Below are 72,089 nucleotides of genomic sequence, written 5' to 3' on the forward strand. Positions count from 1 at the left end.
TAAAGGCAGGACAGTTCACATACCATGTTATTGAAAGCAGCATTCCAAGTAAACGTGTTCTCTTGGCAGAGTGGAACCCAATCCAGCCTTGAAGAAAACGTATTTTTAATAACAGTATCCATTTCCCGAAGTGGAGTTTCGTTTCAGCCCAATGATGCATCAAATGTTGGTTTTTGGCTCAACACATTTATCCCACCTTCCTACTCTATCCTGAAATGTGTTCCTTTGCATGAGTTTCTTAGCTTTAATTACATATTTCGATTACAATCCTCAAGTCCTTAACACCTTCACTTAGTGAAAACCAAGAAGCAAGCAACTGTCAGCTGGATGTCATACCAGCATTTCTGATTGCAAACGGATGCTTTGGAGACCTTCTGCTAAGTAGGCAAAGGTAGGGAGTCTTGCATGTGCCCAGCATCCAATGTTCCAATCCTCTATCCTCTTTGAAATGACCCGGAGAGTCAAGGAATGCTTGCCACTTAACTTGGTGAAGTTTCAAGCTACCCAAATCTAGAGAGGCCATTTAGAAAGACTTCAAGTGTCATCATTTCAACTTATGGTCCTTGCTGTCAAATTTGCAACAGATATGAGGTCTTTTTGGATCTCTAAGAAACCTAGGGACCGCAGAAGGTTTATACTTCAGAATCCAAGAAGCTTAAGGCAGCTTCCATACCAGATATCAGTTCAGTACTAGCTATTTGCCAGATCATCAGGACCTGAAATCCATGGAGGCCAATTTTCTCAAGAGGAGGAAGTATTGAATTGGTAAGTGCTTCCCTTTCAGTGAAATAGAGCTCATTTACACATCAACTCGGCAGTTGATGTCAATTGCCTTCTCCCTAAAAATGGCCCAAATCTGGAGAATGCACCTGAAAGGGGTGCGCTGGGGAAACACATTTGAGTTTCCCATAACCACAACACTTTCACACAAAACAAATGCAAAAGTACATGCAAAGAAGAAACTCTCAGTCCTGAGGACCAAAGCAAAGGGTGAGGATGAACAACATCCTCAGTGTTTCCGAACTACGTTCCCTCATTTTAAAAACAAAACGACAAACAACATGCAAATTGAAAGATAGGGAATCACGACCACAGTTGTCATGCCTACTGACCTGGGAAGCTGAAAGAGCCAAAAAGGAAAAAGCAAAGAAATTAGGAAAAGTTCAATTTGCTTCATTAACTTCAACATGTCTCCTGGAAATATGTTCGTTTTCTCAGGGTCAGAATTATGAAAACCAAAAGTATCTCACTGAGCAAACTTTCTCTAACTGAATATTTTACATAGACTGGTTTTGGAGATATGAAAATGATTCATTTGATGCCATGTTTCACCAGAATCTGTAGAATATGCTGGCCATGCAATGTAAAAAAAAAAAACAAAAAAAAAAACAAAAAAAAACAAAAACAAAAACTTGCTTGCACCTTAGCGGACTGCAAGATGGACTAGAGCTCTGCGGATCACAGCAGGTGTTATCCAATAGCAGAGAGACAAATGCAATGCCAAAAGGTCTCTCAGGATCGCAGTTCCCAGGCACCAAAGGGGAGATTCCTACCCACTGAAAAGGGAATATGTCAACCAATGTTCCACCACAGCTGAAACACAATGCAGGAGGGAACGATACCTAGTGTGGTCATATGCAAGCTCCGTTACTGACCAAAGACGTCTCAAGTACTCAATGCAAGTGCTGTTTCACACACATACAATGTACGAATCACAAACAGGATCCCACAAACCAAAGCACAAACTGCAGTGATTAACACCACATTGACGCACACAAACACATGAAGAACAAATAAACACTACAATCACAGAGACAGAAAGCCAGAGAAGGCATTTTGTCAACTTCCACTTCCACTCCCAGTCCCAGATGGAGGCCCCCACGCAGAGTGGCCCAGTTCTCAAGAGGGAATGGACCCAGAGGGGCTCACATCCGCTAAGGGGAGCAGCCCAGTTGGAGTGGACCTATTTCCCAGCCTGTGCAAGCTAGAACGACTTACCCCCAAATGACATGAACTGTATACCGTTGCTCTGGACATGTCTCCAAGACAAGCAGCCTCGTGCTGTAGGGCAGCAAGTGCATATCAGGGAGAATCCCTGCCAGTATCCTGGAGCCAAATGTCCTCTAGCATGTGCTGGGAACTTTAAATGGGGATGCCCCTGATCGAGATCAACACACCATGGGCACAGACCTCCTGGCTGGCTCGCTATAATTGGTAACCAAAGGCCAGGATGTGTGCCCGACGCACAGTGAGGCCAAGCAACAGCAAAACATTGGACTTTGGAGCCGAGAAATATTTGCTGTTGAGACATTCAAGGAAATGGGTGGCTTATGCCGGGTAATCCCCAACCTTGAAAGCTTTTAGCAAAGCCCTCTTAGAGGTAAAGTGATGGAGGGGTGTGGCTGTTTGTTGAAAATGTCTCCCTGTCCGATCCTTTGTTGTTGAGGACAGGTCATAGTCAGGTCTCAATGTTCCTATCAATCTCCAGCCAACAAATGTCACTCTCTGGGTGACAAGAAAGGGCAAGGTCCCAAGGCACAAGGCTCACCCTCTGAGGTCCAGACCCACCTAAGAGAAAGGGGTCCCTGGGAGGGGTGGTGGTTCTCCTGCCATGGAGGGTTTGTCCAGGAGCTGGTCTGGGTCCTCCCGCCAGTGCCCAGGCCTCACAGAGGAGGCAGCTCTGCCTTGGTGGCTCCCTCAGGGCCTGGTCCCAGACCCTTGCTAGCTGTCATCCCTGAGGGAGCCGGGTGCACATGACCCAACAGGTCTTAATGCTCCTCAGGCCACCCAAACAGTGGCGGTCAGGTACCCCAGACTGTGAGCCATACCCTTAGGGTCACAGGGGCGGTGTGTGGTAGAGGTTCAACACTGCCTCAAGGCCTGGTCTGGGCCAGTGGGCATTCATGGCCTTGGCTCTGGAGCCCTGCAGGACACACCCTCAGCCTGTTCTCTTGGCCCCCCATCACACCAGCTGGCCCAAGGCCATGCGAGCAGAAGAATGCTGGGGAGAAGGCTGGCACTTGCCTCTTACCTCATGCTCCAGGTCTGAAGGGGCAGCACTCCACTGACTGCTGCCTAGAAAAAGGGCCCCCACTAAAGATGGCTGACAGACAGTGGCTTGCTTGGGGCAGGGGCCCACTACAATGCCCACCAATGGCTGAGCAGGGTGGTCACACTGGCATTAGTGGTCTCCCGGTAACCATTGCCTGGTAACGGGGCAGTGGGTCACAGTGCACAGCAAGGGCTGCCTGGGAAGGGCTGCATTCAGCTGGCTATGGTACAATTCCCCCTTTTCTTTGGTCCTCTTCAACGCTGAGGAGAATATGTGGGTATGATTTGGCTAGAGTGGTTAATCATAAACTCAGCAGTGGATCTCTGTTTTAGGGGACTTGCTTTCGACCTCCATTCCTGGTTCATCTTCTCCCAAGTCTTTCAGGGAACGGGGTGACGACCACTCTAGCTACGTCCTGCTGGAGGAAAGCATAGCCCTACAGTGCATTCTGAGTTGGAAGCAATGCTGCGTTCCAAGTCTTGATCCAAGTCTTATATAAACTTGTATAAGGAATCCAGGAGAATAAGCCTGAAAAGCAGCGTGAGGGTGGCACTCTGGGGGAGACGTTCTGGCAGGTAATCCAGACACGCAGAAGCAGAAGGGAAGAAATTGTTGTAAGTTGTTAGGAAGCTGAGGGGAAGAGCTTCCCTTAACGGGAGAACACAGATCAAAATCAGCATTACTCCAAAGCCAATCCATAAACGTTAGTAGCATATGCATCTGTTTACTCAGTTTGTCAAAAATGCATTGGTATGAGTCTTCTTGAAGTTGAAGCACTTTTGGAAAGCCTCAGCCTAACTATCTGTTAGACACTTAAAGAGGCAAGGTTAAAGATCGGATGACAAGGTGTTGAGAAGGAAGCTTAATCAAGTGGCTCTCATGTAACCGTCAGCATGGCTGACCGATTATCCCAAGGCATACCTGCATTTCAGAAACTTTGTACCCTTTCTAGAATATCGACAGGTGTGACATGTATCCATCCTGTGCAATTGGAGAAGCTTCTCCCCCATTTCACAATGTTTTCTCTGTAATTTCCATACCAGATATACGACTGAAATAGTCCTCCTTGAGTTGCCTTAAGGGCCCCGCAACTAATCCAAAGTTAACAAAATATTTCAAAACACCTGGTCCAATAAGCTCATCAGTCCTTTGAAGAGAATTCTTCTTTCTTCTCCAAAGTGAGAAGAGATCTTAAAAGCAAACAGAGATCCCTTAAAGGCAGGACAGTTCACATACCATGTTATTGAAAGCAGCATTCCAAGTAAACGTGTTCTCTTGGCAGAGTGGAACCCAATCCAGCCTTGAAGAAAACGTATTTTTAATAACAGTATCCATTTCCCGAAGTGGAGTTTCGTTTCAGCCCAATGATGCATCAAATGTTGGTTTTTGGCTCAACACATTTATCCCACCTTCCTACTCTATCCTGAAATGTGTTCCTTTGCATGAGTTTCTTAGCTTTAATTACATATTTCGATTACAATCCTCAAGTCCTTAACACCTTCACTTAGTGAAAACCAAGAAGCAAGCAACTGTCAGCTGGATGTCATACCAGCATTTCTGATTGCAAACGGATGCTTTGGAGACCTTCTGCTAAGTAGGCAAAGGTAGGGAGTCTTGCATGTGCCCAGCATCCAATGTTCCAATCCTCTATCCTCTTTGAAATGACCCGGAGAGTCAAGGAATGCTTGCCACTTAACTTGGTGAAGTTTCAAGCTACCCAAATCTAGAGAGGCCATTTAGAAAGACTTCAAGTGTCATCATTTCAACTTATGGTCCTTGCTGTCAAATTTGCAACAGATATGAGGTCTTTTTGGATCTCTAAGAAACCTAGGGACCGCAGAAGGTTTATACTTCAGAATCCAAGAAGCTTAAGGCAGCTTCCATACCAGATATCAGTTCAGTACTAGCTATTTGCCAGATCATCAGGACCTGAAATCCATGGAGGCCAATTTTCTCAAGAGGAGGAAGTATTGAATTGGTAAGTGCTTCCCTTTCAGTGAAATAGAGCTCATTTACACATCAACTCGGCAGTTGATGTCAATTGCCTTCTCCCTAAAAATGGCCCAAATCTGGAGAATGCACCTGAAAGGGGTGCGCTGGGGAAACACATTTGAGTTTCCCATAACCACAACACTTTCACACAAAACAAATGCAAAAGTACATGCAAAGAAGAAACTCTCAGTCCTGAGGACCAAAGCAAAGGGTGAGGATGAACAACATCCTCAGTGTTTCCGAACTACGTTCCCTCATTTTAAAAACAAAACGACAAACAACATGCAAATTGAAAGATAGGGAATCACGACCACAGTTGTCATGCCTACTGACCTGGGAAGCAGAAAGAGCCAAAAAGGAAAAAGCAAAGAAATTAGGAAAAGTTCAATTTGCTTCATTAACTTCAACATGTCTCCTGGAAATATGTTCGTTTTCTCAGGGTCAGAATTATGAAAACCAAAAGTATCTCACTGAGCAAACTTTCTCTAACTGAATATTTTACATAGACTGGTTTTGGAGATATGAAAATGATTCATTTGATGCCATGTTTCACCAGAATCTGTAGAATATGCTGGCCATGCAATGTAAAAAAAAAAAACAAAAAAAAAAACAAAAAAAAACAAAAACAAAAACTTGCTTGCACCTTAGCGGACTGCAAGATGGACTAGAGCTCTGCGGATCACAGCAGGTGTTATCCAATAGCAGAGAGACAAATGCAATGCCAAAAGGTCTCTCAGGATCGCAGTTCCCAGGCACCAAAGGGGAGATTCCTACCCACTGAAAAGGGAATATGTCAACCAATGTTCCACCACAGCTGAAACACAATGCAGGAGGGAACGATACCTAGTGTGGTCATATGCAAGCTCCGTTACTGACCAAAGACGTCTCAAGTACTCAATGCAAGTGCTGTTTCACACACATACAATGTACGAATCACAAACAGGATCCCACAAACCAAAGCACAAACTGCAGTGATTAACACCACATTGACGCACACAAACACATGAAGAACAAATAAACACTACAATCACAGAGACAGAAAGCCAGAGAAGGCATTTTGTCAACTTCCACTTCCACTCCCAGTCCCAGATGGAGGCCCCCACGCAGAGTGGCCCAGTTCTCAAGAGGGAATGGACCCAGAGGGGCTCACATCCGCTAAGGGGAGCAGCCCAGTTGGAGTGGACCTATTTCCCAGCCTGTGCAAGCTAGAACGACTTACCCCCAAATGACATGAACTGTATACCGTTGCTCTGGACATGTCTCCAAGACAAGCAGCCTCGTGCTGTAGGGCAGCAAGTGCATATCAGGGAGAATCCCTGCCAGTATCCTGGAGCCAAATGTCCTCTAGCATGTGCTGGGAACTTTAAATGGGGATGCCCCTGATCGAGATCAACACACCATGGGCACAGACCTCCTGGCTGGCTCGCTATAATTGGTAACCAAAGGCCAGGATGTGTGCCCGACGCACAGTGAGGCCAAGCAACAGCAAAACATTGGACTTTGGAGCCGAGAAATATTTGCTGTTGAGACATTCAAGGAAATGGGTGGCTTATGCCGGGTAATCCCCAACCTTGAAAGCTTTTAGCAAAGCCCTCTTAGAGGTAAAGTGATGGAGGGGTGTGGCTGTTTGTTGAAAATGTCTCCCTGTCCGATCCTTTGTTGTTGAGGACAGGTCATAGTCAGGTCTCAATGTTCCTATCAATCTCCAGCCAACAAATGTCACTCTCTGGGTGACAAGAAAGGGCAAGGTCCCAAGGCACAAGGCTCACCCTCTGAGGTCCAGACCCACCTAAGAGAAAGGGGTCCCTGGGAGGGGTGGTGGTTCTCCTGCCATGGAGGGTTTGTCCAGGAGCTGGTCTGGGTCCTCCCGCCAGTGCCCAGGCCTCACAGAGGAGGCAGCTCTGCCTTGGTGGCTCCCTCAGGGCCTGGTCCCAGACCCTTGCTAGCTGTCATCCCTGAGGGAGCCGGGTGCACATGACCCAACAGGTCTTAATGCTCCTCAGGCCACCCAAACAGTGGCGGTCAGGTACCCCAGACTGTGAGCCATACCCTTAGGGTCACAGGGGCGGTGTGTGGTAGAGGTTCAACACTGCCTCAAGGCCTGGTCTGGGCCAGTGGGCATTCATGGCCTTGGCTCTGGAGCCCTGCAGGACACACCCTCAGCCTGTTCTCTTGGCCCCCCATCACACCAGCTGGCCCAAGGCCATGCGAGCAGAAGAATGCTGGGGAGAAGGCTGGCACTTGCCTCTTACCTCATGCTCCAGGTCTGAAGGGGCAGCACTCCACTGACTGCTGCCTAGAAAAAGGGCCCCCACTAAAGATGGCTGACAGACAGTGGCTTGCTTGGGGCAGGGGCCCACTACAATGCCCACCAATGGCTGAGCAGGGTGGTCACACTGGCATTAGTGGTCTCCCGGTAACCATTGCCTGGTAACGGGGCAGTGGGTCACAGTGCACAGCAAGGGCTGCCTGGGAAGGGCTGCATTCAGCTGGCTATGGTACAATTCCCCCTTTTCTTTGGTCCTCTTCAACGCTGAGGAGAATATGTGGGTATGATTTGGCTAGAGTGGTTAATCATAAACTCAGCAGTGGATCTCTGTTTTAGGGGACTTGCTTTCGACCTCCATTCCTGGTTCATCTTCTCCCAAGTCTTTCAGGGAACGGGGTGACGACCACTCTAGCTACGTCCTGCTGGAGGAAAGCATAGCCCTACAGTGCATTCTGAGTTGGAAGCAATGCTGCGTTCCAAGTCTTGATCCAAGTCTTATATAAACTTGTATAAGGAATCCAGGAGAATAAGCCTGAAAAGCAGCGTGAGGGTGGCACTCTGGGGGAGACGTTCTGGCAGGTAATCCAGACACGCAGAAGCAGAAGGGAAGAAATTGTTGTAAGTTGTTAGGAAGCTGAGGGGAAGAGCTTCCCTTAACGGGAGAACACAGATCAAAATCAGCATTACTCCAAAGCCAATCCATAAACGTTAGTAGCATATGCATCTGTTTACTCAGTTTGTCAAAAATGCATTGGTATGAGTCTTCTTGAAGTTGAAGCACTTTTGGAAAGCCTCAGCCTAACTATCTGTTAGACACTTAAAGAGGCAAGGTTAAAGATCGGATGACAAGGTGTTGAGAAGGAAGCTTAATCAAGTGGCTCTCATGTAACCGTCAGCATGGCTGACCGATTATCCCAAGGCATACCTGCATTTCAGAAACTTTGTACCCTTTCTAGAATATCGACAGGTGTGACATGTATCCATCCTGTGCAATTGGAGAAGCTTCTCCCCCATTTCACAATGTTTTCTCTGTAATTTCCATACCAGATATACGACTGAAATAGTCCTCCTTGAGTTGCCTTAAGGGCCCCGCAACTAATCCAAAGTTAACAAAATATTTCAAAACACCTGGTCCAATAAGCTCATCAGTCCTTTGAAGAGAATTCTTCTTTCTTCTCCAAAGTGAGAAGAGATCTTAAAAGCAAACAGAGATCCCTTAAAGGCAGGACAGTTCACATACCATGTTATTGAAAGCAGCATTCCAAGTAAACGTGTTCTCTTGGCAGAGTGGAACCCAATCCAGCCTTGAAGAAAACGTATTTTTAATAACAGTATCCATTTCCCGAAGTGGAGTTTCGTTTCAGCCCAATGATGCATCAAATGTTGGTTTTTGGCTCAACACATTTATCCCACCTTCCTACTCTATCCTGAAATGTGTTCCTTTGCATGAGTTTCTTAGCTTTAATTACATATTTCGATTACAATCCTCAAGTCCTTAACACCTTCACTTAGTGAAAACCAAGAAGCAAGCAACTGTCAGCTGGATGTCATACCAGCATTTCTGATTGCAAACGGATGCTTTGGAGACCTTCTGCTAAGTAGGCAAAGGTAGGGAGTCTTGCATGTGCCCAGCATCCAATGTTCCAATCCTCTATCCTCTTTGAAATGACCCGGAGAGTCAAGGAATGCTTGCCACTTAACTTGGTGAAGTTTCAAGCTACCCAAATCTAGAGAGGCCATTTAGAAAGACTTCAAGTGTCATCATTTCAACTTATGGTCCTTGCTGTCAAATTTGCAACAGATATGAGGTCTTTTTGGATCTCTAAGAAACCTAGGGACCGCAGAAGGTTTATACTTCAGAATCCAAGAAGCTTAAGGCAGCTTCCATACCAGATATCAGTTCAGTACTAGCTATTTGCCAGATCATCAGGACCTGAAATCCATGGAGGCCAATTTTCTCAAGAGGAGGAAGTATTGAATTGGTAAGTGCTTCCCTTTCAGTGAAATAGAGCTCATTTACACATCAACTCGGCAGTTGATGTCAATTGCCTTCTCCCTAAAAATGGCCCAAATCTGGAGAATGCACCTGAAAGGGGTGCGCTGGGGAAACACATTTGAGTTTCCCATAACCACAACACTTTCACACAAAACAAATGCAAAAGTACATGCAAAGAAGAAACTCTCAGTCCTGAGGACCAAAGCAAAGGGTGAGGATGAACAACATCCTCAGTGTTTCCGAACTACGTTCCCTCATTTTAAAAACAAAACGACAAACAACATGCAAATTGAAAGATAGGGAATCACGACCACAGTTGTCATGCCTACTGACCTGGGAAGCAGAAAGAGCCAAAAAGGAAAAAGCAAAGAAATTAGGAAAAGTTCAATTTGCTTCATTAACTTCAACATGTCTCCTGGAAATATGTTCGTTTTCTCAGGGTCAGAATTATGAAAACCAAAAGTATCTCACTGAGCAAACTTTCTCTAACTGAATATTTTACATAGACTGGTTTTGGAGATATGAAAATGATTCATTTGATGCCATGTTTCACCAGAATCTGTAGAATATGCTGGCCATGCAATGTAAAAAAAAAAAACAAAAAAAAACAAAAAAAAACAAAAACAAAAACTTGCTTGCACCTTAGCGGACTGCAAGATGGACTAGAGCTCTGCGGATCACAGCAGGTGTTATCCAATAGCAGAGAGACAAATGCAATGCCAAAAGGTCTCTCAGGATCGCAGTTCCCAGGCACCAAAGGGGAGATTCCTACCCACTGAAAAGGGAATATGTCAACCAATGTTCCACCACAGCTGAAACACAATGCAGGAGGGAACGATACCTAGTGTGGTCATATGCAAGCTCCGTTACTGACCAAAGACGTCTCAAGTACTCAATGCAAGTGCTGTTTCACACACATACAATGTACGAATCACAAACAGGATCCCACAAACCAAAGCACAAACTGCAGTGATTAACACCACATTGACGCACACAAACACATGAAGAACAAATAAACACTGCAATCACAGAGACAGAAAGCCAGAGAAGGCATTTTGTCAACTTCCACTTCCACTCCCAGTCCTAGATGGAGGCCCCCACGCAGAGTGGCCCAGTTCTCAAGAGGGAATGGACCCAGAGGGGCTCACATCCGCTAAGGGGAGCAGCCCAGTTGGAGTGGACCTATTTCCCAGCCTGTGCAAGCTAGAACGACTTACCCCCAAATGACATGAACTGTATACCGTTGCTCTGGACATGTCTCCAAGACAAGCAGCCTCGTGCTGTAGGGCAGCAAGTGCATATCAGGGAGAATCCCTGCCAGCATCCTGGAGCCAAATGTCCTCTAGCATGTGCTGGGAACTTTAAATGGGGATGCCCCTGATCGAGATCAACACACCATGGGCACAGACCTCCTGGCTGGCTCGCTATAATTGGTAACCAAAGGCCAGGATGTGTGCCCGACGCACAGTGAGGCCAAGCAACAGCAAAACATTGGACTTTGGAGCCGAGAAATATTTGCTGTTGAGACATTCAAGGAAATGGGTGGCTTATGCCGGGTAATCCCCAACCTTGAAAGCTTTTAGCAAAGCCCTCTTAGAGGTAAAGTGATGGAGGGGTGTGGCTGTTTGTTGAAAATGTCTCCCTGTCCGATCCTTTGTTGTTGAGGACAGGTCATAGTCAGGTCTCAATGTTCCTATCAATCTCCAGCCAACAAATGTCACTCTCTGGGTGACAAGAAAGGGCAAGGTCCCAAGGCACAAGGCTCACCCTCTGAGGTCCAGACCCACCTAAGAGAAAGGGGTCCCTGGGAGGGGTGGTGGTTCTCCTGCCATGGAGGGTTTGTCCAGGAGCTGGTCTGGGTCCTCCCGCCAGTGCCCAGGCCTCACAGAGGAGGCAGCTCTGCCTTGGTGGCTCCCTCAGGGCCTGGTCCCAGACCCTTGCTAGCTGTCATCCCTGAGGGAGCCGGGTGCACATGACCCAACAGGTCTTAATGCTCCTCAGGCCACCCAAACAGTGGCGGTCAGGTACCCCAGACTGTGAGCCATACCCTTAGGGTCACAGGGGCGGTGTGTGGTAGAGGTTCAACACTGCCTCAAGGCCTGGTCTGGGCCAGTGGGCATTCATGGCCTTGGCTCTGGAGCCCTGCAGGACACACCCTCAGCCTGTTCTCTTGGCCCCCCATCACACCAGCTGGCCCAAGGCCATGCGAGCAGAAGAATGCTGGGGAGAAGGCTGGCACTTGCCTCTTACCTCATGCTCCAGGTCTGAAGGGGCAGCACTCCACTGACTGCTGCCTAGAAAAAGGGCCCCCACTAAAGATGGCTGACAGACAGTGGCTTGCTTGGGGCAGGGGCCCACTACAATGCCCACCAATGGCTGAGCAGGGTGGTCACACTGGCATTAGTGGTCTCCCGGTAACCATTGCCTGGTAACGGGGCAGTGGGTCACAGTGCACAGCAAGGGCTGCCTGGGAAGGGCTGCATTCAGCTGGCTATGGTACAATTCCCCCTTTTCTTTGGTCCTCTTCAACGCTGAGGAGAATATGTGGGTATGATTTGGCTAGAGTGGTTAATCATAAACTCAGCAGTGGATCTCTGTTTTAGGGGACTTGCTTTCGACCTCCATTCCTGGTTCATCTTCTCCCAAGTCTTTCAGGGAACGGGGTGACGACCACTCTAGCTACGTCCTGCTGGAGGAAAGCATAGCCCTACAGTGCATTCTGAGTTGGAAGCAATGCTGCGTTCCAAGTCTTGATCCAAGTCTTATATAAACTTGTATAAGGAATCCAGGAGAATAAGCCTGAAAAGCAGCGTGAGGGTGGCACTCTGGGGGAGACGTTCTGGCAGGTAATCCAGACACGCAGAAGCAGAAGGGAAGAAATTGTTGTAAGTTGTTAGGAAGCTGAGGGGAAGAGCTTCCCTTAACGGGAGAACACAGATCAAAATCAGCATTACTCCAAAGCCAATCCATAAACGTTAGTAGCATATGCATCTGTTTACTCAGTTTGTCAAAAATGCATTGGTATGAGTCTTCTTGAAGTTGAAGCACTTTTGGAAAGCCTCAGCCTAACTATCTGTTAGACACTTAAAGAGGCAAGGTTAAAGATCGGATGACAAGGTGTTGAGAAGGAAGCTTAATCAAGTGGCTCTCATGTAACCCAAGCATGGCTGACCGATTATCCCAAGGCATACCTGCATTTCAGAAACTTTGTACCCTTTCTAGAATATCGACAGGTGTGACATGTATCCATCCTGTGCAATTGGAGAAGCTTCTCCCCCATTTCACAATGTTTTCTCTGTAATTTCCATACCAGATATACGACTGAAATAGTCCTCCTTGAGTTGCCTTAAGGGCCCCGCAACTAATCCAAAGTTAACAAAATATTTCAAAACACCTGGTCCAATAAGCTCATCAGTCCTTTGAAGAGAATTCTTCTTTCTTCTCCAAAGTGAGAAGAGATCTTAAAAGCAAACAGAGATCCCTTAAAGGCAGGACAGTTCACATACCATGTTATTGAAAGCAGCATTCCAAGTAAACGTGTTCTCTTGGCAGAGTGGAACCCAATCCAGCCTTGAAGAAAACGTATTTTTAATAACAGTATCCATTTCCCGAAGTGGAGTTTCGTTTCAGCCCAATGATGCATCAAATGTTGGTTTTTGGCTCAACACATTTATCCCACCTTCCTACTCTATCCTGAAATGTGTTCCTTTGCATGAGTTTCTTAGCTTTAATTACATATTTCGATTACAATCCTCAAGTCCTTAACACCTTCACTTAGTGAAAACCAAGAAGCAAGCAACTGTCAGCTGGATGTCATACCAGCATTTCTGATTGCAAACGGATGCTTTGGAGACCTTCTGCTAAGTAGGCAAAGGTAGGGAGTCTTGCATGTGCCCAGCATCCAATGTTCCAATCCTCTATCCTCTTTGAAATGACCCGGAGAGTCAAGGAATGCTTGCCACTTAACTTGGTGAAGTTTCAAGCTACCCAAATCTAGAGAGGCCATTTAGAAAGACTTCAAGTGTCATCATTTCAACTTATGGTCCTTGCTGTCAAATTTGCAACAGATATGAGGTCTTTTTGGATCTCTAAGAAACCTAGGGACCGCAGAAGGTTTATACTTCAGAATCCAAGAAGCTTAAGGCAGCTTCCATACCAGATATCAGTTCAGTACTAGCTATTTGCCAGATCATCAGGACCTGAAATCCATGGAGGCCAATTTTCTCAAGAGGAGGAAGTATTGAATTGGTAAGTGCTTCCCTTTCAGTGAAATAGAGCTCATTTACACATCAACTCGGCAGTTGATGTCAATTGCCTTCTCCCTAAAAATGGCCCAAATCTGGAGAATGCACCTGAAAGGGGTGCGCTGGGGAAACACATTTGAGTTTCCCATAACCACAACACTTTCACACAAAACAAATGCAAAAGTACATGCAAAGAAGAAACTCTCAGTCCTGAGGACCAAAGCAAAGGGTGAGGATGAACAACATCCTCAGTGTTTCCGAACTACGTTCCCTCATTTTAAAAACAAAACGACAAACAACATGCAAATTGAAAGATAGGGAATCACGACCACAGTTGTCATGCCTACTGACCTGGGAAGCAGAAAGAGCCAAAAAGGAAAAAGCAAAGAAATTAGGAAAAGTTCAATTTGCTTCATTAACTTCAACATGTCTCCTGGAAATATGTTCGTTTTCTCAGGGTCAGAATTATGAAAACCAAAAGTATCTCACTGAGCAAACTTTCTCTAACTGAATATTTTACATAGACTGGTTTTGGAGATATGAAAATGATTCATTTGATGCCATGTTTCACCAGAATCTGTAGAATATGCTGGCCATGCAATGTAAAAAAAAAAAACAAAAAAAAAAACAAAAAAAAACAAAAACAAAAACTTGCTTGCACCTTAGCGGACTGCAAGATGGACTAGAGCTCTGCGGATCACAGCAGGTGTTATCCAATAGCAGAGAGACAAATGCAATGCCAAAAGGTCTCTCAGGATCGCAGTTCCCAGGCACCAAAGGGGAGATTCCTACCCACTGAAAAGGGAATATGTCAACCAATGTTCCACCACAGCTGAAACACAATGCAGGAGGGAACGATACCTAGTGTGGTCATATGCAAGCTCCGTTACTGACCAAAGACGTCTCAAGTACTCAATGCAAGTGCTGTTTCACACACATACAATGTACGAATCACAAACAGGATCCCACAAACCAAAGCACAAACTGCAGTGATTAACACCACATTGACGCACACAAACACATGAAGAACAAATAAACACTACAATCACAGAGACAGAAAGCCAGAGAAGGCATTTTGTCAACTTCCACTTCCACTCCCAGTCCCAGATGGAGGCCCCCACGCAGAGTGGCCCAGTTCTCAAGAGGGAATGGACCCAGAGGGGCTCACATCCGCTAAGGGGAGCAGCCCAGTTGGAGTGGACCTATTTCCCAGCCTGTGCAAGCTAGAACGACTTACCCCCAAATGACATGAACTGTATACCGTTGCTCTGGACATGTCTCCAAGACAAGCAGCCTCGTGCTGTAGGGCAGCAAGTGCATATCAGGGAGAATCCCTGCCAGTATCCTGGAGCCAAATGTCCTCTAGCATGTGCTGGGAACTTTAAATGGGGATGCCCCTGATCGAGATCAACACACCATGGGCACAGACCTCCTGGCTGGCTCGCTATAATTGGTAACCAAAGGCCAGGATGTGTGCCCGACGCACAGTGAGGCCAAGCAACAGCAAAACATTGGACTTTGGAGCCGAGAAATATTTGCTGTTGAGACATTCAAGGAAATGGGTGGCTTATGCCGGGTAATCCCCAACCTTGAAAGCTTTTAGCAAAGCCCTCTTAGAGGTAAAGTGATGGAGGGGTGTGGCTGTTTGTTGAAAATGTCTCCCTGTCCGATCCTTTGTTGTTGAGGACAGGTCATAGTCAGGTCTCAATGTTCCTATCAATCTCCAGCCAACAAATGTCACTCTCTGGGTGACAAGAAAGGGCAAGGTCCCAAGGCACAAGGCTCACCCTCTGAGGTCCAGACCCACCTAAGAGAAAGGGGTCCCTGGGAGGGGTGGTGGTTCTCCTGCCATGGAGGGTTTGTCCAGGAGCTGGTCTGGGTCCTCCCGCCAGTGCCCAGGCCTCACAGAGGAGGCAGCTCTGCCTTGGTGGCTCCCTCAGGGCCTGGTCCCAGACCCTTGCTAGCTGTCATCCCTGAGGGAGCCGGGTGCACATGACCCAACAGGTCTTAATGCTCCTCAGGCCACCCAAACAGTGGCGGTCAGGTACCCCAGACTGTGAGCCATACCCTTAGGGTCACAGGGGCGGTGTGTGGTAGAGGTTCAACACTGCCTCAAGGCCTGGTCTGGGCCAGTGGGCATTCATGGCCTTGGCTCTGGAGCCCTGCAGGACACACCCTCAGCCTGTTCTCTTGGCCCCCCATCACACCAGCTGGCCCAAGGCCATGCGAGCAGAAGAATGCTGGGGAGAAGGCTGGCACTTGCCTCTTACCTCATGCTCCAGGTCTGAAGGGGCAGCACTCCACTGACTGCTGCCTAGAAAAAGGGCCCCCACTAAAGATGGCTGACAGACAGTGGCTTGCTTGGGGCAGGGGCCCACTACAATGCCCACCAATGGCTGAGCAGGGTGGTCACACTGGCATTAGTGGTCTCCCGGTAACCATTGCCTGGTAACGGGGCAGTGGGTCACAGTGCACAGCAAGGGCTGCCTGGGAAGGGCTGCATTCAGCTGGCTATGGTACAATTCCCCCTTTTCTTTGGTCCTCTTCAACGCTGAGGAGAATATGTGGGTATGATTTGGCTAGAGTGGTTAATCATAAACTCAGCAGTGGATCTCTGTTTTAGGGGACTTGCTTTCGACCTCCATTCCTGGTTCATCTTCTCCCAAGTCTTTCAGGGAACGGGGTGACGACCACTCTAGCTACGTCCTGCTGGAGGAAAGCATAGCCCTACAGTGCATTCTGAGTTGGAAGCAATGCTGCGTTCCAAGTCTTGATCCAAGTCTTATATAAACTTGTATAAGGAATCCAGGAGAATAAGCCTGAAAAGCAGCGTGAGGGTGGCACTCTGGGGGAGACGTTCTGGCAGGTAATCCAGACACGCAGAAGCAGAAGGGAAGAAATTGTTGTAAGTTGTTAGGAAGCTGAGGGGAAGAGCTTCCCTTAACGGGAGAACACAGATCAAAATCAGCATTACTCCAAAGCCAATCCATAAACGTTAGTAGCATATGCATCTGTTTACTCAGTTTGTCAAAAATGCATTGGTATGAGTCTTCTTGAAGTTGAAGCACTTTTGGAAAGCCTCAGCCTAACTATCTGTTAGACACTTAAAGAGGCAAGGTTAAAGATCGGATGACAAGGTGTTGAGAAGGAAGCTTAATCAAGTGGCTCTCATGTAACCGTCAGCATGGCTGACCGATTATCCCAAGGCATACCTGCATTTCAGAAACTTTGTACCCTTTCTAGAATATCGACAGGTGTGACATGTATCCATCCTGTGCAATTGGAGAAGCTTCTCCCCCATTTCACAATGTTTTCTCTGTAATTTCCATACCAGATATACGACTGAAATAGTCCTCCTTGAGTTGCCTTAAGGGCCCCGCAACTAATCCAAAGTTAACAAAATATTTCAAAACACCTGGTCCAATAAGCTCATCAGTCCTTTGAAGAGAATTCTTCTTTCTTCTCCAAAGTGAGAAGAGATCTTAAAAGCAAACAGAGATCCCTTAAAGGCAGGACAGTTCACATACCATGTTATTGAAAGCAGCATTCCAAGTAAACGTGTTCTCTTGGCAGAGTGGAACCCAATCCAGCCTTGAAGAAAACGTATTTTTAATAACAGTATCCATTTCCCGAAGTGGAGTTTCGTTTCAGCCCAATGATGCATCAAATGTTGGTTTTTGGCTCAACACATTTATCCCACCTTCCTACTCTATCCTGAAATGTGTTCCTTTGCATGAGTTTCTTAGCTTTAATTACATATTTCGATTACAATCCTCAAGTCCTTAACACCTTCACTTAGTGAAAACCAAGAAGCAAGCAACTGTCAGCTGGATGTCATACCAGCATTTCTGATTGCAAACGGATGCTTTGGAGACCTTCTGCTAAGTAGGCAAAGGTAGGGAGTCTTGCATGTGCCCAGCATCCAATGTTCCAATCCTCTATCCTCTTTGAAATGACCCGGAGAGTCAAGGAATGCTTGCCACTTAACTTGGTGAAGTTTCAAGCTACCCAAATCTAGAGAGGCCATTTAGAAAGACTTCAAGTGTCATCATTTCAACTTATGGTCCTTGCTGTCAAATTTGCAACAGATATGAGGTCTTTTTGGATCTCTAAGAAACCTAGGGACCGCAGAAGGTTTATACTTCAGAATCCAAGAAGCTTAAGGCAGCTTCCATACCAGATATCAGTTCAGTACTAGCTATTTGCCAGATCATCAGGACCTGAAATCCATGGAGGCCAATTTTCTCAAGAGGAGGAAGTATTGAATTGGTAAGTGCTTCCCTTTCAGTGAAATAGAGCTCATTTACACATCAACTCGGCAGTTGATGTCAATTGCCTTCTCCCTAAAAATGGCCCAAATCTGGAGAATGCACCTGAAAGGGGTGCGCTGGGGAAACACATTTGAGTTTCCCATAACCACAACACTTTCACACAAAACAAATGCAAAAGTACATGCAAAGAAGAAACTCTCAGTCCTGAGGACCAAAGCAAAGGGTGAGGATGAACAACATCCTCAGTGTTTCCGAACTACGTTCCCTCATTTTAAAAACAAAACGACAAACAACATGCAAATTGAAAGATAGGGAATCACGACCACAGTTGTCATGCCTACTGACCTGGGAAGCAGAAAGAGCCAAAAAGGAAAAAGCAAAGAAATTAGGAAAAGTTCAATTTGCTTCATTAACTTCAACATGTCTCCTGGAAATATGTTCGTTTTCTCAGGGTCAGAATTATGAAAACCAAAAGTATCTCACTGAGCAAACTTTCTCTAACTGAATATTTTACATAGACTGGTTTTGGAGATATGAAAATGATTCATTTGATGCCATGTTTCACCAGAATCTGTAGAATATGCTGGCCATGCAATGTAAAAAAAAAAAACAAAAAAAAAAACAAAAAAAAACAAAAACAAAAACTTGCTTGCACCTTAGCGGACTGCAAGATGGACTAGAGCTCTGCGGATCACAGCAGGTGTTATCCAATAGCAGAGAGACAAATGCAATGCCAAAAGGTCTCTCAGGATCGCAGTTCCCAGGCACCAAAGGGGAGATTCCTACCCACTGAAAAGGGAATATGTCAACCAATGTTCCACCACAGCTGAAACACAATGCAGGAGGGAACGATACCTAGTGTGGTCATATGCAAGCTCCGTTACTGACCAAAGACGTCTCAAGTACTCAATGCAAGTGCTGTTTCACACACATACAATGTACGAATCACAAACAGGATCCCACAAACCAAAGCACAAACTGCAGTGATTAACACCACATTGACGCACACAAACACATGAAGAACAAATAAACACTACAATCACAGAGACAGAAAGCCAGAGAAGGCATTTTGTCAACTTCCACTTCCACTCCCAGTCCCAGATGGAGGCCCCCACGCAGAGTGGCCCAGTTCTCAAGAGGGAATGGACCCAGAGGGGCTCACATCCGCTAAGGGGAGCAGCCCAGTTGGAGTGGACCTATTTCCCAGCCTGTGCAAGCTAGAACGACTTACCCCCAAATGACATGAACTGTATACCGTTGCTCTGGACATGTCTCCAAGACAAGCAGCCTCGTGCTGTAGGGCAGCAAGTGCATATCAGGGAGAATCCCTGCCAGTATCCTGGAGCCAAATGTCCTCTAGCATGTGCTGGGAACTTTAAATGGGGATGCCCCTGATCGAGATCAACACACCATGGGCACAGACCTCCTGGCTGGCTCGCTATAATTGGTAACCAAAGGCCAGGATGTGTGCCCGACGCACAGTGAGGCCAAGCAACAGCAAAACATTGGACTTTGGAGCCGAGAAATATTTGCTGTTGAGACATTCAAGGAAATGGGTGGCTTATGCCGGGTAATCCCCAACCTTGAAAGCTTTTAGCAAAGCCCTCTTAGAGGTAAAGTGATGGAGGGGTGTGGCTGTTTGTTGAAAATGTCTCCCTGTCCGATCCTTTGTTGTTGAGGACAGGTCATAGTCAGGTCTCAATGTTCCTATCAATCTCCAGCCAACAAATGTCACTCTCTGGGTGACAAGAAAGGGCAAGGTCCCAAGGCACAAGGCTCACCCTCTGAGGTCCAGACCCACCTAAGAGAAAGGGGTCCCTGGGAGGGGTGGTGGTTCTCCTGCCATGGAGGGTTTGTCCAGGAGCTGGTCTGGGTCCTCCCGCCAGTGCCCAGGCCTCACAGAGGAGGCAGCTCTGCCTTGGTGGCTCCCTCAGGGCCTGGTCCCAGACCCTTGCTAGCTGTCATCCCTGAGGGAGCCGGGTGCACATGACCCAACAGGTCTTAATGCTCCTCAGGCCACCCAAACAGTGGCGGTCAGGTACCCCAGACTGTGAGCCATACCCTTAGGGTCACAGGGGCGGTGTGTGGTAGAGGTTCAACACTGCCTCAAGGCCTGGTCTGGGCCAGTGGGCATTCATGGCCTTGGCTCTGGAGCCCTGCAGGACACACCCTCAGCCTGTTCTCTTGGCCCCCCATCACACCAGCTGGCCCAAGGCCATGCGAGCAGAAGAATGCTGGGGAGAAGGCTGGCACTTGCCTCTTACCTCATGCTCCAGGTCTGAAGGGGCAGCACTCCACTGACTGCTGCCTAGAAAAAGGGCCCCCACTAAAGATGGCTGACAGACAGTGGCTTGCTTGGGGCAGGGGCCCACTACAATGCCCACCAATGGCTGAGCAGGGTGGTCACACTGGCATTAGTGGTCTCCCGGTAACCATTGCCTGGTAACGGGGCAGTGGGTCACAGTGCACAGCAAGGGCTGCCTGGGAAGGGCTGCATTCAGCTGGCTATGGTACAATTCCCCCTTTTCTTTGGTCCTCTTCAACGCTGAGGAGAATATGTGGGTATGATTTGGCTAGAGTGGTTAATCATAAACTCAGCAGTGGATCTCTGTTTTAGGGGACTTGCTTTCGACCTCCATTCCTGGTTCATCTTCTCCCAAGTCTTTCAGGGAACGGGGTGACGACCACTCTAGCTACGTCCTGCTGGAGGAAAGCATAGCCCTACAGTGCATTCTGAGTTGGAAGCAATGCTGCGTTCCAAGTCTTGATCCAAGTCTTATATAAACTTGTATAAGGAATCCAGGAGAATAAGCCTGAAAAGCAGCGTGAGGGTGGCACTCTGGGGGAGACGTTCTGGCAGGTAATCCAGACACGCAGAAGCAGAAGGGAAGAAATTGTTGTAAGTTGTTAGGAAGCTGAGGGGAAGAGCTTCCCTTAACGGGAGAACACAGATCAAAATCAGCATTACTCCAAAGCCAATCCATAAACGTTAGTAGCATATGCATCTGTTTACTCAGTTTGTCAAAAATGCATTGGTATGAGTCTTCTTGAAGTTGAAGCACTTTTGGAAAGCCTCAGCCTAACTATCTGTTAGACACTTAAAGAGGCAAGGTTAAAGATCGGATGACAAGGTGTTGAGAAGGAAGCTTAATCAAGTGGCTCTCATGTAACCGTCAGCATGGCTGACCGATTATCCCAAGGCATACCTGCATTTCAGAAACTTTGTACCCTTTCTAGAATATCGACAGGTGTGACATGTATCCATCCTGTGCAATTGGAGAAGCTTCTCCCCCATTTCACAATGTTTTCTCTGTAATTTCCATACCAGATATACGACTGAAATAGTCCTCCTTGAGTTGCCTTAAGGGCCCCGCAACTAATCCAAAGTTAACAAAATATTTCAAAACACCTGGTCCAATAAGCTCATCAGTCCTTTGAAGAGAATTCTTCTTTCTTCTCCAAAGTGAGAAGAGATCTTAAAAGCAAACAGAGATCCCTTAAAGGCAGGACAGTTCACATACCATGTTATTGAAAGCAGCATTCCAAGTAAACGTGTTCTCTTGGCAGAGTGGAACCCAATCCAGCCTTGAAGAAAACGTATTTTTAATAACAGTATCCATTTCCCGAAGTGGAGTTTCGTTTCAGCCCAATGATGCATCAAATGTTGGTTTTTGGCTCAACACATTTATCCCACCTTCCTACTCTATCCTGAAATGTGTTCCTTTGCATGAGTTTCTTAGCTTTAATTACATATTTCGATTACAATCCTCAAGTCCTTAACACCTTCACTTAGTGAAAACCAAGAAGCAAGCAACTGTCAGCTGGATGTCATACCAGCATTTCTGATTGCAAACGGATGCTTTGGAGACCTTCTGCTAAGTAGGCAAAGGTAGGGAGTCTTGCATGTGCCCAGCATCCAATGTTCCAATCCTCTATCCTCTTTGAAATGACCCGGAGAGTCAAGGAATGCTTGCCACTTAACTTGGTGAAGTTTCAAGCTACCCAAATCTAGAGAGGCCATTTAGAAAGACTTCAAGTGTCATCATTTCAACTTATGGTCCTTGCTGTCAAATTTGCAACAGATATGAGGTCTTTTTGGATCTCTAAGAAACCTAGGGACCGCAGAAGGTTTATACTTCAGAATCCAAGAAGCTTAAGGCAGCTTCCATACCAGATATCAGTTCAGTACTAGCTATTTGCCAGATCATCAGGACCTGAAATCCATGGAGGCCAATTTTCTCAAGAGGAGGAAGTATTGAATTGGTAAGTGCTTCCCTTTCAGTGAAATAGAGCTCATTTACACATCAACTCGGCAGTTGATGTCAATTGCCTTCTCCCTAAAAATGGCCCAAATCTGGAGAATGCACCTGAAAGGGGTGCGCTGGGGAAACACATTTGAGTTTCCCATAACCACAACACTTTCACACAAAACAAATGCAAAAGTACATGCAAAGAAGAAACTCTCAGTCCTGAGGACCAAAGCAAAGGGTGAGGATGAACAACATCCTCAGTGTTTCCGAACTACGTTCCCTCATTTTAAAAACAAAACGACAAACAACATGCAAATTGAAAGATAGGGAATCACGACCACAGTTGTCATGCCTACTGACCTGGGAAGCAGAAAGAGCCAAAAAGGAAAAAGCAAAGAAATTAGGAAAAGTTCAATTTGCTTCATTAACTTCAACATGTCTCCTGGAAATATGTTCGTTTTCTCAGGGTCAGAATTATGAAAACCAAAAGTATCTCACTGAGCAAACTTTCTCTAACTGAATATTTTACATAGACTGGTTTTGGAGATATGAAAATGATTCATTTGATGCCATGTTTCACCAGAATCTGTAGAATATGCTGGCCATGCAATGTAAAAAAAAAAAACAAAAAAAAAAACAAAAAAAAACAAAAACAAAAACTTGCTTGCACCTTAGCGGACTGCAAGATGGACTAGAGCTCTGCGGATCACAGCAGGTGTTATCCAATAGCAGAGAGACAAATGCAATGCCAAAAGGTCTCTCAGGATCGCAGTTCCCAGGCACCAAAGGGGAGATTCCTACCCACTGAAAAGGGAATATGTCAACCAATGTTCCACCACAGCTGAAACACAATGCAGGAGGGAACGATACCTAGTGTGGTCATATGCAAGCTCCGTTACTGACCAAAGACGTCTCAAGTACTCAATGCAAGTGCTGTTTCACACACATACAATGTACGAATCACAAACAGGATCCCACAAACCAAAGCACAAACTGCAGTGATTAACACCACATTGACGCACACAAACACATGAAGAACAAATAAACACTACAATCACAGAGACAGAAAGCCAGAGAAGGCATTTTGTCAACTTCCACTTCCACTCCCAGTCCCAGATGGAGGCCCCCACGCAGAGTGGCCCAGTTCTCAAGAGGGAATGGACCCAGAGGGGCTCACATCCGCTAAGGGGAGCAGCCCAGTTGGAGTGGACCTATTTCCCAGCCTGTGCAAGCTAGAACGACTTACCCCCAAATGACATGAACTGTATACCGTTGCTCTGGACATGTCTCCAAGACAAGCAGCCTCGTGCTGTAGGGCAGCAAGTGCATATCAGGGAGAATCCCTGCCAGTATCCTGGAGCCAAATGTCCTCTAGCATGTGCTGGGAACTTTAAATGGGGATGCCCCTGATCGAGATCAACACACCATGGGCACAGACCTCCTGGCTGGCTCGCTATAATTGGTAACCAAAGGCCAGGATGTGTGCCCGACGCACAGTGAGGCCAAGCAACAGCAAAACATTGGACTTTGGAGCCGAGAAATATTTGCTGTTGAGACATTCAAGGAAATGGGTGGCTTATGCCGGGTAATCCCCAACCTTGAAAGCTTTTAGCAAAGCCCTCTTAGAGGTAAAGTGATGGAGGGGTGTGGCTGTTTGTTGAAAATGTCTCCCTGTCCGATCCTTTGTTGTTGAGGACAGGTCATAGTCAGGTCTCAATGTTCCTATCAATCTCCAGCCAACAAATGTCACTCTCTGGGTGACAAGAAAGGGCAAGGTCCCAAGGCACAAGGCTCACCCTCTGAGGTCCAGACCCACCTAAGAGAAAGGGGTCCCTGGGAGGGGTGGTGGTTCTCCTGCCATGGAGGGTTTGTCCAGGAGCTGGTCTGGGTCCTCCCGCCAGTGCCCAGGCCTCACAGAGGAGGCAGCTCTGCCTTGGTGGCTCCCTCAGGGCCTGGTCCCAGACCCTTGCTAGCTGTCATCCCTGAGGGAGCCGGGTGCACATGACCCAACAGGTCTTAATGCTCCTCAGGCCACCCAAACAGTGGCGGTCAGGTACCCCAGACTGTGAGCCATACCCTTAGGGTCACAGGGGCGGTGTGTGGTAGAGGTTCAACACTGCCTCAAGGCCTGGTCTGGGCCAGTGGGCATTCATGGCCTTGGCTCTGGAGCCCTGCAGGACACACCCTCAGCCTGTTCTCTTGGCCCCCCATCACACCAGCTGGCCCAAGGCCATGCGAGCAGAAGAATGCTGGGGAGAAGGCTGGCACTTGCCTCTTACCTCATGCTCCAGGTCTGAAGGGGCAGCACTCCACTGACTGCTGCCTAGAAAAAGGGCCCCCACTAAAGATGGCTGACAGACAGTGGCTTGCTTGGGGCAGGGGCCCACTACAATGCCCACCAATGGCTGAGCAGGGTGGTCACACTGGCATTAGTGGTCTCCCGGTAACCATTGCCTGGTAACGGGGCAGTGGGTCACAGTGCACAGCAAGGGCTGCCTGGGAAGGGCTGCATTCAGCTGGCTATGGTACAATTCCCCCTTTTCTTTGGTCCTCTTCAACGCTGAGGAGAATATGTGGGTATGATTTGGCTAGAGTGGTTAATCATAAACTCAGCAGTGGATCTCTGTTTTAGGGGACTTGCTTTCGACCTCCATTCCTGGTTCATCTTCTCCCAAGTCTTTCAGGGAACGGGGTGACGACCACTCTAGCTACGTCCTGCTGGAGGAAAGCATAGCCCTACAGTGCATTCTGAGTTGGAAGCAATGCTGCGTTCCAAGTCTTGATCCAAGTCTTATATAAACTTGTATAAGGAATCCAGGAGAATAAGCCTGAAAAGCAGCGTGAGGGTGGCACTCTGGGGGAGACGTTCTGGCAGGTAATCCAGACACGCAGAAGCAGAAGGGAAGAAATTGTTGTAAGTTGTTAGGAAGCTGAGGGGAAGAGCTTCCCTTAACGGGAGAACACAGATCAAAATCAGCATTACTCCAAAGCCAATCCATAAACGTTAGTAGCATATGCATCTGTTTACTCAGTTTGTCAAAAATGCATTGGTATGAGTCTTCTTGAAGTTGAAGCACTTTTGGAAAGCCTCAGCCTAACTATCTGTTAGACACTTAAAGAGGCAAGGTTAAAGATCGGATGACAAGGTGTTGAGAAGGAAGCTTAATCAAGTGGCTCTCATGTAACCGTCAGCATGGCTGACCGATTATCCCAAGGCATACCTGCATTTCAGAAACTTTGTACCCTTTCTAGAATATCGACAGGTGTGACATGTATCCATCCTGTGCAATTGGAGAAGCTTCTCCCCCATTTCACAATGTTTTCTCTGTAATTTCCATACCAGATATACGACTGAAATAGTCCTCCTTGAGTTGCCTTAAGGGCCCCGCAACTAATCCAAAGTTAACAAAATATTTCAAAACACCTGGTCCAATAAGCTCATCAGTCCTTTGAAGAGAATTCTTCTTTCTTCTCCAAAGTGAGAAGAGATCTTAAAAGCAAACAGAGATCCCTTAAAGGCAGGACAGTTCACATACCATGTTATTGAAAGCAGCATTCCAAGTAAACGTGTTCTCTTGGCAGAGTGGAACCCAATCCAGCCTTGAAGAAAACGTATTTTTAATAACAGTATCCATTTCCCGAAGTGGAGTTTCGTTTCAGCCCAATGATGCATCAAATGTTGGTTTTTGGCTCAACACATTTATCCCACCTTCCTACTCTATCCTGAAATGTGTTCCTTTGCATGAGTTTCTTAGCTTTAATTACATATTTCGATTACAATCCTCAAGTCCTTAACACCTTCACTTAGTGAAAACCAAGAAGCAAGCAACTGTCAGCTGGATGTCATACCAGCATTTCTGATTGCAAACGGATGCTTTGGAGACCTTCTGCTAAGTAGGCAAAGGTAGGGAGTCTTGCATGTGCCCAGCATCCAATGTTCCAATCCTCTATCCTCTTTGAAATGACCCGGAGAGTCAAGGAATGCTTGCCACTTAACTTGGTGAAGTTTCAAGCTACCCAAATCTAGAGAGGCCATTTAGAAAGACTTCAAGTGTCATCATTTCAACTTATGGTCCTTGCTGTCAAATTTGCAACAGATATGAGGTCTTTTTGGATCTCTAAGAAACCTAGGGACCGCAGAAGGTTTATACTTCAGAATCCAAGAAGCTTAAGGCAGCTTCCATACCAGATATCAGTTCAGTACTAGCTATTTGCCAGATCATCAGGACCTGAAATCCATGGAGGCCAATTTTCTCAAGAGGAGGAAGTATTGAATTGGTAAGTGCTTCCCTTTCAGTGAAATAGAGCTCATTTACACATCAACTCGGCAGTTGATGTCAATTGCCTTCTCCCTAAAAATGGCCCAAATCTGGAGAATGCACCTGAAAGGGGTGCGCTGGGGAAACACATTTGAGTTTCCCATAACCACAACACTTTCACACAAAACAAATGCAAAAGTACATGCAAAGAAGAAACTCTCAGTCCTGAGGACCAAAGCAAAGGGTGAGGATGAACAACATCCTCAGTGTTTCCGAACTACGTTCCCTCATTTTAAAAACAAAACGACAAACAACATGCAAATTGAAAGATAGGGAATCACGACCACAGTTGTCATGCCTACTGACCTGGGAAGCAGAAAGAGCCAAAAAGGAAAAAGCAAAGAAATTAGGAAAAGTTCAATTTGCTTCATTAACTTCAACATGTCTCCTGGAAATATGTTCGTTTTCTCAGGGTCAGAATTATGAAAACCAAAAGTATCTCACTGAGCAAACTTTCTCTAACTGAATATTTTACATAGACTGGTTTTGGAGATATGAAAATGATTCATTTGATGCCATGTTTCACCAGAATCTGTAGAATATGCTGGCCATGCAATGTAAAAAAAAAAAACAAAAAAAAAACAAAAAAAAACAAAAACAAAAACTTGCTTGCACCTTAGCGGACTGCAAGATGGACTAGAGCTCTGCGGATCACAGCAGGTGTTATCCAATAGCAGAGAGACAAATGCAATGCCAAAAGGTCTCTCAGGATCGCAGTTCCCAGGCACCAAAGGGGAGATTCCTACCCACTGAAAAGGGAATATGTCAACCAATGTTCCACCACAGCTGAAACACAATGCAGGAGGGAACGATACCTAGTGTGGTCATATGCAAGCTCCGTTACTGACCAAAGACGTCTCAAGTACTCAATGCAAGTGCTGTTTCACACACATACAATGTACGAATCACAAACAGGATCCCACAAACCAAAGCACAAACTGCAGTGATTAACACCACATTGACGCACACAAACACATGAAGAACAAATAAACACTACAATCACAGAGACAGAAAGCCAGAGAAGGCATTTTGTCAACTTCCACTTCCACTCCCAGTCCCAGATGGAGGCCCCCACGCAGAGTGGCCCAGTTCTCAAGAGGGAATGGACCCAGAGGGGCTCACATCCGCTAAGGGGAGCAGCCCAGTTGGAGTGGACCTATTTCCCAGCCTGTGCAAGCTAGAACGACTTACCCCCAAATGACATGAACTGTATACCGTTGCTCTGGACATGTCTCCAAGACAAGCAGCCTCGTGCTGTAGGGCAGCAAGTGCATATCAGGGAGAATCCCTGCCAGTATCCTGGAGCCAAATGTCCTCTAGCATGTGCTGGGAACTTTAAATGGGGATGCCCCTGATCGAGATCAACACACCATGGGCACAGACCTCCTGGCTGGCTCGCTATAATTGGTAACCAAAGGCCAGGATGTGTGCCCGACGCACAGTGAGGCCAAGCAACAGCAAAACATTGGACTTTGGAGCCGAGAAATATTTGCTGTTGAGACATTCAAGGAAATGGGTGGCTTATGCCGGGTAATCCCCAACCTTGAAAGCTTTTAGCAAAGCCCTCTTAGAGGTAAAGTGATGGAGGGGTGTGGCTGTTTGTTGAAAATGTCTCCCTGTCCGATCCTTTGTTGTTGAGGACAGGTCATAGTCAGGTCTCAATGTTCCTATCAATCTCCAGCCAACAAATGTCACTCTCTGGGTGACAAGAAAGGGCAAGGTCCCAAGGCACAAGGCTCACCCTCTGAGGTCCAGACCCACCTAAGAGAAAGGGGTCCCTGGGAGGGGTGGTGGTTCTCCTGCCATGGAGGGTTTGTCCAGGAGCTGGTCTGGGTCCTCCCGCCAGTGCCCAGGCCTCACAGAGGAGGCAGCTCTGCCTTGGTGGCTCCCTCAGGGCCTGGTCCCAGACCCTTGCTAGCTGTCATCCCTGAGGGAGCCGGGTGCACATGACCCAACAGGTCTTAATGCTCCTCAGGCCACCCAAACAGTGGCGGTCAGGTACCCCAGACTGTGAGCCATACCCTTAGGGTCACAGGGGCGGTGTGTGGTAGAGGTTCAACACTGCCTCAAGGCCTGGTCTGGGCCAGTGGGCATTCATGGCCTTGGCTCTGGAGCCCTGCAGGACACACCCTCAGCCTGTTCTCTTGGCCCCCCATCACACCAGCTGGCCCAAGGCCATGCGAGCAGAAGAATGCTGGGGAGAAGGCTGGCACTTGCCTCTTACCTCATGCTCCAGGTCTGAAGGGGCAGCACTCCACTGACTGCTGCCTAGAAAAAGGGCCCCCACTAAAGATGGCTGACAGACAGTGGCTTGCTTGGGGCAGGGGCCCACTACAATGCCCACCAATGGCTGAGCAGGGTGGTCACACTGGCATTAGTGGTCTCCCGGTAACCATTGCCTGGTAACGGGGCAGTGGGTCACAGTGCACAGCAAGGGCTGCCTGGGAAGGGCTGCATTCAGCTGGCTATGGTACAATTCCCCCTTTTCTTTGGTCCTCTTCAACGCTGAGGAGAATATGTGGGTATGATTTGGCTAGAGTGGTTAATCATAAACTCAGCAGTGGATCTCTGTTTTAGGGGACTTGCTTTCGACCTCCATTCCTGGTTCATCTTCTCCCAAGTCTTTCAGGGAACGGGGTGACGACCACTCTAGCTACGTCCTGCTGGAGGAAAGCATAGCCCTACAGTGCATTCTGAGTTGGAAGCAATGCTGCGTTCCAAGTCTTGATCCAAGTCTTATATAAACTTGTATAAGGAATCCAGGAGAATAAGCCTGAAAAGCAGCGTGAGGGTGGCACTCTGGGGGAGACGTTCTGGCAGGTAATCCAGACACGCAGAAGCAGAAGGGAAGAAATTGTTGTAAGTTGTTAGGAAGCTGAGGGGAAGAGCTTCCCTTAACGGGAGAACACAGATCAAAATCAGCATTACTCCAAAGCCAATCCATAAACGTTAGTAGCATATGCATCTGTTTACTCAGTTTGTCAAAAATGCATTGGTATGAGTCTTCTTGAAGTTGAAGCACTTTTGGAAAGCCTCAGCCTAACTATCTGTTAGACACTTAAAGAGGCAAGGTTAAAGATCGGATGACAAGGTGTTGAGAAGGAAGCTTAATCAAGTGGCTCTCATGTAACCGTCAGCATGGCTGACCGATTATCCCAAGGCATACCTGCATTTCAGAAACTTTGTACCCTTTCTAGAATATCGACAGGTGTGACATGTATCCATCCTGTGCAATTGGAGAAGCTTCTCCCCCATTTCACAATGTTTTCTCTGTAATTTCCATACCAGATATACGACTGAAATAGTCCTCCTTGAGTTGCCTTAAGGGCCCCGCAACTAATCCAAAGTTAACAAAATATTTCAAAACACCTGGTCCAATAAGCTCATCAGTCCTTTGAAGAGAATTCTTCTTTCTTCTCCAAAGTGAGAAGAGATCTTAAAAGCAAACAGAGATCCCTTAAAGGCAGGACAGTTCACATACCATGTTATTGAAAGCAGCATTCCAAGTAAACGTGTTCTCTTGGCAGAGTGGAACCCAATCCAGCCTTGAAGAAAACGTATTTTTAATAACAGTATCCATTTCCCGAAGTGGAGTTTCGTTTCAGCCCAATGATGCATCAAATGTTGGTTTTTGGCTCAACACATTTATCCCACCTTCCTACTCTATCCTGAAATGTGTTCCTTTGCATGAGTTTCTTAGCTTTAATTACATATTTCGATTACAATCCTCAAGTCCTTAACACCTTCACTTAGTGAAAACCAAGAAGCAAGCAATTGTCAGCTGGATGTCATACCAGCATTTCTGATTGCAAACGGATGCTTTGGAGACCTTCTGCTAAGTAGGCAAAGGTAGGGAGTCTTGCATGTGCCCAGCATCCAATGTTCCAATCCTCTATCCTCTTTGAAATGACCCGGAGAGTCAAGGAATGCTTGCCACTTAACTTGGTGAAGTTTCAAGCTACCCAAATCTAGAGAGGCCATTTAGAAAGACTTCAAGTGTCACCATTTCAACTTATGGTCCTTGCTGTCAAATTTGCAACAGATATGAGGTCTTTTTGGATCTCTAAGAAACCTAGGGACCGCAGAAGGTTTATACTTCAGAATCCAAGAAGCTTAAGGCAGCTTCCATACCAGATATCAGTTCAGTACTAGCTATTTGCCAGATCATCAGGACCTGAAATCCATGGAGGCCAATTTTCTCAAGAGGAGGAAGTATTGAATTGGTAAGTGCTTCCCTTTCAGTGAAATAGAGCTCATTTACACATCAACTCGGCAGTTGATGTCAATTGCCTTCTCCCTAAAAATGGCCCAAATCTGGAGAATGCACCTGAAAGGGGTGCGCTGGGGAAACACATTTGAGTTTCCCATAACCACAACACTTTCACACAAAACAAATGCAAAAGTACATGCAAAGAAGAAACTCTCAGTCCTGAGGACCAAAGCAAAGGGTGAGGATGAACAACATCCTCAGTGTTTTCGAACTACGTTCCCTCATTTTAACAACAAAATGACAAACAACATGCAAATTGAAAGATAGGGAATCACGACCACAGTTGTCATGCCTACTGACCTGGGAAGCAGAAAGAGCCAAAAAGGAAAAAGCAAAGAAATTAGGAAAAGTTCAATTTGCTTCATTAACTTCAACATGTCTCCTGGAAATATGTTCGTTTTCTCAGGGTCAGAATTATGAAAACCAAAAGTATCTCACTGAGCAAACTTTCTCTAACTGAATATTTTACATAGACTGGTTTTGGAGATATGAAAATGATTCATTTGATGCCATGTTTCACCAGAATCTGTAGAATATGCTGGCCATGCAATGTAAAAAAAAAAAAAAAAAAAAAAAACTGGCTTGCACCTTAGCGGACTACAAGATGGACTAGAGCTCTGCTGATCACAGCAGGTGTTATCCAATAGCAGAGAGACAAATGCAATGCCAAAAGGTCTCTCAGGATCGCAGTTCCCAGGCACCAAAGGGGAGATTCCTACCCACTGAAAAGGGAATATGTCAACCAATGTTCCACCACAGCTGAAACACAATGCAGGAGGGAACGATACCTAGTGTGGTCATATGCAAGCTCCGTTACTGACCAAAGACGTCTCAAGTACTCAATGCAAGTGCTGTTTCACACACATACAATGTACGAATCACAAACAGGATCCCACAAACCAAAGCACAAACTGCAGTGATTAACACCACATTGACGCACACAAACACATGAAGAACAAATAAACACTACAATCACAGAGACAGAAAGCCAGAGAAGGCATTTTGTCAACTTCCACTTCCACTCCCAGTCCCAGATGGAGGCCCCCACGCAGAGTGGCCCAGTTCTCAAGAGGGAATGGACCCAGAGGGGCTCACATCCGCTAAGGGGAGCAGCCCAGTTGGAGTGGACCTATTTCCCAGCCTGTGCAAGCTAGAACGACTTACCCCCAAATGACATGAACTGTATACCGTTGCTCTGGACATGTCTCCAAGACAAGCAGCCTCGTGCTGTAGGGCAGCAAGTGCATATCAGGGAGAATCCCTGCCAGTATCCTGGAGCCAAATGTCCTCTAGCATGTGCTGGGAACTTTAAATGGGGATGCCCCTGATCGAGATCAACACACCATGGGCACAGACCTCCTGGCTGGCTCGCTATAATTGGTAACCAAAGGCCAGGATGTGTGCCCGACGCACAGTGAGGCCAAGCAACAGCAAAACATTGGACTTTGGAGCCGAGAAATATTTGCTGTTGAGACATTCAAGGAAATGGGTGGCTTATGCCGGGTAATCCCCAACCTTGAAAGCTTTTAGCAAAGCCCTCTTAGAGGTAAAGTGATGGAGGGGTGTGGCTGTTTGTTGAAAATGTCTCCCTGTCCGATCCTTTGTTGTTGAGGACAGGTCATAGTCAGGTCTCAATGTTCCTATCAATCTCCAGCCAACAAATGTCACTCTCTGGGTGACAAGAAAGGGCAAGGTCCCAAGGCACAAGGCTCACCCTCTGAGGTCCAGACCCACCTAAGAGAAAGGGGTCCCTGGGAGGGGTGGTGGTTCTCCTGCCATGGAGGGTTTGTCCAGGAGCTGGTCTGGGTCCTCCCGCCAGTGCCCAGCCTCACAGAGGAGGCAGCTCTGCCTTGGTGGCTCCCTCAGGGCCTGGTCCCAGACCCTTGCTAGCTGTCATCCCTGAGGGAGCCGGGTGCACATGACCCAACAGGTCTTAATGCTCCTCAGGCCACCCAAACAGTGGCGGTCAGGTACCCCAGACTGTGAGCCATACCCTTAGGGTCACAGGGGCGGTGTGTGGTAGAGGTTCAACACTGCCTCAAGGCCTGGTCTGGGCCAGTGGGCATTCATGGCCTTGGCTCTGGAGCCCTGCAGGACACACCCTCAGCCTGTTCTCTTGGCCCCCCATCACACCAGCTGGCCCAAGGCCATGCGAGCAGAAGAATGCTGGGGAGAAGGCTGGCACTTGCCTCTTACCTCATGCTCCAGGTCTGAAGGGGCAGCACTCCACTGACTGCTGCCTAGAAAAAGGGCCCCCACTAAAGATGGCTGACAGACAGTGGCTTGCTTGGGGCAGGGGCCCACTACAATGCCCACCAATGGCTGAGCAGGGTGGTCACACTGGCATTAGTGGTCTCCCGGTAACCATTGCCTGGTAACGGGGCAGTGGGTCACAGTGCACAGCAAGGGCTGCCTGGGAAGGGCTGCATTCAGCTGGCTATGGTACAATTCCCCCTTTTCTTTGGTCCTCTTCAACGCTGAGGAGAATATGTGGGTATGATTTGGCTAGAGTGGTTAATCATAAACTCAGCAGTGGATCTCTGTTTTAGGGGACTTGCTTTCGACCTCCATTCCTGGTTCATCTTCTCCCAAGTCTTTCAGGGAATGGGGTGACGACCACTCTAGCTACGTCCTGCTGGAGGAAAGCATAGCCCTACAGTGCATTCTGAGTTGGAAGCAATGCTGCGTTCCAAGTCTTGATCCAAGTCTTATATAAACTTGTATAAGGAATCCAGGAGAATAAGCCTGAAAAGCAGCGTGAGGGTGGCACTCTGGGGGAGACGTTCTGGCAGGTAATCCAGACACGCAGAAGCAGAAGGGAAGACATTGTTGTAAGTTGTTAGGAAGCTGAGGGGAAGAGCTTCCCTTAACGGGAGAACACAGATCAAAATCAGCATTACTCCAAAGCCAATCCATAAACGTTAGTAGCATATGCATCTGTTTACTCAGTTTGTCAAAAATGCATTGGTATGAGTCTTCTTGAAGTTGAAGCACTTTTGGAAAGCCTCAGCCTAACTATCTGTTAGACACTTAAAGAGGCAAGGTTAAAGATCGGATGACAAGGTGTTGAGAAGGAAGCTTAATCAAGTGGCTCTCATGTAACCGTCAGCATGGCTGACCGATTATCCCAAGGCATACCTGCATTTCAGAAACTTTGTACCCTTTCTAGAATATCGACAGGTGTGACATGTATCCATCCTGTGCAATTGGAGAAGCTTCTCCCCCATTTCACAATGTTTTCTCTGTAATTTCCATACCAGATATACGACTGAAATAGTCCTCCTTGAGTTGCCTTAAGGGCCCCGCAACTAATCCAAAGTTAACAAAATATTTCAAAACACCTGGTCCAATAAGCTCATCAGTCCTTTGAAGAGAATTCTTCTTTCTTCTCCAAAGTGAGAAGAGATCTTAAAAGCAAACAGAGATCCCTTAAAGGCAGGACAGTTCACATACCATGTTATTGAAAGCAGCATTCCAAGTAAACGTGTTCTCTTGGCAGAGTGGAACCCAATCCAGCCTTGAAGAAAACGTATTTTTAATAACAGTATCCATTTCCCGAAGTGGAGTTTCGTTTCAGCCCAATGATGCATCAAATGTTGGTTTTTGGCTCAACACATTTATCCCACCTTCCTACTCTATCCTGAAATGTGTTCCTTTGCATGAGTTTCTTAGCTTTAATTACATATTTCGATTACAATCCTCAAGTCCTTAACACCTTCACTTAGTGAAAACCAAGAAGCAAGCAACTGTCAGCTGGATGTCATACCAGCATTTCTGATTGCAAACGGATGCTTTGGAGACCTTCTGCTAAGTAGGCAAAGGTAGGGAGTCTTGCATGTGCCCAGCATCCAATGTTCCAATCCTCTATCCTCTTTGAAATGACCCGGAGAGTCAAGGAATGCTTGCCACTTAACTTGGTGAAGTTTCAAGCTACCCAAATCTAGAGAGGCCATTTAGAAAGACTTCAAGTGTCATCATTTCAACTTATGGTCCTTGCTGTCAAATTTGCAACAGATATGAGGTCTTTTTGGATCTCTAAGAAACCTAGGGACCGCAGAAGGTTTATACTTCAGAATCCAAGAAGCTTAAGGCAGCTTCCATACCAGATATCAGTTCAGTACTAGCTATTTGCCAGATCATCAGGACCTGAAATCCATGGAGGCCAATTTTCTCAAGAGGAGGAAGTATTGAATTGGTAAGTGCTTCCCTTTCAGTGAAATAGAGCTCATTTACACATCAACTCGGCAGTTGATGTCAATTGCCTTCTCCCTAAAAATGGCCCAAATCTGGAGAATGCACCTGAAAGGGGTGCGCTGGGGAAACACATTTGAGTTTCCCATAACCACAACACTTTCACACAAAACAAATGCAAAAGTACATGCAAAGAAGAAACTCTCAGTCCTGAGGACCAAAGCAAAGGGTGAGGATGAACAACATCCTCAGTGTTTTCGAACTACGTTCCCTCATTTTAACAACAAAACGACAAACAACATGCAAATTGAAAGATAGGGAATCACGACCACAGTTGTCATGCCTTCTGACCTGGGAAGCAGAAAGAGCCAAAAAGTAAAAAGCAAAGAAATTAGGAAAAGTTCAATTTGCTTCATTAACTTCAACATGTCTCCTGGAAATATGTTCGTTTTCTCAGGGTCAGAATTATGAAAACCAAAAGTATCTCACTGAGCAAACTTTCTCTAACTGAATATCTTACATAGACTGGTTTTGGAGATATGAAAATGATTCATTTGATGCCATGTTTCACCAGAATCTGTAGAATATGCTGGCCATGCAATGTAAAAAAAAAAAAAAACAAAACAACAACAAAAAAAAATACTTGCTTGTCCCTTAGCGGACTACAAGATGGACTACAGCTCTGCTGATCACAGCAGGTGTTATCCAATAGCAGAGAGACAAATGCAATGCCAAAAGGTCTCTCAGGATCGCAGTTCCCAGGCACCAAAGGGGAGATTCCTACCCACTGAAAAGGGAATATGTCAACCAATGTTCCACCACAGCTGAAACACAATGCAGGAGGGAACGATACCTAGTGTGGTCATATGCAAGCTCCGTTACTGACCAAAGACGTCTCAAGTACTCAATGCAAGTGCTGTTTCACACACATACAATGTACGAATCACAAACAGGATCCCACAAACCAAAGCACAAACTGCAGTGATTAACACCACATTGACGCACACAAACACATGAAGAACAAATAAACACTACAATCACAGAGACAGAAAGCCAGAGAAGGCATTTTGTCAACTTCCACTTCCACTCCCAGTCCCAGATGGAGGCCCCCACGCAGAGTGGCCCAGTTCTCAAGAGGGAATGGACCCAGAGGGGCTCACATCCGCTAAGGGGAGCAGCCCAGTTGGAGTGGACCTATTTCCCAGCCTGTGCAAGCTAGAACGACTTACCCCCAAATGACATGAACTGTATACCGTTGCTCTGGACATGTCTCCAAGACAAGCAGCCTCGTGCTGTAGGCCAGCCAGTGCATATCAGGGAGAATCCCTGCCAGTATCCTGGAGCCAAATGTCCTCTAGCATGTGCTGGGAACTTTAAATGGGGATGCCCCTGATCGAGATCAACACACCATGGGCACAGACCTCCTGGCTGGCTCGCTATAATTGGTAACCAAAGGCCAGGATGTGTGCCCGACGCACAGTGAGGCCAAGCAACAGCAAAACATTGGACTTTGGAGCCGAGAAATATTTGCTGTTGAGACATTCAAGGAAATGGGTGGCTTATGCCGGGTAATCCCCAACCTTGAAAGCTTTTAGCAAAGCCCTCTTAGAGGTAAAGTGATGGAGGGGTGTGGCTGTTTGTTGAAAATGTCTCCCTGTCCGATCCTTTGTTGTTGAGGACAGGTCATAGTCAGGTCTCAATGTTCCTATCAATCTCCAGCCAACAAATGTCACTCTCTGGGTGACAAGAAAGGGCAAGGTCCCAAGGCACAAGGCTCACCCTCTGAGGTCCAGACCCACCTAAGAGAAAGGGGTCCCTGGGAGGGGTGGTGGTTCTCCTGCCATGGAGGGTTTGTCCAGGAGCTGGTCTGGGTCCTCCCGCCAGTGCCCAGGCCTCACAGAGGAGGCAGCTCTGCCTTGGTGGCTCCCTCAGGGCCTGGTCCCAGACCCTTGCTAGCTGTCATCCCTGAGGGAGCCGGGTGCACATGACCCAACAGGTCTCAATGCTCCTCAGGCCACCCAAACAGTGGCGGTCAGGTACCCCAGACTGTGAGCCATACCCTTAGGGTCACAGGGGCGGTGTGTGGTAGAGGTTCAACACTGCCTCAAGGCCTGGTCTGGGCCAGTGGGCATTCATGGCCTTGGCTCTGGAGCCCTGCAGGACACACCCTCAGCCTGTTCTCTTGGCCCCCCATCACACCAGCTGGCCCAAGGCCATGCGAGCAGAAGAATGCTGGGGAGAAGGCTGGCACTTGCCTCTTACCTCATGCTCCAGGTCTGAAGGGGCAGCACTCCACTGACTGCTGCCTAGAAAAAGGGCCCCCACTAAAGATGGCTGACAGACAGTGGCTTGCTTGGGGCAGGGGCCCACTACAATGCCCACCAATGGCTGAGCAGGGTGGTCACACTGGCATTAGTGGTCTCCCGGTAACCATTGCCTGGTAACGGGGCAGTGGGTCACAGTGCACAGCAAGGGCTGCCTGGGAAGGGCTGCATTCAGCTGGCTATGGTACAATTCCCCCTTTTCTTTGGTCCTCTTCAACGCTGAGGAGAATATGTGGGTATGATTTGGCTAGAGTGGTTAATCATAAACTCAGCAGTGGATCTCTGTTTTAGGGGACTTGCTTTCGACCTCCATTCCTGGTTCATCTTCTCCCAAGTGTTTCAGGGAACGGGGTGACGACCACTCTAGCTACGTCCTGCTGGAGGAAAGCATAGCCCTACAGTGCATTCTGAGTTGGAAGCAATGCTGCGTTCCAAGTCTTGATCCAAGTCTTATATAAACTTGTATAAGGAATCCAGGAGAATAAGCCTGAAAAGCAGCGTGAGGGTGGCACTCTGGGGGAGACGTTCTGGCAGGTAATCCAGACACGCAGAAGCAGAAGGGAAGAAATTGTTGTAAGTTGTTAGGAAGCTGAGGGGAAGAGCTTCCCTTAACGGGAGAACACAGATCAAAATCAGCATTACTCCAAAGCCAATCCATAAACGTTAGTAGCATATGCATCTGTTTACTCAGTTTGTCAAAAATGCATTGGTATGAGTCTTCTTGAAGTTGAAGCACTTTTGGAAAGCCTCAGCCTAACTATCTGTTAGACACTTAAAGAGGCAAGGTTAAAGATCGGATGACAAGGTGTTGAGAAGGAAGCTTAATCAAGTGGCTCTCATGTAACCGTCAGCATGGCTGACCGATTATCCCAAGGCATACCTGCATTTCAGAAACTTTGTACCCTTTCTAGAATATCGACAGGTGTGACATGTATCCATCCTGTGCAATTGGAGAAGCTTCTCCCCCATTTCACAATGTTTTCTCTGTAATTTCCATACCAGATATACGACTGAAATAGTCCTCCTTGAGTTGCCTTAAGGGCCCCGCAACTAATCCAAAGTTAACAAAATATTTCAAAACACCTGGTCCAATAAGCTCATCAGTCCTTTGAAGAGAATTCTTCTTTCTTCTCCAAAGTGAGAAGAGATCTTAAAAGCAAACAGAGATCCCTTAAAGGCAGGACAGTTCACATACCATGTTATTGAAAGCAGCATTCCAAGTAAACGTGTTCTCTTGGCAGAGTGGAACCCAATCCAGCCTTGAAGAAAACGTATTTTTAATAACAGTATCCATTTCCCGAAGTGGAGTTTCGTTTCAGCCCAATGATGCATCAAATGTTGGTTTTTGGCTCAACACATTTATCCCACCTTCCTACTCTATCCTGAAATGTGTTCCTTTGCATGAGTTTCTTAGCTTTAATTACATATTTCGATTACAATCCTCAAGTCCTTAACACCTTCACTTAGTGAAAACCAAGAAGCAAGCAACTGTCAGCTGGATGTCATACCAGCATTTCTGATTGCAAACGGATGCTTTGGAGACCTTCTGCTAAGTAGGCAAAGGTAGGGAGTCTTGCATGTGCCCAGCATCCAATGTTCCAATCCTCTATCCTCTTTGAAATGACCCGGAGAGTCAAGGAATGCTTGCCACTTAACTTGGTGAAGTTTCAAGCTACCCAAATCTAGAGAGGCCATTTAGAAAGACTTCAAGTGTCACCATTTCAACTTATGGTCCTTGCTGTCAAATTTGCAACAGATATGAGGTCTTTTTGGATCTCTAAGAAACCTAGGGACCGCAGAAGGTTTATACTTCAGAATCCAAGAAGCTTAAGGCAGCTTCCATACCAGATATCAGTTCAGTACTAGCTATTTGCCAGATCATCAGGACCTGAAATCCATGGAGGCCAATTTTCTCAAGAGGAGGAAGTATTGAATTGGTAAGTGCTTCCCTTTCAGTGAAATAGAGCTCATTTACACATCAACTCGGCAGTTGATGTCAATTGCCTTCTCCCTAAAAATGGCCCAAATCTGGAGAATGCACCTGAAAGGGGTGCGCTGGGGAAACACATTTGAGTTTCCCATAACCACAACACTTTCACACAAAACAAATGCAAAAGTACATGCAAAGAAGAAACTCTCAGTCCTGAGGACCAAAGCAAAGGGTGAGGATGAACAACATCCTCAGTGTTTTCGAACTACGTTCCCTCATTTTAACAACAAAACGACAAACAACATGCAAATTGAAAGATAGGGAATCACGACCACAGTTGTCATGCCTACTGACCTGGGAAGCAGAAAGAGCCAAAAAGGAAAAAGCAAAGAAATTAGGAAAAGTTCAATTTGCTTCATTAACTTCAACATGTCTCCTGGAAATATGTTCGTTTTCTCAGGGTCAGAATTATGAAAACCAAAAGTATCTCACTGAGCAAACTTTCTCTAACTGAATATTTTACATAGACTGGTTTTGGAGATATGAAAATGATTCATTTGATGCCATGTTTCACCAGAATCTGTAGAATATGCTGGCCATGCAATGTAAAAAAAAAAAAAAAAAAAAAAAAACTTGCTTGCACCTTAGCGGACTACAAGATGGACTAGAGCTCTGCTGATCACAGCAGGTGTTATCCAATAGCAGAGAGACAAATGCAATGCCAAAAGGTCTCTCAGGATCGCAGTTCCCAGGCACCAAAGGGGAGATTCCTACCCACTGAAAAGGGAATATGTCAACCAATGTTCCACCACAGCTGAAACACAATGCAGGAGGGAACGATACCTAGTGTGGTCATATGCAAGCTCCGTTACTGACCAAAGACGTCTCAAGTACTCAATGCAAGTGCTGTTTCACACACATACAATGTACGAATCACAAACAGGATCCCACAAACCAAAGCACAAACTGCAGTGATTAACACCACATTGACGCACACAAACACATGAAGAACAAATAAACACTACAATCACAGAGACAGAAAGCCAGAGAAGGCATTTTGTCAACTTCCACTTCCACTCCCAGTCCCAGATGGAGGCCCCCACGCAGAGTGGCCCAGTTCTCAAGAGGGAATGGACCCAGAGGGGCTCACATCCGCTAAGGGGAGCAGCCCAGTTGGAGTGGACCTATTTCCCAGCCTGTGCAAGCTAGAACGACTTACCCCCAAATGACATGAACTGTATACCGTTGCTCTGGACATGTCTCCAAGACAAGCAGCCTCGTGCTGTAGGGCAGCAAGTGCATATCAGGGAGAATCCCTGCCAGTATCCTGGAGCCAAATGTCCTCTAGCATGTGCTGGGAACTTTAAATGGGGATGCCCCTGATCGAGATCAACACACCATGGGCACAGACCTCCTGGCTGGCTCGCTATAATTGGTAACCAAAGGCCAGGATGTGTGCCCGACGCACAGTGAGGCCAAGCAACAGCAAAACATTGGACTTTGGAGCCGAGAAATATTTGCTGTTGAGACATTCAAGGAAATGGGTGGCTTATGCCGGGTAATCCCCAACCTTGAAAGCTTTTAGCAAAGCCCTCTTAGAGGTAAAGTGATGGAGGGGTGTGGCTGTTTGTTGAAAATGTCTCCCTGTCCGATCCTTTGTTGTTGAGGACAGGTCATAGTCAGGTCTCAATGTTCCTATCAATCTCCAGCCAACAAATGTCACTCTCTGGGTGACAAGAAAGGGCAAGGTCCCAAGGCACAAGGCTCACCCTCTGAGGTCCAGACCCACCTAAGAGAAAGGGGTCCCTGGGAGGGGTGGTGGTTCTCCTGCCATGGAGGGTTTGTCCAGGAGCTGGTCTGGGTCCTCCCGCCAGTGCCCAGGCCTCACAGAGGAGGCAGCTCTGCCTTGGTGGCTCCCTCAGGGCCTGGTCCCAGACCCTTGCTAGCTGTCATCCCTGAGGGAGCCGGGTGCACATGACCCAACAGGTCTTAATGCTCCTCAGGCCACCCAAACAGTGGCGGTCAGGTACCCCAGACTGTGAGCCATACCCTTAGGGTCACAGGGGCGGTGTGTGGTAGAGGTTCAACACTGCCTCAAGGCCTGGTCTGGGCCAGTGGGCATTCATGGCCTTGGCTCTGGAGCCCTGCAGGACACACCCTCAGCCTGTTCTCTTGGCCCCCCATCACACCAGCTGGCCCAAGGCCATGCGAGCAGAAGAATGCTGGGGAGAAGGCTGGCACTTGCCTCTTACCTCATGCTCCAGGTCTGAAGGGGCAGCACTCCACTGACTGCTGCCTAGAAAAAGGGCCCCCACTAAAGATGGCTGACAGACAGTGGCTTGCTTGGGGCAGGGGCCCACTACAATGCCCACCAATGGCTGAGCAGGGTGGTCACACTGGCATTAGTGGTCTCCCGGTAACCATTGCCTGGTAACGGGGCAGTGGGTCACAGTGCACAGCAAGGGCTGCCTGGGAAGGGCTGCATTCAGCTGGCTATGGTACAATTCCCCCTTTTCTTTGGTCCTCTTCAACGCTGAGGAGAATATGTGGGTATGATTTGGCTAGAGTGGTTAATCATAAACTCAGCAGTGGATCTCTGTTTTAGGGGACTTGCTTTCGACCTCCATTCCTGGTTCATCTTCTCCCAAGTCTTTCAGGGAACGGGGTGACGACCACTCTAGCTACGTCCTGCTGGAGGAAAGCATAGCCCTACAGTGCATTCTGAGTTGGAAGCAATGCTGCGTTCCAAGTCTTGATCCAAGTCTTATATAAACTTGTATAAGGAATCCAGGAGAATAAGCCTGAAAAGCAGCGTGAGGGTGGCACTCTGGGGGAGACGTTCTGGCAGGTAATCCAGACACGCAGAAGCAGAAGGGAAGAAATTGTTGTAAGTTGTTAGGAAGCTGAGGGGAAGAGCTTCCCTTAACGGGAGAACACAGATCAAAATCAGCATTACTCCAAAGCCAATCCATAAACGTTAGTAGCATATGCATCTGTTTACTCAGTTTGTCAAAAATGCATTGGTATGAGTCTTCTTGAAGTTGAAGCACTTTTGGAAAGCCTCAGCCTAACTATCTGTTAGACACTTAAAGAGGCAAGGTTAAAGATCGGATGACAAGGTGTTGAGAAGGAAGCTTAATCAAGTGGCTCTCATGTAACCGTCAGCATGGCTGACCGATTATCCCAAGGCATACCTGCATTTCAGAAACTTTGTACCCTTTCTAGAATATCGACAGGTGTGACATGTATCCATCCTGTGCAATTGGAGAAGCTTCTCCCCCATTTCACAATGTTTTCTCTGTAATTTCCATACCAGATATACGACTGAAATAGTCCTCCTTGAGTTGCCTTAAGGGCCCCGCAACTAATCCAAAGTTAACAAAATATTTCAAAACACCTGGTCCAATAAGCTCATCAGTCCTTTGAAGAGAATTCTTCTTTCTTCTCCAAAGTGAGAAGAGATCTTAAAAGCAAACAGAGATCCCTTAAAGGCAGGACAGTTCACATACCATGTTATTGAAAGCAGCATTCCAAGTAAACGTGTTCTCTTGGCAGAGTGGAACCCAATCCAGCCTTGAAGAAAACGTATTTTTAATAACAGTATCCATTTCCCGAAGTGGAGTTTCGTTTCAGCCCAATGATGCATCAAATGTTGGTTTTTGGCTCAACACATTTATCCCACCTTCCTACTCTATCCTGAAATGTGTTCCTTTGCATGAGTTTCTTAGCTTTAATTACATATTTCGATTACAATCCTCAAGTCCTTAACACCTTCACTTAGTGAAAACCAAGAAGCAAGCAATTGTCAGCTGGATGTCATACCAGCATTTCTGATTGCAAACGGATGCTTTGGAGACCTTCTGCTAAGTAGGCAAAGGTAGGGAGTCTTGCATGTGCCCAGCATCCAATGTTCCAATCCTCTATCCTCTTTGAAATGACCCGGAGAGTCAAGGAATGCTTGCCACTTAACTTGGTGAAGTTTCAAGCTACCCAAATCTAGAGAGGCCATTTAGAAAGACTTCAAGTGTCATCATTTCAACTTATGGTCCTTGCTGTCAAATTTGCAACAGATATGAGGTCTTTTTGGATCTCTAAGAAACCTAGGGACCGCAGAAGGTTTATACTTCAGAATCCAAGAAGCTTAAGGCAGCTTCCATACCAGATATCAGTTCAGTACTAGCTATTTGCCAGATCATCAGGACCTGAAATCCATGGAGGCCAATTTTCTCAAGAGGAGGAAGTATTGAATTGGTAAGTGCTTCCCTTTCAGTGAAATAGAGCTCATTTACACATCAACTCGGCAGTTGATGTCAATTGCCTTCTCCCTAAAAATGGCCCAAATCTGGAGAATGCACCTGAAAGGGGTGCGCTGGGGAAACACATTTGAGTTTCCCATAACCACAACACTTTCACACAAAACAAATGCAAAAGTACATGCAAAGAAGAAACTCTCAGTCCTGAGGACCAAAGCAAAGGGTGAGGATGAACAACATCCTCAGTGTTTTCGAACTACGTTCCCTCATTTTAACAACAAAACGACAAACAACATGCAAATTGAAAGATAGGGAATCACGACCACAGTTGTCATGCCTACTGACCTGGGAAGCAGAAAGAGCCAAAAAGGAAAAAGCAAAGAAATTAGGAAAAGTTCAATTTGCTTCATTAACTTCAACATGTCTCCTGGAAATATGTTCGTTTTCTCAGGGTCAGAATTATGAAAACCAAAAGTATCTCACTGAGCAAACTTTCTCTAACTGAATATTTTACATAGACTGGTTTTGGAGATATGAAAATGATTCATTTGATGCCATGTTTCACCAGAATCTGTAGAATATGCTGGCCATGCAATGTAAAAAAAAAAAAAAACTTGCTTGCACCTTAGCGGACTACAAGATGGACTAGAGCTCTGCTGATCACAGCAGGTGTTATCCAATAGCAGAGAGACAAATGCAATGCCAAAAGGTCTCTCAGGATCGCAGTTCCCAGGCACCAAAGGGGAGATTCCTACCCACTGAAAAGGGAATATGTCAACCAATGTTCCACCACAGCTGAAACACAATGCAGGAGGGAACGATACCTAGTGTGGTCATATGCAAGCTCCGTTACTGACCAAAGACGTCTCAAGTACTCAATGCAAGTGCTGTTTCACACACATACAATGTACGAATCACAAACAGGATCCCACAAACCAAAGCACAAACTGCAGTGATTAACACCACATTGACGCACACAAACACATGAAGAACAAATAAACACTACAATCACAGAGACAGAAAGCCAGAGAAGGCATTTTGTCAACTTCCACTTCCACTCCCAGTCCCAGATGGAGGCCCCCACGCAGAGTGGCCCAGTTCTCAAGAGGGAATGGACCCAGAGGGGCTCACATCCGCTAAGGGGAGCAGCCCAGTTGGAGTGGACCTATTTCCCAGCCTGTGCAAGCTAGAACGACTTACCCCCAAATGACATGAACTGTATACCGTTGCTCTGGACATGTCTCCAAGACAAGCAGCCTCGTGCTGTAGGGCAGCAAGTGCATATCAGGGAGAATCCCTGCCAGTATCCTGGAGCCAAATGTCCTCTAGCATGTGCTGGGAACTTTAAATGGGGATGCCCCTGATCGAGATCAACACACCATGGGCACAGACCTCCTGGCTGGCTCGCTATAATTGGTAACCAAAGGCCAGGATGTGTGCCCGACGCACAGTGAGGCCAAGCAACAGCAAAACATTGGACTTTGGAGCCGAGAAATATTTGCTGTTGAGACATTCAAGGAAATGGGTGGCTTATGCCGGGTAATCCCCAACCTTGAAAGCTTTTAGCAAAGCCCTCTTAGAGGTAAAGTGATGGAGGGGTGTGGCTGTTTGTTGAAAATGTCTCCCTGTCCGATCCTTTGTTGTTGAGGACAGGTCATAGTCAGGTCTCAATGTTCCTATCAATCTCCAGCCAACAAATGTCACTCTCTGGGTGACAAGAAAGGGCAAGGTCCCAAGGCACAAGGCTCACCCTCTGAGGTCCAGACCCACCTAAGAGAAAGGGGTCCCTGGGAGGGGTGGTGGTTCTCCTGCCATGGAGGGTTTGTCCAGGAGCTGGTCTGGGTCCTCCCGCCAGTGCCCAGGCCTCACAGAGGGGGCAGCTCTGCCTTGGTGGCTCCCTCAGGGCCTGGTCCCAGACCCTTGCTAGCTGTCATCCCTGAGGGAGCCGGGTGCACATGACCCAACAGGTCTTAATGCTCCTCAGGCCACCCAAACAGTGGCGGTCAGGTACCCCAGACTGTGAGCCATACCCTTAGGGTCACAGGGGCGGTGTGTGGTAGAGGTTCAACACTGCCTCAAGGCCTGGTCTGGGCCAGTGGGCATTCATGGCCTTGGCTCTGGAGCCCTGCAGGACACACCCTCAGCCTGTTCTCTTGGCCCCCCATCACACCAGCTGGCCCAAGGCCATGCGAGCAGAAGAATGCTGGGGAGAAGGCTGGCACTTGCCTCTTACCTCATGCTCCAGGTCTGAAGGGGCAGCACTCCACTGACTGCTGCCTAGAAAAAGGGCCCCCACTAAAGATGGCTGACAGACAGTGGCTTGCTTGGGGCAGGGGCCCACTACAATGCCCACCAATGGCTGAGCAGGGTGGTCACACTGGCATTAGTGGTCTCCCGGTAACCATTGCCTGGTAACGGGGCAGTGGGTCACAGTGCACAGCAAGGGCTGCCTGGGAAGGGCTGCATTCAGCTGGCTATGGTACAATTCCCCCTTTTCTTTGGTCCTCTTCAACGCTGAGGAGAATATGTGGGTATGATTTGGCTAGAGTGGTTAATCATAAACTCAGCAGTGGATCTCTGTTTTAGGGGACTTGCTTTCGACCTCCATTCCTGGTTCATCTTCTCCCAAGTGTTTCAGGGAACGGGGTGACGACCACTCTAGCTACGTCCTGCTGGAGGAAAGCATAGCCCTACAGTGCATTCTGAGTTGGAAGCAATGCTGCGTTCCAAGTCTTGATCCAAGTCTTATATAAACTTGTATAAGGAATCCAGGAGAATAAGCCTGAAAAGCAGCGTGAGGGTGGCACTCTGGGGGAGACGTTCTGGCAGGTAATCCAGACACGCAGAAGCAGAAGGGAAGAAATTGTTGTAAGTTGTTAGGAAGCTGAGGGGAAGAGCTTCCCTTAACGGGAGAACACAGATCAAAATCAGCATTACTCCAAAGCCAATCCATAAACGTTAGTAGCATATGCATCTGTTTACTCAGTTTGTCAAAAATGCATTGGTATGAGTCTTCTTGAAGTTGAAGCACTTTTGGAAAGCCTCAGCCTAACTATCTGTTAGACACTTAAAGAGGCAAGGTTAAAGATCGGATGACAAGGTGTTGAGAAGGAAGCTTAATCAAGTGGCTCTCATGTAACCGTCAGCATGGCTGACCGATTATCCCAAGGCATACCTGCATTTCAGAAACTTTGTACCCTTTCTAGAATATCGACAGGTGTGACATGTATCCATCCTGTGCAATTTGAGAAGCTTCTCCCCCATTTCACAATGTTTTCTCTGTAATTTCCATACCAGATATACGACTGAAATAGTCCTCCTTGAGTTGCCTTAAGGGCCCCGCAACTAATCCAAAGTTAACAAAATATTTCAAAACACCTGGTCCAATAAGCTCATCAGTCCTTTGAAGAGAATTCTTCTTTCTTCTCCAAAGTGAGAAGAGATCTTAAAAGCAAACAGAGATCCCTTAAAGGCAGGACAGTTCACATACCATGTTATTGAAAGCAGCATTCCAAGTAAACGTGTTCTCTTGGCAGAGTGGAACCCAATCCAGCCTTGAAGAAAACGTATTTTTAATAACAGTATCCATTTCCCGAAGTGGAGTTTCGTTTCAGCCCAATGATGCATCAAATGTTGGTTTTTGGCTCAACACATTTATCCCACCTTCCTACTCTATCCTGAAATGTGTTCCTTTGCATGAGTTTCTTAGCTTTAATTACATATTTCGATTACAATCCTCAAGTCCTTAACACCTTCACTTAGTGAAAACCAAGAAGCAAGCAATTGTCAGCTGGATGTCATACCAGCATTTCTGATTGCAAACGGATGCTTTGGAGACCTTCTGCTAAGTAGGCAAAGGTAGGGAGTCTTGCATGTGCCCAGCATCCAATGTTCCAATCCTCTATCCTCTTTGAAATGACCCGGAGAGTCAAGGAATGCTTGCCACTTAACTTGGTGAAGTTTCAAGCTACCCAAATCTAGAGAGGCCATTTAGAAAGACTTCAAGTGTCATCATTTCAACTTATGGTCCTTGCTGTCAAATTTGCAACAGATATGAGGTCTTTTTGGATCTCTAAGAAACCTAGGGACCGCAGAAGGTTTATACTTCAGAATCCAAGAAGCTTAAGGCAGCTTCCATACCAGATATCAGTTCAGTACTAGCTATTTGCCAGATCATCAGGACCTGAAATCCATGGAGGCCAATTTTCTCAAGAGGAGGAAGTATTGAATTGGTAAGTGCTTCCCTTTCAGTGAAATAGAGCTCATTTACACATCAACTCGGCAGTTGATGTCAATTGCCTTCTCCCTAAAAATGGCCCAAATCTGGAGAATGCACCTGAAAGGGGTGCGCTGGGGAAACACATTTGAGTTTCCCATAACCACAACACTTTCACACAAAACAAATGCAAAAGTACATGCAAAGAAGAAACTCTCAGTCCTGAGGACCAAAGCAAAGGGTGAGGATGAACAACATCCTCAGTGTTTTCGAACTACGTTCCCTCATTTTAACAACAAAACGACAAACAACATGCAAATTGAAAGATAGGGAATCACGACCACAGTTGTCATGCCTACTGACCTGGGAAGCAGAAATAGCCAAAAAGGAAAAAGCAAAGAAATTAGGAAAAGTTCAATTTGCTTCATTAACTTCAACATGTCTCCTGGAAATATGTTCGTTTTCTCAGGGTCAGAATTATGAAAACCAAAAGTATCTCACTGAGCAAACTTTCTCTAACTGAATATTTTACATAGACTGGTTTTGGAGATATGAAAATGATTCATTTGATGCCATGTTTCACCAGAATCTGTAGAATATGCTGGCCATGCAATGTAAAAAAAAAAACAAAAAAAAAACAAAAACAAAAACTTGCTTGCACCTTAGCGGACTGCAAGATGGACTAGAGCTCTGCTGATCACAGCAGGTGTTATCCAATAGCAGAGAGACAAATGCAATGCCAAAAGGTCTCTCAGGATCGCAGTTCCCAGGCACCAAAGGGGAGATTCCTACCCACTGAAAAGGGAATATGTCAACCAATGTTCCACCACAGCTGAAACACAATGCAGGAGGGAACGATACCTAGTGTGGTCATATGCAAGCTCTGTTACTGACCAAAGACGTCTCAAGTACTCAATGCAAGTGCTGTTTCACACACATACAATGTACGAATCACAAACAGGATCCCACAAACCAAAGCACAAACTGCAGTGATTAACACCACATTGACGCACACAAACACATGAAGAACAAATAAACACTACAATCACAGAGACAGAAAGCCAGAGAAGGCATTTTGTCAACTTCCACTTCCACTCCCAGTCCCAGATGGAGGCCCCCACGCAGAGTGGCCCAGTTCTCAAGAGGGAATGGACCCAGAGGGGCTCACATCCGCTAAGGGGAGCAGCCCAGTTGGAGTGGACCTATTTCCCAGCCTGTGCAAGCTAGAACGACTTACCCCCAAATGACATGAACTGTATACCGTTGCTCTGGACATGTCTCCAAGACAAGCAGCCTCGTGCTGTAGGGCAGCAAGTGCATATCAGGGAGAATCCCTGCCAGTATCCTGGAGCCAAATGTCCTCTAGCATGTGCTGGGAACTTTAAATGGGGATGCCCCTGATCGAGATCAACACACCATGGGCACAGACCTCCTGGCTGGCTCGCTATAATTGGTAACCAAAGGCCAGGATGTGTGCCCGACGCACAGTGAGGCCAAGCAACAGCAAAACATTGGACTTTGGAGCCGAGAAATATTTGCTGTTGAGACATTCAAGGAAATGGGTGGCTTATGCCGGGTAATCCCCAACCTTGAAAGCTTTTAGCAAAGCCCTCTTAGAGGTAAAGTGATGGAGGGGTGTGGCTGTTTGTTGAAAATGTCTCCCTGTCCGATCCTTTGTTGTTGAGGACAGGTCATAGTCAGGTCTCAATGTTCCTATCAATCTCCAGCCAACAAATGTCACTCTCTGGGTGACAAGAAAGGGCAAGGTCCCAAGGCACAAGGCTCACCCTCTGAGGTCCAGACCCACCTAAGAGAAAGGGGTCCCTGGGAGGGGTGGTGGTTCTCCTGCCATGGAGGGTTTGTCCAGGAGCTGGTCTGGGTCCTCCCGCCAGTGCCCAGGCCTCACAGAGGAGGCAGCTCTGCCTTGGTGGCTCCCTCAGGGCCTGGTCCCAGACCCTTGCTAGCTGTCATCCCTGAGGGAGCCGGGTGCACATGACCCAACAGGTCTTAATGCTCCTCAGGCCACCCAAACAGTGGCGGTCAGGTACCCCAGACTGTGAGCCATACCCTTAGGGTCACAGGGGCGGTGTGTGGTAGAGGTTCAACACTGCCTCAAGGCCTGGTCTGGGCCAGTGGGCATTCATGGCCTTGGCTCTGGAGCCCTGCAGGACACACCCTCAGCCTGTTCTCTTGGCCCCCCATCACACCAGCTGGCCCAAGGCCATGCGAGCAGAAGAATGCTGGGGAGAAGGCTGGCACTTGCCTCTTACCTCATGCTCCAGGTCTGAAGGGGCAGCACTCCACTGACTGCTGCCTAGAAAAAGGGCCCCCACTAAAGATGGCTGACAGACAGTGGCTTGCTTGGGGCAGGGGCCCACTACAATGCCCACCAATGGCTGAGCAGGGTGGTCACACTGGCATTAGTGGTCTCCCGGTAACCATTGCCTGGTAACGGGGCAGTGGGTCACAGTGCACAGCAAGGGCTGCCTGGGAAGGGCTGCATTCAGCTGGCTATGGTACAATTCCCCCTTTTCTTTGGTCCTCTTCAACCCTGAGGAGAATATGTGGGTATGATTTGGCTAGAGTGGTTAATCATAAACTCAGCAGTGGATCTCTGTTTTAGGGGACTTGCTTTCGACCTCCATTCCTGGTTCATCTTCTCCCAAGTCTTTCAGGGAACGGGGTGACGACCACTCTAGCTACGTCCTGCTGGAGGAAAGCATAGCCCTACAGTGCATTCTGAGTTGGAAGCAATGCTGCGTTCCAAGTCTTGATCCAAGTCTTATATAAACTTGTATAAGGAATCCAGGAGAATAAGCCTGAAAAGCAGCGTGAGGGTGGCACTCTGGGGGAGACGTTCTGGCAGGGAATCCAGACACGCAGAAGCAGAAGGGAAGAAATTGTTGTAAGTTGTTAGGAAGCTGAGGGGAAGAGCTTCCCTTAACGGGAGAACACAGATCAAAATCAGCATTACTCCAAAGCCAATCCATAAACGTTAGTAGCATATGCATCTGTTTACTCAGTTTGTCAAAAATGCATTGGTATGAGTCTTCTTGAAGTTGAAGCACTTTTGGAAAGCCTCAGCCTAACTATCTGTTAGACACTTAAAGAGGCAAAGTTAAAGATCGGATGACAAGGGGTTGAGAAGGAAGTTTAATCAAGTGGCTCTCATGTAACCGTCAGCATGGCTGACCGATTATCCCAAGGCATACCTGCATTTCAGAAACTTTGTACCCTTTCTAGAATATCGACAGGTGTGACATGTATCCATCCTGTGCAATTGGAGAAGCTTCTCCCCCATTTCACAATGTTTTCTCTGTAATTTCCATACCAGATATACGACTGAAATAGTCCTCCTTGAGTTGCCTTAAGGGCCCCGCAACTAATCCAAAGTTAACAAAATATTTCAAAACACCTGGTCCAATAAGCTCATCAGTCCTTTGAAGAGAATTCTTCTTTCTTCTCCAAAGTGAGAAGAGATCTTAAAAGCAAACAGAGATCCCTTAAAGGCAGGACAGTTCACATACCATGTTATTGAAAGCAGCATTCCAAGTAAACGTGTTCTCTTGGCAGAGCAGAACCCAATCCAGCCTTGAAAAAAACGTATTTTTAATAACAGTATCCATTTCCCGAAGTGGAGTTTCGTTTCAGCCCAATGATGCATCAAATGTTGGTTTTTGGCTCAACACATTTATCCCACCTTCCTACTCTATCCTGAAATGTGTTCCTTTTCATGAGTTTCTTAGCTTTAATTACATATTTCGATTACAATCCTCAAGTCCTTAACACCTTCACTTAGTGAAAACCAAGAAGCAAGCAATTGTCAGCTGGATGTCATACCAGCATTTCTGATTGCAAACGGATGCTTTTGAGACCTTCTGCTAAGTAGGCAAAGGTAGGGAGTCTTGCATGTGCCCAGCATCCAATGTTCCAATCCTCTATCCTCTTTGAAATGACCCGGAGAGTCAAGGAATGCTTGCCACTTAACTTGGTGAAGTTTCAAGCTACCCAAATCTAGAGAGGCCATTTAGAAAGACTTCAAGTGTCATCATTTCAACTTATGGTCCTTGCTGTCAAATTTGCAACAGATATGAGGTCTTTTTGGATCTCTAAGAAACCTAGGGACCGCAGAAGGTTTATACTTCAGAATCCAAGAAGCTTAAGGCAGCTTCCATACCAGATATCAGTTCAGTACTAGCTATTTGCCAGATCATCAGGACCTGAAATCCATGGAGGCCAATTTTCTCAAGAGGAGGAAGTATTGAATTGGTAAGTGCTTCCCTTTCAGTGAAATAGAGCTCATTTACACATCAACTCGGCAGTTGATGTCAATTGCCTTCTCCCTAAAAATGGCCCAAATCTGGAGAATGCACCTGAAAGGGGTGCGCTGGGGAAACACATTTGAGTTTCCCATAACCACAACACTTTCACACAAAACAAATGCAAAAGTACATGCAAAGAAGAAACTCTCAGTCCTGAGGACCAAAGCAAAGGGTGAGGATGAACAACATCCTCAGTGTTTTCGAACTACGTTCCCTCATTTTAACAACAAAACGACAAACAACATGCAAATTGAAAGATAGGGAATCACGACCACAGTTGTCATGCCTTCTGACCTGGGAAGCAGAAAGAGCCAAAAAGTAAAAAGCAAAGAAATTAGGAAAAGTTCAATTTGCTTCATTAACTTCAACATGTCTCCTGGAAATATGTTCGTTTTCTCAGGGTCAGAATTATGAAAACCAAAAGTATCTCACTGAGCAAACTTTCTCTAACTGAATATTTTACATAGACTGGTTTTGGAGATATGAAAATGATTCATTTGATGCCATGTTTCACCAGAATCTGTAGAATATGCTGGCCATGCAATGTAAAAAAAAAAAAAAAAACAAACAAAAGAAAAAAAAAAAACAAAAACTTGCTTGCAACTTAGCGGACTACAAGATGGACTAGAGCTCTGCTGATCACAGCAGGTGTTATCCAATAGCAGAGAGACAAATGCAATGCCAAAAGGTCTCTCAGGATCGCAGTTCCCAGGCACCAAAGGGGAGATTCCTACCCACTGAAAAGGGAATATGTCAACCAATGTTCCACCACAGCTGAAACACAATGCAGGAGGGAACGATACCTAGTGTGGTCATATGCAAGCTCCGTTACTGACCAAAGACGTCTCAAGTACTCAATGCAAGTGCTGTTTCACACACATACAATGTACGAATCACAAACAGGATCCCACAAACCAAAGCACAAACTGCAGTGATTAACACCACATTGACGCACACAAACACATGAAGAACAAATAAACACTACAATCACAGAGACAGAAAGCCAGAGAAGGCATTTTGTCAACTTCCATTTCCACTCCCAGTCCCAGATGGAGGCCCCCACGCAGAGTGGCCCAGTTCTCAAGAGGGAATGGACCCAGAGGGGCTCACATCCGCTAAGGGGAGCAGCCCAGTTGGAGTGGACCTATTTCCCAGCCTGTGCAAGCTGGAACGACTTACCCCCAAATGACATGAACTGTATACCGTTGCTCTGGACATGTCTCCAAGACAAGCAGCCTCGTGCTGTAGGCCAGCCAGTGCATATCAGGGAGAATCCCTGCCAGTATCCTGGAGCCAAATGTACTCTCGCATGTGCTGGGAACTTTAAATGGGGATGCCCCTGATCGAGATCAACACACCATGGGCACAGACCTCCTGGCTGGCTCGCTATAATTGGTAACCAAAGGCCAGGATGTGTGCCCGACGCACAGTGAGGCCAAGCAACAGCAAAACATTGGACTTTGGAGCCGAGAAATATTTGCTGTTGAGACATTCAAGGAAATGGGTGGCTTATGCCGGGTAATCCCCAACCTTGAAAGCTTTTAGCAAAGCCCTCTTAGAGGTAAAGTCATGGAGGGGTGTGGCTGTTTGTTGAAAATGTCTCCCTGTCCGATCCTTTGTTGTTGAGGACAGGTCATAGTCAGGTCTCAATGTTCCTATCAATCTCCAGCCAACAAATGTCACTCTCTGGGTGACAAGAAAGGGCAAGGTCCCAAGGCACAAGGCTCACCCTCTGAGGTCCAGACCCACCTAAGAGAAAGGGGTCCCTGGGAGGGGTGGTGGTTCTCCTGCCATGGAGGGTTTGTCCAGGAGCTGGTCTGGGTCCTCCCGCCAGTGCCCAGGCCTCACAGAGGAGGCAGCTCTGCCTTGGTGGCTCCCTCAGGGCCTGGTCCCAGACCCTTGCTAGCTGTCATCCCTGAGGGAGCCGGGTGCACATGACCCAACAGGTCTTAATGCTCCTCAGGCCACCCAAACAGTGGCGGTCAGGTACCCCAGACTGTGAGCCATACCCTTAGGGTCACAGGGGCGGTGTGTGGTAGAGGTTCAACACTGCCTCAAGGCCTGGTCTGGGCCAGTGGGCATTCATGGCCTTGGCTCTGGAGCCCTGCAGGACACACCCTCAGCCTGTTCTCTTGGCCCCCCATCACACCAGCTGGCCCAAGGCCATGCGAGCAGAAGAATGCTGGGGAGAAGGCTGGCACTTGCCTCTTACCTCATGCTCCAGGTCTGAAGGGGCAGCACTCCACTGACTGCTGCCTAGAAAAAGGGCCCCCACTAAAGATGGCTGACAGACAGTGGCTTGCTTGGGGCAGGGGCCCACTACAATGCCCACCAATGGCTGAGCAGGGTGGTCACACTGGCATTAGTGGTCTCCCGGTAACCATTGCCTGGTAACGGGGCAGTGGGTCACAGTGCACAGCAAGGGCTGCCTGGGAAGGGCTGCATTCAGCTGGCTATGGTACAATTCCCCCTTTTCTTTGGTCCTCTTCAACCCTGAGGAGAATATGTGGGTATGATTTGGCTAGAGTGGTTAATCATAAACTCAGCAGTGGATCTCTGTTTTAGGGGACTTGCTTTCGACCTCCATTCCTGGTTCATCTTCTCCCAAGTCTTTCAGGGAACGGGGTGACGACCACTCTAGCTACGTCCTGCTGGAGGAAAGCATAGCCCTACAGTGCATTCTGAGTTGGAAGCAATGCTGCGTTCCAAGTCTTGATCCAAGTCTTATATAAACTTGTATAAGGAATCCAGGAGAATAAGCCTGAAAAGCAGCGTGAGGGTGGCACTCTGGGGGAGACGTTCTGGCAGGTAATCCAGACACGCAGAAGCAGAAGGGAAGAAATTGTTGTAAGTTGTTAGGAAGCTGAGGGGAAGAGCTTCCCTTAACGGGAGAACACAGATCAAAATCAGCATTACTCCAAAGCCAATCCATAAACGTTAGTAGCATATGCATCTGTTTACTCAGTTTGTCAAAAATGCATTGGTATGAGTCTTCTTGAAGTTGAAGCACTTTTGGAAAGCCTCAGCCTAACTATCTGTTAGACACTTAAAGAGGCAAAGTTAAAGATCGGATGACAAGGGGTTGAGAAGGAAGCTTAATCAAGTGGCTCTCATGTAACCGTCAGCATGGCTGACCGATTATCCCAAGGCATACCTGCATTTTAGAAACTTTGTACCCTTTCTAGAATATCGACAGGTGTGATATGTATCCATCCTGTGTAATTGGAGAAGCTTCTCCCCCATTTCACAATGTTTTCTCTGTAATTTCCATACCAGATATATGACTGAAATAGTCCTCCTTGAGTTGCCTTAAGGGCCCCGCAACTAATCCAAAGTTAACAAAATATTTCAAAACACCTGGTCCAATAAGCTCATCAGTCCTTTGAAGAGAATTCTTCTTTCTTCTCCAAAGTGAGAAGAGATCTTAAAAGCAAACAGAGATCCCTTAAAGGCAGGACAGTTCACATACCATGTTATTGAAAGCAGCATTCCAAGTAAACGTGTTCTCTTGGCAGAGCGGAACCCAATCCAGCCTTGAAAAAAACGTATTTTTAATAACAGTATCCATTTCCCGAAGTGGAGTTTCGTTTCAGCCCAATGATGCATCAAATGTTGGTTTTTGGCTCAACACATTTATCCCACCTTCCTACTCTATCCTGAAATGTGTTCCTTTGCATGAGTTTATTAGCTTTAATTACATATTTCGATTACAATCCTCAAGTCCTTAACACCTTCACTTAGTGAAAACCAAGAAGCAAGCAATTGTCAGCTGGATGTCATACCAGCATTTCTGATTGCAAACGGATGCTTTGGAGACCTTCTGCTAAGTAGGCAAAGGTAGGGAGTCTTGCATGTGCCCAGCATCCAATGTTCCAATCCTCTATCCTCTTTGAAATGACCCGGAGAGTCAAGGAATGCTTGCCACTTAACTTGGTGAAGTTTCAAGCTACCCAAATCTAGAGAGGCCATTTAGAAAGACTTCAAGTGTCATCATTTCAACTTATGGTCCTTGCTGTCAAATTTGCAACAGATATGAGGTCTTTTTGGATCTCTAAGAAACCTAGGGACCGCAGAAGGTTTATACTTCAGAATCCAAGAAGCTTAAGGCAGCTTCCATACCAGATATCAGTTCAGTACTAGCTATTTGCCAGATCATCAGGACCTGAAATCCATGGAGGCCAATTTTCTCAAGAGGAGGAAGTATTGAATTGGCAAGTGCTTCCCTTTCAGTGAAATAGAGCTCATTTACACATCAACTCGGCAGTTGATGTCAATTGCCTTCTCCCTAAAAATGGCCCAAATCTGGAGAATGCACCTGAAAGGGGTGCACTGGGGAAACACATTTGAGTTTCCCATAACCACAACACTTTCACACAAAACAAATGCAAAAGTACATGCAAAGAAGAAACTCTCAGTCCTGAGGACCAAAGCAAAGGGTGAGGATGAACAACATCCTCAGTGTTTTCGAACTACGTTCCCTCATTTTAACAACAAAACGACAAACAACATGCAAATTGAAAGATAGGGAATCACGACCACAGTTGTCATGCCTACTGACCTGGGAAGCAGAAAGAGCCAAAAAGGAAAAAGCAAAGAAATTAGGAAAAGTTCAATTTGCTTCATTAACTTCAACATGTCTCCTGGAAATATGTTCGTTTTCTCAGGGTCAGAATTATGAAAACCAAAAGTATCTCACTGAGCAAACTTTCTCTAACTGAATATTTTACATAGACTGGTTTTGGAGATATGAAAATGATTCATTTGATGCCATGTTTCACCAGAATCTGTAGAATATGCTGGCCATGCAATGTAAAAAAAAAAACAAACAAACAAAAAAAAACAAAAACAAAAACTTGCTTGCACCTTAGCGGACTACAAGATGGACTAGAGCTCTGCTGATCACAGCAGGTGTTATCCAATAGCAGAGAGACAAATGCAATGCCAAAAGGTCTCTCAGGATCGCAGTTCCCAGGCACCAAAGGGGAGATTCCTACCCACTGAAAAGGGAATATATCAACCAATGTTCCACCACAGCTGAAACACAATGCAGGAGGGAACGATACCTAGTGTGGTCATATGCAAGCTCCGTTACTGACCAAAGACGTCTCAAGTACTCAATGCAAGTGCTGTTTCACACACATACAATGTACGAATCACAAACAGGATCCCACAAACCAAAGCACAAACTGCAGTGATTAACACCACATTGACGCACACAAACACATGAAGAACAAATAAACACTACAATCACAGAGACAGAAAGCCAGAGAAGGCATTTTGTCAACTTCCACTTCCACTCCCAGTCCCAGATGGAGGCCCCCACGCAGAGTGGCCCAGTTCTCAAGAGGGAATGGACCCAGAGGGGCTCACATCCGCTAAGGGGAGCAGCCCAGTTGGAGTGGACCTATTTCCCAGCCTGTGCAAGCTGGAACGACTTACCCCCAAATGACATGAACTGTATACCGTTGCTCTGGACATGTCTCCAAGACAAGCAGCCTCGTGCTGTAGGGCAGCCAGTGCATATCAGGGAGAATCCCTGCCAGTATCCTGGAGCCAAATGTACTCTGGCATGTGCTGGGAACTTTAAATGGGGATGCCCCTGATCGAGATCAACACACCATGGGCACAGACCTCCTGGCTGGCTCGCTATAATTGGTAACCAAAGGCCAGGATGTGTGCCCGACGCACAGTGAGGCCAAGCAACAGCAAAACATTGGACTTTGGAGCCGAGAAATATTTGTTGTTGAGACATTCAAGGAAATGGGTGGCTTATGCCGGGTAATCCCCAACCTTGAAAGCTTTTAGCAAAGCCCTCTTAGAGGTAAAGTGATGGAGGGGTGTGGCTGTTTGTTGAAAATGTCTCCCTGTCCGATCCTTTGTTGTTGAGGACAGGTCATAGTCAGGTCTCAATGTTCCTATCAATCTCCAGCCAACAAATGTCACTCTCTGGGTGACAAGAAAGGGCAAGGTCCCAAGGCACAAGGCTCACCCTCTGAGGTCCAGACCCACCTAAGAGAAAGGGGTCCCTGGGAGGGGTGGTGGTTCTCCTGCCATGGAGGGTTTGTCCAGGAGCTGGTCTGGGTCCTCCCGCCAGTGCCCAGGCCTCACAGAGGAGGCAGCTCTGCCTTGGTGGCTCCCTCAGGGCCTGGTCCCAGACCCTTGCTAGCTGTCATCCCTGAGGGAGCCGGGTGCACATGACCCAACAGGTCTTAATGCTCCTCAGGCCACCCAAACAGTGGCGGTCAGGTACCCCAGACTGTGAGCCATACCCTTAGGGTCACAGGGGCGGTGTGTGGTAGAGGTTCAACACTGCCTCAAGGCCTGGTCTGGGCCAGTGGGCATTCATGGCCTTGGCTCTGGAGCCCTGCAGGACACAGCCTCAGCCTGTTCTCTTGGCCCCCCATCACACCAGCTGGCCCAAGGCCATGCGAGCAGAAGAATGCTGGGGAGAAGGCTGGCACTTGCCTCTTACCTCAAGCTCCAGGTCTGAAAGGGCAGCACTCCACTGACTGCTGCCTAGAAAAAGGGCCCCCACTAAAGATGGCTGACAGACAGTGGCTTGCTTGGGGCAGGGGCCCACTACAATGCCCACCAATGGCTGAGCAGGGTGGTCACACTGGCATTAGTGGTCTCCCGGTAACCATTGCCTGGTAACGGGGCAGTGGGTCACAGTGCACAGCAAGGGCTGCCTGGGAAGGGCTGCATTCAGCTGGCTATGGTACAATTCCCCCTTTTCTTTGGTCCTCTTCAACCCTGAGGAGAATATGTGGGTATGATTTGGCTAGAGTGGTTAATCATAAACTCAGCAGTGGATCTCTGTTTTAGGGGACTTGCTTTCGACCTCCATTCCTGGTTCATCTTCTCCCAAGTCTTTCAGGGAACGGGGTGACGACCACTCTAGCTACGTCCTGCTGGAGGAAAGCATAGCCCTACAGTGCATTCTGAGTTGGAAGCAATGCTGCGTTCCAAGTCTTGATCCAAGTCTTATATAAACTTGTATAAGGAATCCAGGAGAATAAGCCTGAAAAGCAGCGTGAGGGTGGCACTCTGGGGGAGACGTTCTGGCAGGTAATCCAGACACGCAGAAGCAGAAGGGAAGAAATTGTTGTAAGTTGTTAGGAAGCTGAGGGGAAGAGCTTCCCTTAACGGGAGAACACAGATCAAAAGCAGCATTACTCCAAAGCCAATCCATAAACGTTAGTAGCATATGCATCTGTTTACTCAGTTTGTCAAAAATGCATTGGTATGAGTCTTCTTGAAGTTGAAGCACTTTTGGAAAGCCTCAGCCTAACTATCTGTTAGACACTTAAAGAGGCAAGGTTAAAGATCGGATGACAAGGTGTTGAGAAGGAAGCTTAATCAAGTGGCTCTCATGTAACCGTCAGCATGGCTGACCGATTATCCCAAGGCATACCTGCATTTCAGAAACTTTGTACCCTTTCTAGAATATCGACAGGTGTGACATGTATCCATCCTGTGCAATTGGAGAAGCTTCTCCCCCATTTCACAATGTTTTCTCTGTAATTTCCATACCAGATATACGACTGAAATAGTCCTCCTTGAGTTGCCTTAAGGGCCCCGCAACTAATCCAAAGTTAACAAAATATTTCAAAACACCTGGTCCAATAAGCTCATCAGTCCTTTGAAGAGAATTCTTCTTTCTTCTCCAAAGTGAGAAGAGATCTTAAAAGCAAACAGAGATCCCTTAAAGGCAGCACAGTTCACATACCATGTTACTGAAAGCAGCATTCCAAGTAAACGTGTTCTCTTGGCAGAGCAGAACCCAATCCAGCCTTGAAGAAAACGTATTTTTAATAACAGTATCCATTTCCCGAAGTGGAGTTTCGTTTCAGCCCAATGATGCATCAAATGTTGGTTTTTGGCTCAACACATTTATCCCACCTTCCTACTCTATCCTGAAATGTGTTCCTTTGCATGAGTTTCTTAGCTTTAATTACATATTTCGATTACAATCCTCAAGTCCTTAACACCTTCACTTAGTGAAAACCAAGAAGCAAGCAATTGTCAGCTGGATGTCATACCAGCATTTCTGATTGCACACGGATGCTTTGGAGACCTTCTGCTAAGTAGGCAAAGGTAGGGAGTCTTGCATGTGCCCAGCATCCAATGTTCCAATCCTCTATCCTCTTTGAAATGACCCGGAGAGTCAAGGAATGCTTGCCACTTAACTTGGTGAAGTTTCAAGCTACCCAAATCTAGAGAGGCCATTTAGAAAGACTTCAAGTGTCATCATTTCAACTTATGGTCCTTGCTGTCAAATTTGCAACAGATATGAGGTCTTTTTGGATCTCTAAGAAACCTAGGGACCGCAGAAGGTTTATACTTCAGAATCCAAGAAGCTTAAGGCAGCTTCCATACCAGATATCAGTTCAGTACTAGCTATTTGCCAGATCATCAGGACCTGAAATCCATGGAGGCCAATTTTCTCAAGAGGAGGAAGTATTGAATTGGTAAGTGCTTCCGTTTCAGTGAAATAGAGCTCATTTACACATCAACTCGGCAGTTGATGTCAATTGCCTTCTCCCTAAAAATGGCCCAAATCTGGAGAATGCACCTGAAAGGGGTGCGCTGGGGAAACACATTTGAGTTTCCCATAACCACAACACTTTCACACAAAACAAATGCAAAAGTACATGCAAAGAAGAAACTCTCAGTCCTGAGGACCAAAGCAAAGGGTGAGGATGAACAACATCCTCAGTGTTTTCGAACTACGTTCCCTCATTTTAACAACAAAACGACAAACAACATGCAAATTGAAAGATAGGGAATCACGACCACAGTTGTCATGCCTTCTGACCTGGGAAGCAGAAAGAGCCAAAAAGGAAAAAGCAAAGAAATTAGGAAAAGTTCAATTTGCTTCATTAACTTCAACATGTCTCCTGGAAATATGTTCGTTTTCTCAGGGTCAGAATTATGAAAACCAAAAGTATCTCACTGAGCAAACTTTCTCTAACTGAATATTTTACATAGACTGGTTTTGGAGATATGAAAATGATTCATTTGATGCCATGTTTCACCAGAATCTGTAGAATATGCTGGCCATGCAATGTAAAAAAAAAAAAAAAAACAAACAAAAGAAAAAAAAAAACAAAAACTTGCTTGCACCTTAGCGGACTACAAGATGGACTAGAGCTCTGCTGATCACAGCAGGTGTTATCCAATAGCAGAGAGACAAATGCAATGCCAAAAGGTCTCTCAGGATCGCAGTTCCCAGGCACCAAAGGGGAGATTCCTACCCACTGAAAAGGGAATATGTCAACCAATGTTCCACCACAGCTGAAACACAATGCAGGAGGGAACGATACCTAGTGTGGTCATATGCAAGCTCCGTTACTGACCAAAGACGTCTCAAGTACTCAATGCAAGTGCTGTTTCACACACATACAATGTACGAATCACAAACAGGATCCCACAAACCAAAGCACAAACTGCAGTGATTAACACCACATTGACGCACACAAACACATGAAGAACAAATAAACACTACAATCACAGAGACAGAAAGCCAGAGAAGGCATTTTGTCAACTTCCACTTCCACTCCCAGTCCCAGATGGAGGCCCCCACGCAGAGTGGCCCAGTTCTCAAGAGGGAATGGACCCAGAGGGGCTCACATCCGCTAAGGGGAGCAGCCCAGTTGGAGTGGACCTATTTCCCAGCCTGTGCAAGCTGGAACGACTTACCCCCAAATGACATGAACTGTATACCGTTGCTCTGGACATGTCTCCAAGACAAGCAGCCTCGTGCTGTAGGCCAGCCAGTGCATATCAGGGAGAATCCCTGCCAGTATCCTGGAGCCAAATGTACTCTAGCATGTGCTGGGAACTTTAAATGGGGATGCCCCTGATCGAGATCAACACACCATGGGCACAGACCTCCTGGCTGGCTCGCTATAATTGGTAACCAAAGGCCAGGATGTGTGCCCGACGCACAGTGAGGCCAAGCAACAGCAAAACATTGGACTTTGGAGCCGAGAAATATTTGCTGTTGAGACATTCAAGGAAATGGGTGGCTTATGCCGGGTAATCCCCAACCTTGAAAGCTTTTAGCAAAGCCCTCTTAGAGGTAAAGTGATGGAGGGGTGTGGCTGTTTGTTGAAAATGTCTCCCTGTCCGATCCTTTGTTGTTGAGGACAGGTCATAGTCAGGTCTCAATGTTCCTATCAATCTCCAGCCAACAAATGTCACTCTCTGGGTGACAAGAAAGGGCAAGGTCCCAAGGCACAAGGCTCACCCTCTGAGGTCCAGACCCACCTAAGAGAAAGGGGTCCCTGGGAGGGGTGGTGGTTCTCCTGCCATGGAGGGTTTGTCCAGGAGCTGGTCTGGGTCCTCCCGCCAGTGCCCAGGCCTCACAGAGGAGGCAGCTCTGCGTTGGCTTTTAGGACACCCTGCCCCCTCCTCTGGCCACAGGAATGTGGTCGTGTGTGTGTGTGTGTGTGTGGTGTGTTTGAGTCTGTGTGGGTTTCTGTTTGTGTGTCTGTATGGTGAGGGAGTGCGTCCTCGAAAGGAAGGCAGATCTGAAGAAAGCAGACAGACAGAGATTCAGGTAGCCAAGTGTTCTCTCCTTCTGTCTTGGGAATGGGCTTCCAGCGGGCAGGACGCTGTCAGCACCGGGCACACGCAGAAGCTCAGGCCAATGGCTGAGTCGTCTGAGAGGCTGCGCGCAGAGCCTGGCTGCACGAGGCTTTATGGAGCCTGGGCGCCGGTGTGGGCGGGGATTGAGAGCGGCAGGGGCGGAGCTTCACCGCTCCTTCCACCCACCCAGGGCCAGGTGGGGCAGCCTCCCTGTACTCGACCAGAGACTAGGCTCCAAGAGTCCACTCCTGGAAGGCAAAGGGCTTGGAAAGTTTGGATGGAGAATGGCTTCGGAGGAGTCCGTGTCTGTTCATGCGGTGGGGGTGGGGGTGGATGGGGCTGTGCTGTTCCTAATGGGAAAGCCTCGGCTTCTGTGGAGCCCGGGATAGAGAAAAGATGCTCAGTACCACAAGCACCCCTCCTCACCCCACCTCAGCACATCCCAGCCCGATGGGCTAACCGGTAATTGCAAACGGCTCTACCGATAGTTTGGTATGTGTTTGAAAGGAAGACGTAAAGGAAAAGTTTCCCGCAACGTGAAAGTACCAACAAACCACAAGCAACAAAAAGCCAACTGCAGGGATTCGCAGCGCTACACTCTGCCTTTCTGCTGGCAGGATTCGAAACAGACAGTGCCCCAGGAGAAAGGGAGGATCACTGGATGAGAGCGGGTGGGGGGGGAGAGAAAGGAAAGAAAGGAAAGGAAAGAAAAGCTGCGTTTTTCTGGATTGCTGTCATTGTTTGTTTCTGTTTTGTGAGCATGGGTAGGAAAAAGAGAAACTGAAATGGAGCGTTGCCTCCAGACTACCGTTGCAGTGATTGGTATGTGAGAATACAGAGTCACAGGGCCCTGGTCCATCGCCCGAAGACACCTGACTCCTTGTTTGGCATCTTGTACTTCTCTGAGGAATGGAGGGGAACAGCCTTGTGTGAGCAAACCAACCTTGCATATAGCTCTTCTTTTCCCATTTGGCCGTCAGAAAAGTTGTAGCTCTTGGTGTAGTTGTTGATAGTCTTGTAGTTGAGGTATACTCCTTTTTTGGAATAGGTGTGAGATGAAACTAACGTGGCAGGTTTCACAGTACAGAGCCTATTGATAACTTTGTTCCGTGAAAGATAATTTGGACAGTTCAACGGAGGCTGTGACAGTCATCAAGAGACAGTCACACTTTTTCTGTGGACAGGTGTGTGTTGAGCCTTTCCTGGGTTTTGTGACAGCATGGAATGGACCCACAGCCATGGAAGTGATAACAGGGTGCGGACAAACTCCCACTGGCCGTAGTAGCATGAGGTGACCGTAGCACTAGGATTGTGACTATCCTGAGTGGCCATTCACAGGTATGTTGTGCTAGATATGACTTGATTCACACACAGGTTTTAATAGCAGTGAACAGATGCACAATGGTGGTTCGTTGCAGTAGGCAGGAATACTCATGCAAGTCTGTGATTTTCCAGGAGGGAAATTCATACATGTGTTGTCGCAGGTTTGAGGGAACACTAACACGTGAGTGTGACAGCAGGCGGTGGACACTCTCTAGCCGGCCATGACAGGAATTAGGGACCCTTGGATAATGGCCTGTGACAGTCTGGAAGGGACATTCATACATGGGTTAGGACAATAGTGAGTGAACACTCACACATGTGTTGAGATAGTACGGACCAGACTCACAACTGTGGTACATAATGACAGAGCGGAGTTGCACCCCCGCAGCGCCTGATAGAAGGTGGGGGACCCTTGAACAGAGGATGGGACGTTCCTGAAGGGACATTCCAATGTGGTTTGAGACAGGTTTTAGTTGATATTTACACTTGGGTTGTGAAAAAAGAGAGCAGACACACAACCATCTGATGGGACAGCAGGAAGTAGACACAATCTCGTAGGACCTGAGAAGAAGTGGGGACCCTCTATTGGGGGCTGTCCAGAAGGTATATTCACATGTGAGTTGCGACAGGTGTGAGGTTACACTCACACAAGGCCTGTGACAGCAGAGAACGGACACACAACCATGAGGCATGACAGGAGGTGTGGATGCTTGGTAAGGTGCTGTGACAGTCAAGAAGGGACATCCACAGGTGGGTTGGGACACGAGTGAGAGGACAGTCACACTTGCGTTGTGACACCAGAGAGCAGATGCTCAATCATGGAATGTGACAACAGGGAGAAGACAGACTAGTGCAATCCTGACATGACGTGGGGCCCCTCAGACGGGGGCTGTGATGATCCAGAAGGGACAGTCCCACGTGGGTTGGGACAGCTGTGAGATGACACTCACAATCGGGTCACAACAGCAGGGAGTAGACAAGGAACCATGGGACATGACATCAGGGTGCAGACACTGCAATGGGCCCTGACGGGAGGTTGGGACCATTGCGTTGGGGTTGTGACAGTCTTTAATGGACTTTCACACATAGGTTGGGACTGGTGTGAGGTGACACTCACACTCAGGGTGTGACTTCAGGGAGCAGATGTGCAACCATGGGACATGACAGCAGGGAGCAGACCCACACCTGGGGGTCCTGATGGGAGTTGGGGAGCCTCAGACAAGGGCTGTGACAGCCCAGAAGGGAAATTCAGATGTGGGTTGGGACAGGTGTGAGGAGGTACTCACATGCAGTTTGTGACAGCAGGGAGCAAACGTGCAGCTGTGGGCTGTGACAGGAGGCAGGGAACCTCAGATGGGTACTGTGACACTCCTGAAGGGACATTCACACGTGGGGTGGGAAAGGTGTGTGGCGGCACTCACATGCTAGTTGTGACAGCAGGGGTTGGATAGGCAAACGTGGGACATGAGAGCAGCTATGGGTGAACTCCCAGGGCTCTTGGCAGGAGGTGGGAACCCTCCGATGGTGGCTGTGACAGCCCAGAGGGGACATACACACGTTGGTTGGGACAGGTGTGAGGTGACATTCACACGCAGGTTGCATTGGCAGGGAGAGAACTCGTTCTGTGCGCTGTGACAGGAGTTATGGACTCTTGAATGGCAGCTGTGACAGTCTGTAATGCACTTTCACATGTGGTTTTGGACAGGTGTGAGGTGACACTCACACGTGGGTTGTGACAGCAGGGAGAAGGCATGAACAGTGAGACATGACAGCAAGGAATGGACACACTCCTGCCAGCCATGACAACGGGTGGGGATCCTCCAACAGGCACTGGGAAAGTCAGGAGTTACTTTCACACGTCCGTTGGGACAGGTGTGAGGTGATACTCACACGTGGATTGTCACAGCAGGGAGTGGGGGCACAATCATGGGCCATGACAGGAGCTGGGGACACTCAAAAGTGGGCTGTGACAGTCCAGAAGGGACATTCACACATGGGTTGGGACATGTGTGAATTGAAACTCACATGAGGGTTGTGGAAGCAGGGACCAGATGCTCAAAAGTGGGATGTGGAAACAGGCAGCAGATTCAAGCCCCCTGAGCTTGACGGGAGGTGGGGTCCCTCAGACAAGCTCTGTGAGAGTCCAGAAGGGACATTCACGTGTGAGTTGGGACAGGTGTGATGAGTCACTCACGCAACGGCTGTGACAGCAGGGAGGGAATTGTGCAACTGTGGGCCGTGTCAGGAGGCAGGGACCCTTGGACATGTACTGTGACAGTCCTGAAGGGATGTGAGAGCAGCGACAGATGACCTCCTATGGACACGGGTGTGGGGGGACACAGGCGGGTGGTGAGGGCAGGGATCGAACAGGTTCCGTGGGCCATGACAGGAGTTAGGGAACCTCAGAGCGGGGCTGTGACAGACCACAAGGGACTTTCACACTTGGGTTGGACGGGTGTGAGGTGACAATCAGAAGCGGGTTGTGAGAACAGGGAGTGGATGCTCGACAGAGGAACGTGACAACAGGGACCAGACACAGTTCCACAGGCCTTGACAGGAGGTGGAGACCTGCGAATGGGGGCTATCACCATCCGGAAGGGACAGTCGCGCATTTACGGGGACAGGTGTGAGGTGACACACACTTGTGACAGTAGGGAGCAGACGCGTCACCTTAGGATGGGACGGCAGGGAGCAGATGCACTAACATGCTCCCTGAGAGGAGGTTGGGACCCCACATGCAGGGGCTGTGACGGTCCAGAAGGGACCGTCACACGTTTGTTGGGACAGGTGGGAGGTGACACACACGGATTGTGACGGCAGGGAGCAGACGCCACCCTTGGTCTGTGACAGGAGACGGGCATGCTCAGAAGGGTCTGTGGGATTCTTGAAGGGACATTCACATGTGGGTAGTTACAGGTGTGAGGTGACACTCCCATGAGAATGGTGACAGAAGGGAGAGGACGTGAAACCTTGGGAGCCACAGCAGGGAGCGGATGCACTCGCGTGCACCCTGACAGGAGGCAGGGAGGCTCACTGGAAGCTGTGATAGTCTGGAGGGGACATTCACAGGCGGGTTGGGACAGGTGTAAGGCGACACTCACACTCGCATTGTGAGCGCAGGGAGAGTACGTACGATCATGGGAAAAGACAGCAGAAAGCGAGTGCACCTCCACGGGCTCTGCGAGGAGATGTGGAGCCTTGGACCGGGGCTGTGCCGATCTGTAAGAGACGTTCATAAGAGGGTTGGGACAGGTGTGAGGTGAAACTCACACACAGATCGTGACAGCGGGGAGTGTACACCAGAGACTGCTTCCGAGCCCCCTACCCAGACACTCTTCCCACCAACCACACAGCTCGGTCCAGGGGAAATTGCACAGTGCACATTACGTTTAAAGGTATCAGTAGTGCTCGGGACAAGGGCTTTACTCGGATTGAAGCTGAGATTTAACTGGCAAATAATTTGACTATTTCAAGAACTACCACAAAGTAAAATCTTAATGTCAGTGTCACTACTGAAAAAGAACAGTTTCCTATAGCAAGGAAAAAAGTGCAGTGTTACAACAGTACTTAATAAAAAATAATTTGAGAGAATTTCTAAAGCTCCTAATACAGTAATATAATTTAAAAGTCAGGTCGAATGGAAACTTTTAAAACCAGACTAAACACAATATATTAATTGCCTTTAATACATACATTTGTAATCCCTGTAACTGGTTTTTAATGGTCCCATGGATCACTTTAATGAAATTTACATTCCAGCTGAAGAGAGAACTAAGAAATCTTCTTTCCTATAAATTAAAAAATAGCATATAATGTTAAAATTGCAACCAAATAAAAAGTTCCCAGTAACTAAAAAACAAACAACTCTTTGAAAGTGTAGTAGCACTAAAGTTTGCTACACCCAACAAAGGAAGCATCCCTATGTCTAAGTTAGAATCTACACACTGAAGCTGCACTCAGGCACAGCCTTTGGGTGGCAGGCTTGCGCAGTCATGGTGGCAGGAGCCTTGGCAGGACCGAGCTGGGCAGCAGGAGAGGGTGGGAGGCTCCTCGTGGAGGGCAGAGCAGAAGACACCTCAGAGCCACCTTCTTGTCCAACCACAGGGTGACCCAGACAGCTACCCCGCCACCCAGCAGGCAAGTTCAACGGCTCTGTCATGATGTCTCCATAACCTAAAATCAAAGAATGCTTGAAATCTAGCATTGTGGGGGTGGGAATGGACCTGAACATCACTTCATTTCATCTTTTATAAGAGAGAAAACTGAGGACTTGTGAAGTTAAGAAGCTAAGTATTTGCCAACGTAGAATTTTCAAATACGTATTGTCCCCATACATTATATGTAGTTATAAAATGTCACACATATATCATGTACTATTAGTTTTTATGCATACTACTAGATTGCACATGTGAACCTAAAAAACAAGATTGTATCTACTCTCTACAGAGGGCATAAATTATGTCTGCCAAGAGTTTCCTGTGAAGGGCACCATCACCTCTTCACTGCTCTGTAGCACACTGCAGTGTCCGGAATCCTACAGACATGCAACATACTCTGATACAAAGTGCAGGGTAACCATGCTTGCAATAGGCAAGTTTTTGAAAAAGCATTTACTGGGACTTCTCTGATGGTCCAGTGGTTAGGACTCCAAGATCTCAATGCAGGGAGACTGGGTTCGATCCCTGATTGGGGAACTAGATCCCTCATGGCACAACTAAAGATCCTGTACACGGCAACTAAGACCCGGTGCAGAAAAATAAATTAAAAAATGTTTAAAGTAGTTACTGGAAGTAACTTTCCAGTAGAGTATAGAAGAGTTTTATCATTACCTGGAATGACTGGAAACTGACCTGACCAAATTCATGACTGATTAGGAAAGTAAGTTTAGATATCTTAAATTCAAAAGAGCACCTCAGTTTTAAAAAAAGAGGGAGTTTTAAAACACACTTGCACACATATGTGTTACACAAGCACGACTCATCAGCTGCTGTGTATGAGTCAATATAAAGAAAGTTCATTTGTCTGAATCCACTCTTAACTTCCTTCCTCTCCCAAATTTCACAACAACCAGGGGACACTCAGGGCAGAGGCCATGCATCCAGTGTCTCCCCAGCATTGATGACGGGAGAGCAGCAACAGCACCTCCTGCCCTGCAGGCCCTAAAGCCTCTAAGAATGACCTTATGTGCCCCTCTCGGGAATCCTGGGAGAGGCCAAGTGTTGGTCTGGTTTTACAGAAGGAAATACTGAGGTTGAAAGCAGTGTGATGAAGGTCACCACCTACTCAGTGGACAAACAGAGGTCTGAACACAGCCTTTCTGACCCCAAGGGCTGAAAGTCTTGGCTAATGTGGTCAGCAAACGGGTACAGCCCTTTAACCGCTCTGACAGAGATGGTGCATGGGGAGTGGACAAACTGGAGTCAAATCCTTCTCTCCCCCAGTGGGCTGTGAGGGTGAGACCTTGAGCAAACTCTCCATTTAGGGGCTCCTCCTCCTCCTCTGGGAGGTCCCTCCCCACACCTCCTTCAGGGAGGGGTGACAACTGCCTCCTTTTGCCTCAAATCATGTCTGCCAGGCCACTAGCAATCAGAAACAAGGCTATATTCTACATAAAAACAATGCGTTTTGCATCCCTGGCATGGGAATACAGTCAATCTAAAACGACTACAGAAAACTCCTAAGACAAGAAGTCAGCATGTCCAAAGGAACCAGGAAAGCCACTCTGTAGCTTTTAATTCTCTAGTAGCCACATTAATAAAAGTAAAAAAGATTAAATTAACTTTAATAATATATTATATAACACAAAACATCCAAAATATTATTTAAATATGTAATAAATATATAAAAATTATTAGTGGGCTATTTAACATTCTTTTTCCATATTAAGTTTTAAATCCATGTGTATTTTACACTTAAGGACATAACTGGACTGGCCATATTTCATGTGCTTGCTCAGTAGCCACGTGTGGGAGTGATCACCAGTGGACAGTGAAGCACTAGGCCAGAAGCCTCTCTTTGGATTTACTGTATGGGTAAGAGAAAGGAACCAAGAATTCTGTGTGATGACGGTTTTGAGTTATATGCCAATTGACCTGGAATTAGAGCAGAGGTCAGATTTGATCCATGGGGACGTGCTTTCTCAATTAAATTTAAATTTCTTTAATTTAAATGCAATCATGGTCCCCCGAGAATTCACACAGCCACCTGTTACCATCTGATTTAATGATGAAATACACAATGACTTGTAGAACATTTGCTTAACACTGCCATGCGGTAAAAAGGAATTGCAACAAACATAATAGCTCTTGATCATTAAGGGGACTCTTTTATGACAACACTGAGCATGATGCAAACAGCAAACACACGAACTTAGGGAAAATGTCCATTAAAAAGCAGTTCACACACACACAAAAAAGCAGTTCACAAACACACCAAAAAAGAAAAACCATTTACCTCTTCTTTTCTGATATAATTAATATTTATGAAGCACTCAAGCAGCATGTCTTTGATTTCTCTATTTCTCTCCAAATCATAATCAAAGCAGAACAAAACCTGATGGACATGCCGTAGCCGGCAGAGGTCTGAGCCCTGGGGACCACAAGGAGAGAGTAAGGCCGAGTCCTTCTATAAAGGGCAAGGTCACATTTCAAATTAGCTATGAGACTATTCTATATCATCAAGAAAGAAATAAAAGACAAAACATTTTAAAATTTGCAGATGGGGCTCTAGAGAACATTTTCTTAAAACCTAGGCAGAAGCAAGTGGGGGTGCTGACAGCCAGTGCTGTCCACCAGTGTCATGCGACGAGGACGTGAGCCTGTGCTGACCGGTGCAGGGCCATCGGCCACGCTGGGCTGTGGAGCAGCTGACCTGGTGCCACCCAGGAAACAAATCTTCAGCTTTCTTACTTGAAATGTAAATGGTCCGTGTGGCTGGTGGCTACCATGGTGCATGGCACATGTGTGGGACACGAGGAAGACGTTCAACGAAGTCTTAATTTAAAAGCTGACCAAAAATGGCAGGGAAAATGGATTTTAAAAAGACAGACCAACGATGGCACAAGGCGACGTTCTGACACAAACAAGGATTTTCAACCCATCCTATGGCAGCAGGGAAGTCAGAGCCCCAGCTGAGGACGCAGCCAGAAAGCTTCTTTCCTGCCATCACACTGACTACTCTGGGGACCACAGCGAGATGGCCTCTCCCGGGGGTGTAAGACCGTGATGAGCTGCGAGCGTCACAGAACACTGTTGGCAATGTGTACCAAGAACTCCAAGTTCAAACCCACTGACCTACACACTTCACTTGCAGGAATCTGTGTCAAGCGAGTAAAGATGTGAGCGGGGAGGCCAGGGAGAAATCCCCGAGGATCCCTAGAACCACAAGGGTCACCATGGCTGTGGGATTATGGACCGTTTTTCTCTTCCTTATTTTCCTTCTTATTCATTTGCCCCATTTTCTAAGATGAATATAAGTATCTGCTGTTGTCTGACCAGGGGAAAACACTGCCCTTTTCCTGGATTTCTGAATTGTATACCAAAGACTGAAGGATGAGAAACAGCCCAAGTTACACCCACCCCCACCATGCTCTCTGTTGGCCCCACGGAAGTCTCCTCAGGCCTGGGCTGCAGTCCACAGCCCCTCCGTGGCCGCTCCTCGGGTCTGCAGGCTCTCCCTGACCCCCCCACACCCTTCTGTTCTCCCCCGAGCAATTCCCACCATGGGGAGAGCCTCTCAAAGGCCACACACCAAGGAAGACAAAGCCTGTGTATGACCACATGTGGAGCCTCTGCCCATGCTCGACTGCCCACCTCTGAACATCCTCTGGTGAAAACCCCTAACTGGAAGCCACCGGGTCAGGCCTCTCACAAGCAAACACAGTTCCTAACCTGTATAAACACATGTACTTTTCAAGTAAAGCACAGCAGGTATTTTGGAAAGTGGACACACTGTTTTCGTCTTGAGACTCCACCTCAGCAGCACCACGAAAGCAGTCTTGCCCATGTCCTTCTCAGCAGGTAGGCCCCTCTCCCACCCCATCACACACAGATCCTGGATGGACTCCCACAGCTCTCAGTCAGACTCGGGCAGTGTGTACAAAATACCTGCAACCGATCAGTTGTTGTGCAGTGAGTGAAGGGAACCGGTGTTCCTCCAGATCCAACCGTGTAGAGCACTATGACTTCAAAGGTTTGCCAAGCAAATATTAGTTTATGTTTAACTTGCCAGAGATTTGTACATTATTTATGGGATACAAATGGTATTAATTTAAAA

This window comes from Hippopotamus amphibius, chromosome 10 (assembly GCF_030028045.1).
Source record: "Hippopotamus amphibius kiboko isolate mHipAmp2 chromosome 10, mHipAmp2.hap2, whole genome shotgun sequence".
In the NCBI taxonomy this organism is placed as follows: Eukaryota; Metazoa; Chordata; class Mammalia; order Artiodactyla; family Hippopotamidae; genus Hippopotamus; species Hippopotamus amphibius.